Source organism: Xyrauchen texanus, chromosome 3, assembly GCF_025860055.1.
Source record: "Xyrauchen texanus isolate HMW12.3.18 chromosome 3, RBS_HiC_50CHRs, whole genome shotgun sequence".
NCBI lineage: Eukaryota > Metazoa > Chordata > Actinopteri > Cypriniformes > Catostomidae > Xyrauchen > Xyrauchen texanus.
The window spans coordinates 35840287-35898912 of record NC_068278.1 but is presented as its reverse complement, the minus strand read 5'-3'; the positions used below and the strand labels follow the sequence as shown (position 1 = coordinate 35898912).

The window sequence follows — 58626 nt, the reverse complement described above, 5'->3', positions numbered from 1 at the left end:
CCCAAATATATGATGTAATAATAACAACAGCGAAAATAATCTACTCTGGTTTTGTTAAGCAAGCTCTGCTTTTTCACAAAAGCATTTGTCTTAAGATGGTTATTTATATCTTCAGCCTTAGTGTTTCAATAGGAAAGATAACTGTTAGACTCCCAAACATTCCTTTTGCAAATAGAAAAAATGTGAATAGAAGAACAGGGAGCCATGCACCAGATGTTATGGCCCCCTCAAAGCCCCCCAATGGACATCATGCTAGTCTGTGATTGGCTCAAAATATAAAACTGGCATACTTAAGAATCAATCAGATCCTCTACAAACACCTGCTGGAAAGTGGGACACCACCTCATTCATCATGCATGTTTTAGTGAGAGATAATGTGTGTGCATGCAAAAGAGAAAGAGGGTGTGACAGAATTTAAAACTTTCGGAAGTTTGTGTAGTATTACATCAATGCAAGTGACAGTGGTTGAAGAAGTGGATTCTCCCAATTTGTCTACATTCTACATGACAATACAAATTATTTCCGACCCAGCCTGTTTCTTGTTATATTCTAGCTAAGGAATGACATTGTTACCAGTCATTGTAAGGTAAATTTATGCAATGTCTAATGCGATTAAAGACTGCAATCTTCACAGGGTCATCGCCACAACATACGGAATAGGAAACATTATTAACTTACAGTTAAGCTAGTGATATTTTACCAAAGCAATAACCACACCATTATATCTTAATTAAACCCACTGCTATTTAATCAATTTTGGTCGAGACTGTTGTGTTTAATATGTTGCCATTTTTTAATTTTCAACAAACGTTCCATAAAAAAGCGATTTCACTTACTATACTGTACATTCCATTTAAAAACAAAGTTTTTAAGTCATTCTTTTTTTTATTTATTATGTCTCCATAATATGCCTATTAATAGTTATTGAAGTGAATCAAGCAAGAAAATATGTGCAATTTGTTGTTCCATCGGCATGGAAGCCATCTAGATTAAAGTAACCTTCTCCCATCCCGCTAACATTAGTGTTTGGATTTGGAAATTTACCAGCAGTTACACAAAAATGTAAACTTTACTTATGGACCGGCAATCGGACACAATAAGCAGCATATTGAGTGAACTATATACGAGTGAAAATTAAACTATGATTTTTATAATTCCACTGATTTTCCACTCATGGATGACAAGCAATTTTGGGGGGTGAAAATATGTCACTTGGGAAGGTACTGCCCACTAATGGCCATCCCTGTTGACGGCCCTGAATTTTGAAACTATCATAATTGAAAATAAATGAAGTCAAACAGCTGGAGTCAGGAATCGGTGTCCACTCCAAAAAAGTCCAAATCGAACACCACTAGGGACAGTAAATTGTCCAGTCAATCTGCACTTCAGAGTATCACCGGAAATAGTAGGTCATCCAGGTATTTTTCACTTACTATTTTATGAATACTGAGGATTTTAATATGCACTCACTAAGATCTTTATTAGGTACATCTGTACACCTACTAATTCATGCGATTATCTAATCAGCCAATTATGTGGATGCAGTGCATAAAATCATGCAGATACGGGTCAGGAGCTTCTGTTAATTTTCACATCAGCCGTTCACATCTCGGTGGTTTCGCCCGTGGCATAATTGTTAGTGCTAAACGGGCTGGTTTGAGTATTTCAGTAACTGCTGATCTCTTGGGATTTTCACGCACAACAGTCTCTAGAGGTTACTCAGAATGGGGCCAAAAACAAAAAACCTCCAGTGTGTGGCAGTTCTGCAGACAGAAACGCCTTGATTATGAGAGAAGTCAATGGAGAATGGCCAGACTGGTTTGAGCCATACCTGCCAACACTCCCGAATGTACAGTGTTTCTCCCGTTTTTCCAGCCCTTCTCCCACTCTACTACTAATTTACAATTTCTCCCGATATACTCACAATTTTCTGCATCCACACTTTGCTCATGAGAATGTATTAGACCTCCAGGTAGGGTTGCTTGCCACCCGTCCTGTAAAATACGGGATCGACTCATATTTAAATAGGAAATAATGCATCCCGTATCTAATCAATAGGGGACGCAATTTTTCCCGTAAGCTGGTCAGATGGTGTCAAGGTGAAACTGTTCCAGTTTGTTAATTTAACATTGATATAAGTTGAAAATGTTTCATTACATTCCATCTGAAATGTCCGCACACTGTGCTGAAACGTGCTAATATTGCGAGCGGTGTGTTAAGGGACCATCTGAAAAGTCCACACATTGTGCTGAAACGTGCTAATAGTGTGAAGGGTGTGTTAAGGGGCCATCTGAAAAGTCCACACACTGTGCTGAAACGTGTTAATACTGTGAAGGCTGTGTTAAGGGACCATCTGAAAAGTCCACACACTGTGCTGAAACGAGTTAATACTGTGAAGGCTGTGTTAAGGGACCATCTGAAAAGTCCACACACTGTGCTGAAACGTGCTAATACTGTGAAGGGTGTGTTAAGGGACCATCTGAAGAGTCCACACACTGTGCTGAAACGTGCTAATACTGTGAAGGCTGTGTTAAGGGACCATCTGAAGAGTCCACACACTGTGTTGAAACGTGCTAATACTGTGAAGGGTGTGTTAAGGGACCATCTGAAAAGTCCACACATTGTGCTGAAACGTGCTAATACTGTGAAGGGTGTGTTAAGGGACCATCTGAAAAGTCCACACACTGTGCTGAAACGTCCACACACTGTGCTGAAACGTCCACACACTGTGCTGAAACGTGCTAATACTGTGAAGGGTGTGTTAAGGGGCCATCTGAAAAGTCCACACACTGTGCTGAAACATGCTAATACTGTGAAGGGTGTGTTAAGGGACCATCTGAAAAGTCCACACACTGTGCTGAAACATGCTAATACTGTGAAGTGTGTGTGTTAAGGGACCATCTGAAAAGTCCACATACTGTGCTGAAACGTGCTAATACTGTGAAGGGTGTGTTAAGGGACAATCTGAAAAGTCCTCACATTGTGCTGAAACGTGCTAATACTGTGAAGGGTGTGTTAAGGGGCCATCTGAAAAGTCCACACACTGTGCTGAAACATGCTAATACTGTGAAGGGTGTGTTAAGGGACCATCTGAAAAGTCCACACACTGTGCTAAAACGTGCTAATACTGTGAAGGGTGTGTTAAGGGACCATCTGTAAACGTGCTAATACTGTGAAGGGTGTGTTAAGGGACCATCTGAAGAGTCCACACACTGTGCTGAAACATGCTAATACTGTGAAGGGTGTGTTAAGGGACCATCTGAAGAGTCCACACACTGTTTTGAAACGTGCTAATACTGTGAAGGGTGTGTTAAGGGACCATCTGAAAAGTCCACACATTGTGCTGAAACGTGCTAATACTGTGAAGGGTGTGTTAAGGGACCATCTGAAAAGTCCACACACTGTGCTGAAACGTGCTAATACTGTGAAGGGTGTGTTAAGGGGCCACCTGAAAAGTCCACACACTGTGCTGAAACATGCTAATACTGTGAAGTGTGTGTGTTAAGGGACCATCTGAAAAGTCCACATACTGTGCTGAAACGTGCTAATACTGTGAAGGGTGTGTTAAGGGACCATCTGAAAAGTCCACACATTGTGCTGAAACGTGCTAATACTGTGAAGGGTGTGTTAAGGGGCCATCTGAAAAATCCACACACTGTGCTGAAACATGCTAATACTGTGAAGGGTGTGTTAAGGGACCATCTGAAAAGTCCACACACTGTGCTGATACATGCTAATACTGTGAAGGGTGTGTTAAGGGACCATCTGAAAAGTCCACACACTGTGCTAAAACGTGCTAATACTGTGAAGGGTGTGTTAAGGGACCATCTGTAAACGTGCTAATACTGTGAAGGGTGTGTTAAGGGACCATCTGAAAAGTCCACACACTGTGCTGAAACATGCTAATACTGTGAAGGGTGTGTTAAGGGACCATCTGAAATGTCCACACACTGTGCTGATACATGCTAATACTGTGAAGGGTGTGTTAAGGGACCATCTGAAAAGTCCACACACTGTGCTAAAACGTGCTAATACTGTGAAGGCTGTGTTAAGGGACCATCTGTAAACGTGCTAATACTGTGAAGGGTGTGTTAAGGGACCATCTGAAAAGTCCACACACTGTGCTGAAACATGCTAATACTGTGAAGAGTGTGTTAAGGGACTATCTGAAACCTACTCCCTTGGGGGGCACCAGAAACTTTACCGGCTGCAGTTACTTATGCATATGAACCAAGTACCCCCCAAATCTCCATATTTTTGTTACAATTCTATGTTGCCAGGTATGTTCGAACTGACAGAAAGGCTACAGTAACTCAGATAACCACTCTGTACAATTGTAATGAGCAGAATAGCATCTCAGAATGCACAACACGTCGAATCTTGAGACAAATGGGCTAAAACAACAGAACAATATGTCGAGCAGTTTATTATGACCATAGTGTTCCTAATAAAGTGTTAATGAGTGTACTACTCCATTGGCATACTGTTTTTGCCATACTAAATAGTAGTGAAGTATGGATATTTTTATTCTTGCACAAAAGTGCAGTGTTTTAAAGTGAATACATAACCCAGTGAATTAGATTTTATATATGTAACATATAACATTTTTTTCTGCTACCACAGGTAATGGAAAACTGAAATGTATAAAACACTTCTCTTTCTTTCTGTCTTCATTCCCTACAACTCTAAGCAGACAAACATGTCTCGTTAATTCTCTTGGCTTACAAAACTATGAACAGGAAATACTTCTTTTACAATGTCTGTACTCTTTCAAATATGGGCTTAAAATAAATGAGACAAGAACTGGTGTAAAATAATAAGAAACACAATCTAAATGTTGTAGAATCACAGGGTTTCTCAAAGAAGCACGAAAAATATCAATGTAAATGAAAATGCTATAATACTTCATATACACCTCCAAAATGAGAGGGGACATAAGGAAGGTCAAGTTGTCTACAAGAGGATCATGTCACATTTACCCCCCTCTCTCACTCCCCCTTACACTCTAGAATAATAGCCATCTAATTCTGACTGGGAGAATGACAGTGTGGACACCAGTAGAGGGAGTCTATATGAAGAGTGGACTGCATATGTATCCACTTGCTAAGAATGGTTTATTTTGTGAGACACTCCCTATAGCAGCACACAACCTACCCAGCAGCAACTGAAACTGCAGGCTGTAGGATTCTGAAAGAGAGCAGGCCACTTTGTCTTACGTTCCAAACATACTGCTGTACGTCTGAGCTTGCTTATGAGTGTATATGTCTGATAAGAGAAATAATAGAGAGACAGAAGTAAAGCACATATGAGGAAAAGGTAGTACAGTTTTATAGTATAGGAATATTTTGTTCAATACAAGTTAAGCTCAATCGACAGCATTTGTGGCATAAATATTGATTACCACAAAATTAATTTTGACTTGCCCAAATCGAAGTTACAGTGAGGCACTTACAATGGAAGTGAATGTGGGCTAATCCGTAGCATTAAAATACTAACCGTTTCAAAAGTATAGTCAAAAAACGTAAACAACATGCATGTTAACATGATTTCAGTGTGATACAATTTCTTACTAACCTTTTCTGTATAAAGTTATATCCAATTTTACAACTTCGTTGCTATGACGGTGTAATGTCAACAAACCAGCTCAAATAATACATTTTACATGAGTTTTAACAGAAGATTTAATATAAGTGCTTTTATAAAATTATAAGCTTCTCATTTCTGCTTTAAACCCTCCAGAATTATCTCCATTCACTTCCATTGTAAGTGCTTTATTGTAAAAATGCAGTCTGAATATGTCTTCATAAGAGTTATTTATTTTACATCAGGGGAATTAAACAAATGTTTCAGCCAAAAGCCTTCCTCAAGTGCTTTATTGTAACCTTGATTTTTGCTTTTTTGTAAAGAAAAGGAGGGATGAGTGAAAATTAATTTTTGTGGTAATCAATATGATGACACAAATGCTGTCGATTGAGCTAAACTTGTATTAAACCCGAAATTTTCCTTTAAATATTTTTTATATATTAAAAACACAGGCCTAGACTGATCTAAATAGACAAAAAATCTAAATTGCCATGTCAAATGCGGTCCATAATAACATTACAATGTGAAGCATGATGTACTGTAAATAATATATGCATAATACAAATGCCTAGTGCCTAGAATCATTTTTATTACGTTTATTAATAGGTACTACCTATTTTCTATAAGTTTTATAATAATAATAAAAAACGTTAAGAAATATGGATACATAATATCCATAGAAGTAGCCTACCATACAAATGGGGAAATGGCTATTCTCATATCATTCTTATATGCCATTTTTTTACTGGTCTTTTGAGCATGCCATTACTTTCAGAACATTTTAGTGCTAATATTTCACTCACACACAAACACACACTAGTCGAAGCACTTCAAGGGGAAATGGGCCCTCTGCAGGAGAGCATTAGTAGGCGAACCTCGAAATCAACGCAAAGTGTTACCACAGCCATTGAATTCATGACGCACACAAGCTGAAGAGGAAAAAATAGGGCACAAGCTGCACTCTTGAGAATGCCCATATACCTCATACGTTTACGGGTGCTTAAATTTCTATGGAAACTGACTGATATGAATTAAAGTTTGAGGGGGAAAATACGTATTTGAGGCGAGTTCTCTCATTCCTGTAACTGTGTGCTGCAAACACAACCTCTGTCTCCCGCTGTCACGTCACCCTGCAGCGCGCGCACGTGGGCGAGCCCGCGCACGCTCTATTGAGCTAGAGGGAAGGAGTTAGGCATGCAAGTAAAACATGTACCCTGAACATGAGGAACAATAAAGTTGTGTGTCGCTGCCGCACTACAGAACTTATTTCAAAAGCAGTCTTCACGAAATATTTGCTCGTTGATAAATTCAAATAAAGTCAAATCTACATCCGTGGTGACAAAGGCATTTTTGTGTCACCTAAAATAGCCCATTTAATAACATATTCACCGTAAACATTTAATGTTTTGAAACACTTAAAGTATGTTTAGTTTTTTTAGTTTGATTGTTTATGTATTTGTTTTTCTATGTTGGTTAGTCCACGTGCGAACTCAAACGTTCCTAAGCGTGCATTGCGTGCGTCCGTGCGCGCGCACCTCTGTCCATATCCACCTAGAAACCATCAAAAATGCACCCCCCTTCGACTGAAGATGGTAATGAAAAGAATAATTTCTGGCACTGTAAACCACTGTATTTAAAATAATCTGATTTGAATTTATCCTAGACAATATTTTACCTAATATAAAAATATACAAAAAAAATGTACCTAGTGTAGTTGCATTTTCTAAATCCTTGGAGTCATTATGTTTTACTTTGGTCTGAACCAAGGCTGCCATTCATGTATAAATCAATGAAATTGATTACCAGATCAAGGACAGAATGGGAAAAATATCATTTTAGCCGGTGGGTAAGGTTGTGCATCTGTGTACACCAGAATGATCTACCGTCTTTCCAAATTTTGGAGAATTAAAAAAAAAAAAAATACAAATTACAGATCTTGGACTTATATGATATGTACACATATAAACACTTTGTGTTATTAGACCTTTTTGGAGACATTTCAACAGAGAGATTAAAAAAATATATAATATAGTAAGAAGAGGGTGTGTCATTTAAATATTTATTGAATTATTAAAATAATTTGGTACATTTTACAGCTGTTTTGATTCATGCATAGCAATCAAACATCAAGAGCAACTTTCATTACGTAATAAATGTTAGAAAAGTATAACCTCTTTACAATATGATATGGCAGACTTAATATCTGGGTAATACAGGTAAATATCAACTAAACTCACAATATAGTTCAACTATGCTGTGATTGAAGATAACTGTTAGCCTGAAACATGTTGTCTTGAGAGATCGCCAGGACATCACACAGTTCTCTTCAGAAAATATGAGCAAATACCTAAAAACTGTGAATGTGTATGTGTGTGCATGTTCATGTGCATGTGTGTTGGAGATTAAAAGAGCGAAAAAGTTTAAGTGAGTGTGTGTATTTGTCTGTTTATACCTGTTTGAGAGATACAGCTCCCTCTTTCTTTCATTCTCTGTATCTTTCCACTCCACATCCCTCCCTTTGGTGAACACACCCTCAGTCTGTGGCATGCAGATGAGTCTCAACAGGTTACAGGAAGCTAAAATTCCAGAAGAGCTAGAAAGGCTCAGACAGGAGAACTGAAGTGATTTCATTTGTAACCAGTGACATCAACCTTGAAACATTTCCTAAAATAGTAATTGATTGTCCTACAAAACTACATCTCAAGCAGGTCTCTTCATTTTAATTACCTAGACCAATAAAGGTGTTGTATTGCAACATATTAAAAGTGAACATATGAGAAAGGCATCGGCCACCAGTCCTAATAGAGAAAAAAAAGCATAACTCACAATTATTTCATGCACACATCTATGTTATTTATATAGATAGTGTATCAGACGTTGCTTTATTTGTGTTAATGAAAATAACCAACCTCCATAAATGCATATTTTAAAATTCTGTCATTTTCTCACAGAACTAATGCAAGTAGAAATTGTCCGACAGACTTTGATGAAAAGCAGACTTCTTTCCGACTGTTCACTCAGCTTGCTTTACGGGAATAGAAACATGCGGGGAGATACAATCATTACCATGGAAACCAATCTTGCCTGAGGAGGATGGGGATGGGGAGGTCAGGACAAGTGGTTGCCTTGGAAACCGCACACATCGCTCAAGCTCAGAGCCCTCCCTTAGCGGGCTGATGTATTGCAAAGGGGGTCGGCGACTTTAATTGGCCGAAATTCTGCCTCTGGGCTCGACACCTCCCTCCCAACGCAGTTCGTGCTCTTAAAGGGGAAATAATATACAATTTGTGAACCGAGGCTAAAAATACTTCAGCAAAGTGCAAATGTTGCCTCGCTCTCGCATTTAATACAATCTCGCAGTTTTCCGCAATCTGTTGTCCCAGATCGAGACGTTATAAAAAAAATAAAAGTGTATATTGCGCAACATCCAAACACAGAAGGGAGATGAGAGCATTTGTCTGTGATATAATTCTGCAGCTATCGCAATAAAAACTCAGACTAACTGTTTCTCATTAAAACTCTCATCACGCGTAGACATTATCATTGCTTTTTAAAAATTGTTCACCAATAAAACAACTTGCAAACCCAGATAGCCTAATTTACATTTTGTTTGTTTGTCACGAGGGACGTACCATATTCTCTTAAACACAAAATTACAAATTTGACCAAATATATTAAAGCAAAACTCTTGTTAACATTTCCTATGAATAAAACTAAGGCTCAAGATTATCCAGACAAAACATCTTACCGTGCAAAGCACCACCGCGTTATAGGCTACCGTAAATTTAATAAGACCTCGGATAAGAATAAAATGTTATAGATCAATACACGTGCCTCATGGGTTATCATGTATACCTCTTGAAATATATCAGAACATACTTTTACATTAGCAGCTTTACCATTAACACTATAATAAAAAAGTAGGTCTACTATCATCTACAACGTGTAGTGGCGTCCGACCCTGTGAAATTGCATCATGCGATTTATGTTATGTTGATTACTTTGCCTTTAAGTTCACAAAGCATCCATCTGCCAAGCTGGGAAAGCTCCGCCCTGATATTTCACCCACTGGTCCTCCTGCCACCGGAATGCCCGCGAGTGTCCTGAGCAGCGCAAATCACACTTCAAATCCCACAATGCTCCTCCTTTGATAAATGTACTTCACTGACGCAGTAAAACCGGGGAATGTAGTTTTTATCGCATTAATTTAGAATCAAACTCATTAAAAGAGATCATTTTGAATGCTCTATTTGTGGGCCTATATGTCTTAGTTTTACTACTTGACTGAGCAGCAAGAGCTGAAAATTGCTGTGCAAAGATTATAAAATAAGATACTGTTTAAATGGATTATGCGATTAAACTGAAAGATTAAAAAAACGTAAAGTAATATGTTCCACAGTACAAATAAGGTACTCATTGAAGCGTGATGTTTCTGATAAAAACAGAGTAATATGCGATTAAAATAGCTGAAACCTTCTGTATACAGTGTTATACAAATGCAAACCTTCACGATGAAAGATTAAAAAATAAGAGAGATTTGTGATTTAGATTATAAAATAACACAAAGCTATGATTCATTTATGACTTTGATAGTATGTTCTTTAAATCTGTTCTATAACATTAAAGTTACTTTTAAATTCCTGCAGTGCCATTGTATGTTTTGTAAATAGATGTACTTTTGTAAGTACAGCCATTGCGATACTGTATTAAAACTCATATTCACTATAAGCATTTATGACAGAAAATTATTTCTGATGATATCGGAACACAGTTAGACAGATAACATCGAATGATGATAATTCATAATCACTGGAGTAGTTTTATGCTTTTTCTGTTTACCAATATGTGAAATGAGGGAACATGTGTTGCATTAAATTTTGTTGCACAAAATCCATACTGCAAGACCAATCACACAGTCAAGTAATAGAGCTCTTCTGCTCAAACTCACCAATCATTTCAATTGTTCTGAAGAGAAACACAACACTTTTATGTATGCGAGTAAGCTGAACTAACAGTTCACAACTATATTCATATTATAAGCACAAGTATACATCATATATACGCATACAAATTGAATAGCGGATTTTAAATTAATTAAATACAGTAAAAGTTGTATAATTTTCAAATTTGTGGAAAATATAAAAAATGAATCTCTTGTGATGGCCATAGTTGGATAGTTATTACAAACAGAATAAGAACAAAACTCTTCTCACACTGTCAAAAGATAATAGTCTGTTCTGTTAATCAGAGAAGTCCACCTGTATGCAGTCAATCCAGAAAAATTGAGTTTGTTTTAAAAATGTACAGCTTTTTCATCTATGAACCACAAGATTGTTGTATTTTTGTATGTTTCATTTATGAGGACATTTGAAGATTAAAGATTGAAATTATCATAAAACTTGAATTGATGGTGCTTGAAATCTCCATTCATTACCTAACACGTGTTTTACTGGGCCTTTTACACCACCTACAATCACTCTCTCCCCAACCGCCTGAAAGAATATGTGAGTTTGCTTTGAAAACAAATGTTGAGAATGCATAACAATGCAACTTTTCTGCAGTTAAAAAAAAAAAAAATCTGTAGTTGAAAGCAAGCAACATAGTGCCCTTATGGGTTGCTACTTATGCCCTATTATGAATCATCATTGTTATGGGTTAATCAAAACAAATAATCTAAAATCAAATGCTTTTTTTAATCCTAAAGAACATAGAGCACTTCATAAGATCCTTTTATAATTTCCTTTTACAAACAGAAAGCACCTCACATGACACTGTGGATATAATATGAATGAAACATAAAATACAACAAATAGCCCCATTAGACCAAATTTTCCTGTATGCATTTATGGCTATGAGTTTGTTTATATGGGTGCTGCAAGTCACTAAATATCTGTGCAAAATTTCAGTGTGTCTTAAATGCCCTATATGGCTACTAGGAAAGTGACAGGATATAACACTGTAAATATTAAAAGAAACTCTGCACCATTTGGGGTTTCTCAGATCCCACACCTGTGGAACCCTCTTGAGATCCACCAGGTGTCCTTTCAGTTCTCTAAGAAACTTTTAGTTCCTCCAAGAACTCTAAAGAACTCTAAGAACTGTCAAAATTTAGTTAATTTACCTCACCATAAGAGAAATGCTTGGAGACACTTGAAGTTCCATGAGTATAAATAGGATTTGAGGTACCTTTAAAGGGAGTCTGAATGATCTTCAGAGGTTTTTCCAAGTGTGGGATGTAAGGAACCCCAAATGGTGACTTGCATATCTTTAAATGTTTACAGTGGATCCTGTGTTATATCAGGATATCAGAGTTGTTTTTCCAAAGATAAACCAATATCACTAATTTGTAAATATTCAAAATCATAAATTATTGATAATTGATGGAAACTATTATTAGGTTTTTAAACTTAATGGAACATCCATAATTATTGTGAGGAACTAAACCTAAGATTACTCTGCAAGAGCGCCTATGTGCAACTGATTTAATTCAGCAACAAAATGACAATGGAACAGTTGGTTAAAAATAATTGCAAAAATAGCTAAGAAAGTTGACGTTAGTTCTGGGTTTGTTTGTTTGATATCACTTGGTTTAATATTTGACTATTTAATGCAATGGCATTCATTTGAAGTGTGGTGTTCAAATACTTTTTGGGGCAAATGTTTATAACAGATATGTTAAGATAGTATGTAATAGTATTATTTCTGCTCAGGAATTGGTGAATTTAATATGGAATGATGCACTGTTGCATAAACAAATGTGTTGCTTTAAAAGGACAAAATTGTCTCAGCACTGGGAGATTTATTTAAAGTAGTCAGTATAACATGTTTAGGATATTTTAGGATATCTGAGTATGCCTGTATTCTTTGTCTGTATCTGTAGGTCAATATACACTTTATTAGGAAGACCTAAATGCCTACTTATTCATGCGATTATCTAATCACCCAAACAAATTGCAGTAGTACAACACATAAAATAATGCAGATACAGGTCAGGAGCTTCACTTAATGTTCACATCAACCATCAGAAAGGGAAAAATGTAATCTCAGTGATTTCAACTATGGCATGAATGTTGGTGCTAGACAGGCTTATTTGAGTTTTTTTTTATTTTTGTAAATGCTGATCTCCTGGGATTTTCACGCACAAAAGTCTCTAGAAAATTTACTCAGAATGGTACCAAAAACTAAAAATATCCAGTGAGCGGCAGTTCTGTGGACAGAAACACCTTGTTGAAGAGAGAGGTCAACAGAGAATGGCCAGACTGGTTCGAGCTGACAAGAAGTCTACGGTAACTCAGATAACCACTCTGTACAATTGAAGTGAGCAGAATAGCATCTCAGAATGCACAACATGTCGAACCTTGAGGCGGATGGGCTACAACAGCAGAAGACCACGCCAGGCACTTTATTAGAACCATAGTGTTGCCAATCAAGTGCTCAGTGAGTGTATAAATTATCTTAGCCTTTTAAGGCTTCTATTATAGCAGTTCCACACATTTCTAAATCTCTTCTGATAATTATAACGTACTGTTACAATACTTTTTGATGGCTTGTCTGCAAATAATGTTGCTATGTGTCATAACAAACCACGTTTCAAACACATCTAAATCTGAGAAACTGTGCTCTAAACATTGTCAACACAGCTGTGTAGAGTTATAACAATTCCACATATTACCATTTTAAAGATAACATTTACAGAAATAGAACAATTCTTGCTTTCTCATGTACAAGAATATTTCCACTGAAATCATTCAGACATCAGCTCAGCCTTGTATTGTAAAAGAACAGCTGAATTTCTGCTTCTATTTCATCTTGAACCCATTTTTAATTTAGTCTTATCATCGTTCTTGTTTGGTAGTCTGTGTTAGTTACTCTTACATGCTTATTGATTTACTTTTGGCTTTCAGTGCAATGGGAAGATTTGTGTACTCCTGATTTTGGGCATTGTTAAGATGCAGAGCTATAAGCTATAGCACTAACTGGAAAGCTGAGGTTCTAAAGGAGTGAGTGAGTGAGTGAGTGAGTGAGTGAGTGAGTGAGTGAGTGAGTGATTGAGATATTGAGAGAGTGAGTGAGTGAGTGAGTGAGTGAGTGAGTGAGTGAGTGAGTGAGTGAGTGGATGAGTGATATATTGAGAGAGTGAGTGAGTGAGTGATTGATTGAGATATTGAGTGAGTGAGTGAGTGAGTGAGAGAGAGAGAGAGTGAGTTAGTGAGTGAGTGAGTGAGTGAGAGTGTGTGATTGATTGAGATATTGAGAGAGTGAGTGAGTGAGAGAGAGAGAGAGTGAGTTAGTGAGTGAGTGAGTGATATATTGAGAGAGTGAGTGTGATTGATTGATTGATTGAGATATTGAGAGAGTGAGTGCGTGAGTGAGTGAGTGATATATTGAGAGTGAGTGAGTGAGTGATTGATTGATTGAGATATTGAGTGAGTGAGTGAGTGAGTGAGTGAGTGTGTGATTGATTGAGATATTGAGAGAGTGAGTGAGTGAGAGAGAGTGTGTGATTGATTGAGATATTGAGAGAGTGAGTGCGTGAGTGAGTGAGTGAGTGATATATTGAGAGTGAGTGAGTGAGTGATTGATTGAGATATTGAGTGAGTGAGTGAGTGAGTGAGTGAGTGAGTGAGTGAGTGAGAGTGTGTGATTGATTGAGATATTGAGAGAGTGAGTGAGTGAGAGAGAGAGAGTGAGTTAGTGAGTGAGTGAGTGAGTGAGTGATATATTGAGAGAGTGAGTGTGATTGATTGATTGATTGATTGAGATATTGAGAGAGTGAGTGAGTGATATATTGAGAGAGTGAGTGAGTGATTGATTTCAGATATTGAGTGAGTGAGTGATATATTGAGAGAGTGAGTGTGATTGATTGATTGATTGATTGAGATATTGAGAGAGTGAGTGAGTGAGTGATATATTGAGAGAGTGAGTGAGTGAGTGATTGATTTCAGATATTGAGTGAGTGAGTGATATATTGAGAGAGTGAGTGTGATTGATTGATTGATTGATATATTGAGAGAGTGAGTGAGTGAGTGATATATTGAGAGAGTGAGTGAGTGAGTGATTGATTTCAGATATTGAGTGAGTGAGTGAGTGAGTTAGTGAGTGAGTGATTGATTGAGATATTGAGAGAGTGAGTGAGTGAGTGGATGAGTGATATATTGAGAGAGTGAGTGAGTGATATATTGAGAGAGTGAGTGAGTGAGTGATTGATTGAGATATTGAGTGAGTGAGTGAATGAGTGAGTGGATGAGTGATATATTGAGAGAGTGAGTGAGTGATATATTGAGAGAGTGAGTGAGTGAGTGATTGATTGAGATATTGAGTGAGTGAGTGAGTGAGTGAGTGAGTGAGTGAGTGAGTGAGAGTGTGTGATTGATTGAGATATTGAGAGAGTGAGTGAGTGAGAGAGAGAGAGAGAGTGAGTTAGTGAGTGATATATTGAGAGAGTGAGTGAGTGAGTGAGTGATATATTGAGAGAGTGAGTGAGTGAGTGATTGATTTCAGATATTGAGTGAGTGAGTGAGTTAGTGAGTGAGAGTGTGTGATTGATTGAGTTATTGAGTGAGTGAGTGATATATTGAGAGAGAGAGTGTGATTGATTGATTGATTGAGATATTGAGAGAGTGAGTGAGTGAGTGATATATTGAGAGAGTGAGTGAGTGATTGATTTCAGATATTGAGTGAGAGAGTGAGTGAGTGAGTGAGTGAGTGAGTGAGTGATTGAGATATTGAGAGAGTGAGTGAGTGAGTGAGTGATTGAGATATTGAGAGAGTGAGTGAGTGAGTGAGTGTGTGATTGATTGAGATATTGAGAGAGTGAGTGAGTGAGTGATATATTGAGAGAGTGAGTGAGTGATATATTGAGAGAGTGAGTAAGTGAGTGTGTGAATGATTGATTGAGATATTGAGAGAGTGAGTGAGTGAGTGATTGAGATATTGAGAGAGTGAGTGAGTGAGTGAGTGAGTGTGTGATTGATTGAGATATTGAGAGAGTGAGTGAGTGAGTGAGTGATATATTGAGAGAGTGAGTGAGTGATATATTGAGAGAGTGAGTAAGTGAGTGTGTGAATGATTGATTGAGATATTGAGAGAGTGAGAGACATATTGAGAGAGTGAGTGAGTGAGTGATATATTGAGTGAGTGAGTGAGTGATATATTGAAAGAGTGAGTGAGTGAGTGAGTGAGATTGAGAGAGTGAGTGAGTGATATATTGAAAGAGTGAGTGTGTGATTGATTGATTGAGATATTGAGAGAGATAGTGAGTGATTGATTGAGCTATTGAGAGAGTGAGTGAGTGATATATTGAAAGAGTGAGTGTGTGATTGATTGATTGAGATATTGAGAGAGTGAGTGATATATTGAGAGAGTGAGTGAGTGAGTGATTGATTTGAGATATTGAGTGAGTGAGTTAGTGAGTGAGTGATATATTGAGAGAGTGAGTGAGTGATTGAGATATTGAGAGAGTGAGTGAGTGATTGATTGAGATATTGAGAGAGTGAGTGAGTGATATATTGAGAGAGTGAGTGTGTGATTGATTGAGATATATAGAGAGAGAATGAGTGAGTGTGTGATTGATTGATTGAGATATTGAGAGAGTGAGAGACATATTGAGAGAGTGAGTGAGTGAGTGAGTGAGTGATTGATTTGAGATATTGAGTGAGTGAGTGAGTGAGTGAGTGAGTGAGTGAGTGAGTGTGTGATTGATTTAGATACTGAGAGAGTGAGTGAGTGAGTGTGTGTGATTGATTTAGATATTGAGAGAGTGAGTGAGTGATATATTGAGAGAGTGAGTGTGTGATTGATTGAGATATATAGAGAGAGAATGAGTGAGTGTGTGATTGATTGATTGAGATATTGAGAGAGTGAGAGACATATTGAGAGAGTGAGTGAGTGAGTGATTGATTTGAGATATTGAGTGAGTGAGTGAGTGAGTGAGTGAGTGAGTGAGTGAGTGAGTGTGTGATTGATTTAGATACTGAGAGAGTGAGTGAGTGAGTGTGTGTGATTGATTTAGATATTGAGAGAGTGAGTGAGTGAGTGAGTGTGTGATTGATTGATTAATTGATTGATTGAGAGATATATTGAGAGAGTGAGTGAGTGAGTGAATGATATACTGAGAGAGTGAGTTAGTGAGTGAATGATATATTGAGAGAGTGAGTGAATGATATACTGAGAGAGTGAGTGAGTGATTGATTGAGATATTGAGTGAGAGAGAGTGAGTGAGTAAGTGAGTGAGTGATATATTGAGAGAGTGAGTGAGTGAGTGAGTGAGTGATTGATTGAGATATTGAGTGAGTGAGTGACTGATTGATTGAGAGATTGAGAGAGAGAGAGTGAGTGAGTGAGTGAGTGAGTGAGTGAGTGAGTGAGTGAGAGAGAGTGAGTGATTGAGTGAGTGAGTGATTGATTGATTGAGAGATTGAGAGAGAGAGTGAGTGAGTGAATGAGTGAGAGAGAGTGAGTGATTGAGAGAGTGAGTGATTGATTGAGATATTGAGAGAGTGAGTGAGTGAGTGAGTGAGTGATTGATTGAGATATTGAGAGAGTGAGTGAGTGAGTGAGTGAGTGAGTAAGAGTGTGTGTGAGAGAGAGAGAGAGAGAGAGAGAGAGAGAGAGAGAGAGAGAGAGAGAGAGATTAAATAAAGATGATTTAAAAGAGAAATTTTAAGTTTAACTATTGTGACTAGGGATGTGCACGAGTAATCGATTAATCAAGTACTCGTTCATTTTCCATGTGCCTTTGCCTGCTGTGTGCAGCAATGAAATCGCTTCTCTCACCATCTGATTAACAGAGTTCTGACATCTGATCAGTTCAGAAATATGTCTTAGATCTTCATACAACAGCTAAAGCCTACTACTTAATAATAATGTCTAAATTATCTGGATTATGTGATATTGTTCATATTTTACATTATTATCTTTTGAAATAATTGCATTGTCTTGTGAAAACTTAATAAATAGTGTTTGTATATTGTATATGGGAGTATTAGAGAAATGTATTATGGAATATTAATGCGGTTTTAGACTCAATACAATACACCAAATTTAATGTCAATGTAATATGGTGTATCTTAACTTATACAATACATTTGGTATTAGATTATGTCTGAAACCTCCATTCCATTCCTCCTCTTTAATATACAAATTTCTAGTTTATTTAAACAAAATGTATTAGCAGTAGTGTGAAGTTATATATCCTGCTAGGTTTTTTGAATCTAATTAGCTAATGAGTAGTGTTCTTAGCACTTAAAATTGTTGCTTTCCAAGACCAGAGTAATTTAAATAAAAACTAAACAAATTGAATGGCTTGAAGAAAAAAGAAAATTGCAAGGGGAGTTCTAACCAATACAGAGTGTGTGGACAGGTTTAAGTGGTTAACAATTACTTTTTTTAGGTTACAAACTGGTAAATACAAGGGTATTATGCTATAAATGTGGTTTATGAGGACATTTCTAGTGTCCCCGTAATTCAAATCACTTTAAAAAACATACTAAACTATGTTTTATTGAAAATTTTAAAATGCAGAAGTTTTTTGTGAGGGTTAGGTTTAGAGTTAGGGGATAGAATCTATTGTTCGTACAGTATAAAAATCATTATGTCTATGGAGAGTCCTCATAATGATAGCTGCACCAGCATGTGAGTGTGTTTAATTATGATAAGTCATATTCCCAACTTCAATAAGATTTGTTTCACATCCCTTGAGTAGACCTTCCAACGCACATGACACTCCGATGTACAGTGCGCCTCATGAGAACATTCCAGTTTGGTAAAGTCAGATTGGAATTTGAATAGCACAGAAGAACCGCCTCCCTGCGATTGGACAAGATCAAAAGCTGTGGGTGGGATTGACTTGTCACTCAACGATATTCTTGGCCTCTGTTTGGCTAAAGAAAAGCTGGGCGGATACTTCATCGTCATATATATACTCTGGCAGCAAGCGCAGGCTAATGATTGCCTACGCTCACACGTTGAGGTAGAAACGACCACGTTCAATGTTTTTCCACAGAGCTGACTTAAGCCGTCGTCCCCGAAAGAAATATCGTGAATCTGACTAAAAAAAGTTTGTTTCTTTCGTCGGAGAGGTGGGAAACCATCACAGCCCCAACCATGATCAACACAATGGAGTGTGCAGTGGATGCACAAAGTCTAATTTCGATATCTTTACGGAAAATCCACAACTCTCGTACGCAGAGAGGGGGAATCAAGCTGCACAAAAACCTGCTGGTCTCATATGTGCTGAGGAACGCCAGGCAGGTCTACATGAACGAGAAGTACGCCGAGATCTACAGGATGCAACAGTACGAGGAGGTGATGACCGTCTGCAACGAGATCCAGGAGCTAAACCCGCTCGATTTGGCGGAGGACTGCGAGGAGCAGACGCTGGACTGCTGCGGCAGCGCGAACGAGTCACAGGGTCTCTGCGGCGCGCTCTTGCCCGTCAGTCACCAAGCGGCTCCGGTGCAGCACATCCAGCCTAGCAGCGCCTGCTCGGTGCCCATAGCTCTCCAAAACGAAGAGGTGTGTAAAGCTCCGGATCCCTCGTTCTACCGAAGCTGTTGTGCGGAAGCCTACCATGTGTCCAACTGTGACTTTTCGCCAGTAAACAGCATGTACTGCAACAAAACGACAGTGCTAGATTTGGACACGCACGTCGTTACAACAGTAGAGAACGGGTACTTGCATCAGGACTGCTGCGCTTCGCTGCAACAGTGCTGCCAGGGCGCACAGATCCCGGCCAAAAAGCGCAAGCTTGACTTTGGTTACTACGTGTCCGAAATTGAGGAGGTACCGGATTTTACGCCGTGCAAGAGAGCCAAATTCGAGGACTCATACGCAAACGCGGAGCCCTTGGACACCTCGAACATTTCCAATCTCATCTCGATCTTCGGCTCGGGGTTTACGGGACTGGTTAGCCGACAAGCGGACTTGGAGCAAGCCTTAAACGGACAGTTCTGTAGCAAACAAGCCCTGGCGAGTTTAGGGGCTTGGACGAGAGCTATTGTAGCGTTTTGACTCTGTGGTTACTAATAATACAGATACATTATGAAATTGTACAAAGTATAGGACAAATTGACTTTTATTTTTGCAACAAAGTTATTTAAAGCGTTTTTATTTGGTTGGTTTTTAGTTTCGTTTTAAAGGGGGAGGCGGACAGTGGTTGTAGCCTACCATTCGTGATGTATCCTTTAAATCAAATGTCAATATTTCAAACGTTTTTAAAGGTTGAAATAATCTAACGAAGTTGAATTTCGTTGCCTTAAACCCAACGCAGACTGCTAGCTGTGGCCACAAACACGGAAAGTCTTTGAATGTTTTAAAAGCTCGTGGATGTTTCTCTTTTCGCCCTTTCCCAGTTTCCCTCACAAACTAACTTTCACAAAGATGTATTGTAAAATAGCATTAACAACAGATTGCAAACGGCTGTTCTCGGACAGTAGATAACACGTCAAGGATCTGGGTGATATCTTGTAACATTTCAATGTAACACAGCTACCAGTAGAAAACGCTATAACAACAAGACTAGCCAAGCTACAGGAAGAGGACTAACTTACACAGACTACAACTGTAATATCACACAAGGCAATCAAGTAGGCTAATGAAGGTGCAATATTTTATCCCTCTCTTTCTAGTTTGTTGTTTTCTGTACGATGAAAGTGGCGAGGACTGCAGCTTTTTGTTGACTGCACTGACCTACAGCTCCAGTTCCTCTGAGGGTGTTTGTAGTTTGCCTATGCCAGTCACCTCATCAAGTTGAACGTTGGGGCCATCAATTAACACTACAACTCCCATAATGCACGCCGTAATTGAATATGCCCAGGTATTTTTGTTGACTATTGAGTCTCCAGCGTTAACCATTTCTCGCCCCCTTACTCTCAGAAAAGTTTATTAAGCCTTCACAGTAATTCATGATGCCAGCATTTGCTTGGTTTTGTGGGTTTGATTTTATTTTCTACAAACTCAGACCTTTTGTTCTAAAAAGGCGATCTCATTAATTAGCCATATGTCCTCACATTATATAAGCACTATGTGTACTGAATTAAAGACGTTTTCAGACGTATTCTCCATATTTTGTTGGTATTCTTGTATTTTTGTGCATATTAAATTGTATATCACCGGGTAAAACTGTTTTAGAACGTAAGTTTAAAATTTATAACCTTAATAAAAAATCAAACTTACTTTGAATTGCCTCTTTTTCTTTTGCATTTGATAAGCCAAGATGAGCCGAGCTCAGTCACAGCTACCTTGGATTGTAGGCCTGTTGTGGTGATTGTGAGCTTGACTTGGTTGAGTGGAATAGATAATGCATAGGCCACAAGTGCAAACATCTGACTGCCATATATATATATATATATATATATATATATATATAGCAATAGAGGTCACACTGACAGAAAACATTAGATTTCTAATCAACCATTCCAGAATTAAGAAGAACCTCTGGCTCTTTGGTTCTCCAAACTGGCCACAACTTAGTATCTCCAGTGTGTGCATAATCTTAGATGCCACATGAATATTCTCAGTATTGTTTACCTGTTTTGGATCACCTGGACTTTAATTTGAGACATGCTTTTATCTATGGGATTTTTTTTTTTTACTGTAACTTGCAGGCCATGAATGGGCAAACTAATGAGAAGGGACATTTTTTACTGTAATTTCAAGTATAAACCCATGAATAAAGCTTAAATAAAAAAAATAAGGTTTCGCAGCAGAGATCAGATATGGAAAGATCAGTGCCTACTCATGCAAACAATCTAATCTAATCACTATGTTGGCTGACACACAAGTCACGTTCTATTGGAGGGCACTGTGTTCAAGGCGCGCGCGTTTTTTAGCCAGAAACTCTGGATATAACTTGCAAACTTGTTATCTCTGCTGTATGCCACATGGTGGTGTTCTTCAAAATCAATGAATGTAGGTATTAGAGCGCCTATGTAGCGGCACCTCGGGCTGACCTCGAATCCGCTGCTCCCTGCAACCCCCTCTACCCCTCCCCTCCCTGTCCCCTCTCCCTCATCTATAGCCGAAACCTCTCGACTCCTCTCAATCTGAGATGTGTACTGCAGTACGTCCGACACATCAACGTTCAACATGCATAAGCGGCCATCAAGTCGTTGTATTGTTTTTTTTTTTTTTTTTCGACGATTAGATAGCCTACTTTGCGCATGTTTAAAACCGTTAAAATTCAGGTAATTTGGTCTCGTGGTATATAGGTTACATTATGGCGAGGCGTTTTAAAACCGTGCTAACATGTAAAATACGTTTGCATCACGCGAATAGCTGAACGATTCGACAAGGTTTAAATTGATATCGGGAATATAGCTAATGAATGTTAACTGTGTATGCCTGTTTTGTTGTTTTGTTTTGAATAAGCTAATAGCAAGATCAATTGTTTTTAATTTAACATTACTTAATATAATTGACTAAAAGCGTAATACCTTTTGTAGGCTATATTCGTTGCATTTTTGTTAGAGGATGTACTCTGTGGTGTATGGCGAGCTCCTCCGCGTGGCGAACATGAGAAACCATACGCTGGATAGCGCTCACAATATAATGCAGTTTTCTCTCCATACGCCATCAGTTATGATGCACTCATAAAGCACATTCACTATAAATAGCATGTGTTTCATTAGCCGGTGGACGTGATGCATATACTAAATACTCTTCTTGTTGACCACGTGTAAACTGAACAGCCTCGTGAAACTGTCTTTGTGGTAACATCAAATGTAAATGAACACAAAAGGCACGAGTTTAATCTCATCTCATCCGCGCCCGTTGAACTCCGCAGCAGAGCATATGAATAGAACTGAATAGGGGAGGTGGATGACCGCTAACGTTCATGTTAATTACTCAGCAAGCCATGCTGCGTTTCACAGTTAGAACACAGATAGTGACTGGGAAGATGCTGAATTCCATTGAAAATGACTTGACTCCAAACACAGCATGTGAACCGGCCAGGCGTTTGTTAAGGCCTTGTGGATCACTATGTTATGGTCAAACTAAATCTAACATATTTAATGTGCTCCCAGAGATCACCTTATACCTACTTAACCAAAGTAAATGAGTATCGTTGTATCGAAAGTATTATAGTAGACTTTATAAAGTTGTGATGAGGAGAACCCCTGGTTTTAAAGTTTTAGTAAATGTGTAATGCATTACATATTAAATACTGGTGACTCAAAAAGGCAGTTTTTAAAACACAGCATAGTTCTTCTAGGTTAAATGTAAATGATCAGATATTGACATGGATAAATCTCCACTGAAATCCAGACTACACTACACCTAAGAATCTTGAATTCAAGCTGAAGAAATGATCAAGTAAAATGTAACACCCAGGTATGTTTGTTCCATATTACGTTATTTTATACAAATTCCTTCGGACAGAATAAAGGCAACCTGGATTAAAATGCCAATTTTTACATGTCTCTCATTTCAAAATCATTAAAAGAGATAGTTCACATGAAAATTAAAATTCTCTAATCAATTACTCACCCACATGCCATCCCAGATGTGTATGACTTACTTTTTTCTACAGAAAACAAACATAGATATTTTTATAAGAATATTTAAACTCTGTTGGTCTTCACAATGCAAGTGAATGGGTACCAAAATTTTGAGGATTCGAAAGCACATAAAGGCAGCATAAAAATAATCCATATGACTCCAGTGGTTAAAACTATATCATCAGAAGTTATATGATATGTGTGGGTGAGAAACAGATCAATATTTAAGTCCTTTTTTATGATCAATCTCCACTTTTACTTTCTTCTTCTTCTTTTGGTGATACACATTATTTGTGCATATTGCCACCTACCAGGCAGAGAGAAGAATTTATTGCAATAAATTACTTATATATTGATCTGTTTCTCACCCACACCTGCCATTTCACTTCTGAAGCTATGGACAATACGACTGGAGTCATATGGATTACTTGAAAGAAATTATCCATTCACTTATTGAGATACAGAGCTGAAATATTCTTCTTCTAAAAATCTTTGTTTGTGTTCATACACATCTGGTATATCATGAGGGTGGGTAAAGAATGAGAGAATTTTCATTTTTGGGTGAATTTCACCTTTAATTCTTGATTTATGACACATTAACATGCTGAACTATAAAAACTTACTCTGCGAGGTAAAATGGGATAAATATTTGTGCCAAAGAAAATTTTTCTAAAAGCGTACACCACCACAGCATTTGCGTAACAAAATTCAGTAATTTTAATATAATGTACCAAGTTCTTTATAGTGACACCCCTCTGTGTTGAGATGCAGAGACAATTCTGAAGCAAACTGAAACCATTTATTTACACAGTATGTAGTTTAGAAATCAAAATAGTTTCACTATTTTAGTGTAATAGCTAAATTGCTGGTGCCAAGTTATTTGCTTTAAGCAAATGGAAGACTATGCTATTAGATACATATAGCTGTTAGAAAACTATAAACACATTCTTTAACAACCTTTCTTAGTCTTAATTAAATTTTACACGAAAAGCTATTGTTTTGCAACAATTTGTTCTATTTTTAGTGAATATGAAAGATAGGAAAAAATATTAATAAAAAATGGTCAACAAATCTTTCATGTCTCACATGGGTAAAGTAACACATTTAGCAAAATTATTTACACCTAACACTTGCCTCAGCAATCTTTGCTAACTGAAAAACAACTCAGTCACTCTAAGTTCACTATAGATGTGCCTTTTTAAACAGTACTTTACAAACACACATTGTTAATTGGTTTCCGAAATTTTACAGACAGGAAATCAAATCCTGTACATTAAACGAAAACCAAGCATCATTGTGACAAGCTCTGTTCTTTTTATACACAAAAATAAATAATATAAATGCCAATCCAAATGAAGATGTATGTGCATTACAGCATCAAAGGTTCTCACTGCATATGTCTGAGAAGCAGTTCAACTTCCTGCTTGCAGGAAATGGATAAATAAAACCATATAGACAAATTGAATCAATTAGTGATGTCACCATCAGATGTGGGATTTATGTCATATACAGATCTAGTAGATTGTGTAGAGCAGGAGATTTCAATCCTGCTTCTGGAAATCTACCTTCCTGCAGAGTTTAGTTAAATGCAACTAAAACATACCTAAACCGAATAATCAAGGTCCACATGAATAACATGTATTAGAGGCAGGGTTGGAACTGAACTCTAGAAGAAAGTAGATCTACAGGAGCAAAACTGACCACCTCTGGTGTAGAGGATACATTTTAAGGTTTTGAGTGTGAAGAAGTGGTTTTGTCCAAAGTTGGAGGTTTGGTTGTGCTATCGGACAAGGAGTGGACTCTTTTTGTTGTCTCTCATGGTTTGACTGGCTGGATGGAGAGCAGGCTGCCAAACTTGAAATGCTGGATGACTGGGAATTTTTCTAGACACTGTGAGAGGGCAACAAAGAAATAGTTTATTTCAACTGTGCAGCAACAGAATAGAATTGCTAGCTTTCAAAATGTCTGATGCCATGAATAAGACTAAACAACAGAGGTATATTTGCACACATCTTCGCACTGAAATGTATTGGTTCTCTTACGAGAGGTTCTCTCGTATTGCGTAAGCTAGCTTACGCTACGGGAAAGATTCATCTTTTCTGAGATATTGAAGCCAAAAAATTATCCTTAATTTTTGTATCCATTGTCAACGCAGTGCGGCAGCTGCAGATCTTGAGCGGGCTATCTAGCGAGCTCATAGGTTGCTCTGCGGCAACTGCTGCAGCCTACAGACGAGCTTGGGCGAACTCGCATCCAATGAGAGGCGTCCGCGCGCTCACTGCATCAAAGCCCGCCAAAATGGCCGTGACTAGAGTGCATATAAGCGTAGTTCGTAGGCTGGAACCCTGATTTTCATCTCTTCAGCGAAGCTCTTCGCATCACTGAACTGGAAGCCGCGTCGCCGTTCGAGGGGCATCAAGCAAGTGTGGACAGCGCTCGAAGAAGCCGGCCGTCTTCGCCACCTTCAGCCATCCTGCGAGCTACGCCATCCGGCGACGTATCCTTTTTAAAAGCAAGCTAGTTCTTAAGAACTTCACAAAAGAGTACGAGCGTCTTTTTTAAGATGCCTCGCTCCACTTGCGCCTCATGCCGCGCTCCTCTCAGCACCGGAGACCGCCACATCATCTGCGCTCTCTGCCTGGGACTGGGGCATGCAGAGCTCGCCCTCGCCGAAGGCGGATGCGATCTCTGCGAGGAGCTGCCGATGTCGACCCTGCGGGCTCGACTCGAAGCGCTCAGGACCGAAGCCGCCGCGCCGCCTTCCGTTCAGCCGCGCAGAAAAAAGCGCCGCTCTCAAAGGCTGCCGGAAACAATGGTAGAAGCGATTGCCTCGCCGGAGCCCATCCCTCGAGCATCGCCTTCACCCTCCCCGCCCACCCGGGACGCGCAGTTGCCGCCGAGCGGCTGCTCTGCTGCCATCTCGGACGAAGAAGCGGAGGATAAGGGCTGTTCCATCATGGCTTCGGACAGCGAGGAGTGGTCAGGCTCACACGCCTCCTCCTCGGCCCAGGAATCCAGCAGGACCCGCGCCGGAGTCGAAGGGGAACTAACACGCCTCCTCACACAGGCCGTCGACCGCCTCGGGCTCGAGTGGTCACCGCCCCTTGAGCAGGCACCCAATAGACTTGACGGCTGCTTTCTACAGAGCCGCCGCCACGCAGCACCCGCTACCCGGGCCGCTCCCTTCCTGCCGGAACTCCACGCCGAGCTTTCCAAATCATGGAACGCGCCTTTCTCGGCCAGGGTCCGATCCCACGTCTCCACCTCTCTTGCTTCGGTGGACGGCGCCACTGAGAAGGGCTACGTTTCCATCCCTCCGGTCGAGGATGCGGTAGCAGCACACCTTTTGCCCGCCCTCCGCGAGATGGCGGTCTAAACCAGTGCTCCCATCTAAGGCCTGCAGAACAACTTCCGCCTGTGTTGGCCACGCCTATTCCGCCGCTGGCCAAACTGCATCTGCTCTGCACTCTATGGCCGTCCTACAGATCCTCCAAGCGGACCTTCTGTGGGAGTTGGATGAGGAAAGTAGGCAGACATACGGAGTGCTACGGACCTCGCCCTCCGCGCTACCAAAGCTGCAGCCCAAGCTATAGGGAAGTGCATGGCCGCGCTGACTGTGATCGAGAGACATCTGTGGTTAACGCTAGCCGACATGGGAGAAGCAGAGCGCTCTACGTTCCTCAACGCACCGCTCTCTCCATCCGGTCTCTTCGGCTCCGCGGTAAGTGGTATCATTGACCGGTTTTCAGAGGTCCAAAAAGCCACACAAGCCATGAATCTCTTTCTGCCTCGTCGCGCTAGCTCCTCTGCAGGCCGCTCACGTGATCAGCCTCCTGCACGAGCCTCTTCACAGCGCCCAGCTCAACAATCTCAGACTTCTCAGCGTCGACAGGGCGGCCGCCCTCGATCGCGCTCAGACAGCCGCCGCAGACCGCCGCCCCCCCGTGGGCCTCGATGTAAGGTAACGCTGAAACCAGAGCAACCGAAGTCTTCCTAACTTTGTTGAACAAACGACGGCTCAGTCCCGCCGCGGCCGGACCACCGTCAAAGATTTGCCCCCTGTCAGTCCCCTTCTCTCAGGCTACTACAGTGGTGAATTTAGCAGCCAACAAGCCGGTGACACTGCCCGCTTGCCTGCACTCAAACGCCGTTTTCACGGCGACCCAAATAAATCTTGTAAAGAGCAAACATGTCTTATGTGTAGAAAATGTGCCCACAACCCAGTGTTCGCCCCACACACAAGCATAACACATCCCGTGCCCCTATCAGAGCACGCTCTCATAAAGCGGTTACGAACCGCTCGAGCGTCAGAGTCAATGAAGGCGCCCACAAATGCGTGCGCGCGCCCATTCTCTGGCCGCTCTGTCACACGACCAGCCCTATGTGTAGAAAATGTGCCCACAATCCAGTGTTCACTTCTGCACACAAGCACTGCATGTCTCGTGTCCCCACCAGAGCACGCTCACATAAAGCGGTTACGAACCGCTCAAGCGCTAGAGTCAATACATGCGCCCACGAATACGTGCACGCGCCCATTCTCTGCCCGCTCTGTTACACGGCCAGCAAACATTCCTCTGTGTGTAAGTCCCGTGCCCATGACTATGCTTGCGCATCACGTAACAGATGTGACTCTTTCCCCATTCATTCCAATCGGGAAGTCACTCACAAAACAGCCTGTTCATGCTGTCTGCGAGCAATCATGCATGAACACACTAAACGCGCTCACACATTTTGTTCAGCGCTCTGTGTGCAGCAATCAGAGCGAATTGGCCATTCACCCTCTAGCGTTACGCTTCAAAGCGTGGGAAGCTATTCCAGGGATATCCAAGTGGGTGTTAAGCACAATACAACAGGGCTATTTGCTACAGTTCGATCGCCGCCCTCCTCGCTTCAGAGCGCGGCTCGAAACCACTGTGAACACGGAAGCAGCGTGCATGCTTCGTTCAGAAATAGCAAGCCTTCTGTGCAAAAGGGCCATAGAGAAAGTGCCACCCTCTCTGAGCGAGTCGGGGCTTTACAGCCGTTATTTTCTTGTTCCCAAGAAAGACGGCGGCCTCAGACCCATATTAGATCTCAGGGTTTTGAACAAGGTGCTTGCAAAAAGACAGTTCAAAATGCTTACGATCAGGAAACTCCTCGCGCGTGTGCGCCAGAGGGACTGGTTTATTTCTCTCGATCATACTTTCAGATTCAGATAAATCCCCGTCACAGGCCATTCTTGAGATTCGTCTTCGACGGCCAGGTTTATCAATACACCGTCCTCCCGTTCGGCCTGTCCTTAGCACCCCGTACTTTCACGAAGTGCATGGATGCGGCGCTCGCACCCCTTTGGAGTCAGGGTTTGCGAATTTTGAACTATTTGGACGACTGGCTGATTATGGCACAGTCACATATGGAGCTTCTGTCTCACAGAGCAGTTCTCCTCAGCCATCTGAACAGTTTGGGTCTTGCAGTCAATTGGACCAAGAGCTCACTACAGCCCAGTCAGACAATTTCCTTCCTTGGAATAGAACTAGACTCCGTGGCAATGACGGCTCGCTTATCTACACAGCCGCGCGCCGTGTTCAGCGACTAGCCGCATCTTTTCAGATGAACAGCCTCACGCCTCTGAAGAAATTCCAGAGAGTGCTAGGTTACATGGCCTCAGCCGCAGCAGTACTTCAGCTGGGTTTACTGCACATGCGCCCGCTTCAGCATTGGCTAAACACCCGCGCGTCTCGCCGGGCTTGGGCCACAGGCCGCCAGCCCATCAAGGTGACTCAGACCTGTATATCAGCTCTGCAGCCCTGGACAGTGGCCGAATGGTATCAGCGGGGAGTGACAATGGGAGCTGTATCTCGCCGAAAAGTCATCTCGACAGACGCGTCCAACACGGGTTGGGCGCGGTCTGCGAGGGCTCTCCGGTTTTCGGCCTATGGTCAGTTAAGGAAAAGCACCATCAAATAAATTGTCTGGAAATGATAGCGGTCGAGTACGCGCTCGTGCGCTTTCTCCCGGTCATTCAGGGTCACCACGTCCTGGTCCGTTCGGACAACAGATCTGTTGAGCTGGTCATCCGCTTCCTCATTTGAGCTAGAAGGATGAACCCCCCCGCGCCCCCCATCGGTTCCTATCTGGGATCTTTCTATAGTTCTCGAAACTATGAAAGGCCCCCCTTTCGAACCACTTCAATCCGTGGATTTGAAATACCTTTCACTCAAAACCGTTTTTCTGACTGCCCTGTCATCAGTTAAACGTGTGGGAGACCTTCACGCGCTGTCTGTCAGCGCTGCGTGTCTTGAGTTTGGACCAAGTGACTCCAAGGTCATTTTAAAGCCTAGACACGGCTATGTTCCCAAGGTGATCGGTACTCCTTTCAGAGCACAGGTCATTTCCCTATCGGCGCTGCCAGCATCCGATAGCTTGACGCGACGCCAATCTCCTTTGCCCGGTCAGAGCACTGAGATTGTATACTGCGCGCTCCGCTGCTTTCAGACGCTCTGAACAGCTTTTTGTTTCGTTTGGAGGGTGCACCAAAGGTCTCGCCGCCTCGAAACAGACACTGTCTAGATGGATAGTGGACGCTATTGCTGCTGCATACGCGTCAAAAGACCTGCCATGCCCGTTGGGCATTAGGGCTCACTCCACTAGAGGCATGGCATCCTCGTGGGCATGGTCCAGCGGGATTTCCATTCACGACATATGTGTGGCAGCGGGATGGACTTCCCCCTCCACCTTTGTCAGATTTTACAATATGGAAACTACTAGCGGTTTAATAAGCTACAGCTCCCCTGGTGAGCTGCACTGATGGGTCACATTCCACACAGACCGGCACCGCCGCTCTGTCGTTCCCTTCCCACTATGTGCTTATGTATTACACAATCAATGACCCGCATTCTTGCCGGCCAAATATTATTTCCCCACTCATAAGGGCTCCCCGGGTCCCCCTTAATTCCCTGGGGCTCATACAGTGGATGCTTGGCGCGCACGGCGTTGACAATGGGTTCCGTAGCGTAAGCTAGCTTACGCAAAACGAGAGAAACTCTCGTAGCTGAACGTATCGGTTACCTAACGTAACCTCGGTTCTCTCTAGATGAGGGAACGAGTATTGCGTAGCCGGCCGTGCTTCGCGCCACGGCGACTTTTCGCTTCAGTCAATGAAAACCAGGGTTCCAGCCTACGAACTACGCTTATATGCACTCTAGTCACGCCCATTTTGGCGGGCTTTGATGCAGTGAGCGCGCGGACGCCTCTCATTGGATGCGAGTTCGCCCAAGCTCGTCTAAAGGCTGCAGCAGTTGCCGCAGAGCAACCTATGAGCTCGCTAGAAAGCCCGCTCAAGGTCTGCAGCTGCCACACTGCGTTGACAATGGATACAAAAATTAAGGATCATTTTTTGGCTTCAATATCTCAGAAAAGATGAATCTTTCCCGTAGCGTAAGCTAGCGTACGCAATACTCGTTCCCTCATCTAGAGAAAACCGAGGTTACGTTAGGTAACCGATACGGCTTCTTTGGGGAAACTTAAATTCAGTCTCTGCTCTTTAAAAAAAGTGAGCAACAGCTGCCTAGGGATAGATACAACATGGCAAAGGAAATAATAATTTCCCTTTGCTAGCTATCAAAGTCACAAAATATTTTTATGGACACATAGAAAACTTAAAGTTCTGTCCACTTATATGTGCAACACTGGGTAAATTCAGTGAAAACAAAGTTGGAATTGAGACCAGTCTGTTATTAAATGTAGCTGACAGTTCCATAGTATGCATGGCATAGTATGGCTAATGCAGAATATAATGAAAAAATATAATATTACAGTAAAATATATTATTAAGAATAATATGCACTTAGACAATAGTGTATGTAAAACGATCATGTCAATAAAGTAGTTTGAATTTGATCAAATTGATTAAAAATATATTTTAAAAGTTCAACATAACTCTTGTACACCGAGTCCAAACATTTAACTTGAAAGATAAGCCAAAGTCATTTATCCCTGGCACATAGCAGGGCTAACACAGTCAAAGAGAGAATGAGAGTGTGACATATATACGGGGGTGGGGAAAGACAGACAAGGCACGAGAGAGAGAGAAAGGGAAGGAGGAGGGGAATTCGCAGACAGACTGGCCCCTCAGCATTGCTCTGTGATGAGGAGAGAGACGGGGGAGGGAGCACAGGCGTCTTCTCAACAACACAGGATGTGGGCTTTGGAGGAGGGGGTGGGGCACTGAGTTCTTCCCTTCAAACACACACATGCTTGCTCAATTAACTCTTTCTGGTCCAACTTAAAACTTCACAGAGTATCTTTAGAGCATTAAGAGTCCACGCCTTTACAAAGCTTTTAAAATAATACAAATGTGCAGACAGTAAAGTAAAATTGGTGGGTAAGGTAGCAATTCTACATATTTAATAGAGTGTTTACTAATATTTTTTCAATAATTATAACAGACGTGATAGCAATGTACCTTTTGAATAAACTATAAACGGAATGCATCGGCTTAAAAGAGTTAGTTCACCCAAAAATAAACATTCTGTCATCATTTACTCTCATGTTGTGTCAAACCCATTTGACCGTCTTTGTTGACTGTCTGGCAGAATGTTAGCTTCAGTCACAATTCACTTTGTGTGGAAAAAAGATGCAATGAAATTGAATGGTGACTATGTCGGTCATTCTGCTTATCATCTTCTTTTGTGTTCCATGGAAAATATGTAAATATGGCTTGCAAAAATATAAGTGCAAGTAAATGAGGAGGGAATTTTCATTTTTGGAAGACATGTTTTTATATCTATTAGTGTTTATTGTACCATAATACTTACTTCTGCTTTGTACATTCGTATGAGGCCTTGATTGACTTTGGACCAGGAAGGAACAGCACTGATGTTCCAAAGCTGGTTAGAGTGTTCGGCAAAGGGGCCTGTTTTCATCTAATGGAAGGAAATTAAAAAAAAACAAGAATGTAGTGATTTAAAACATACAAATTTATGAACATACTGTGTAATCTCTTCATCATGATGGCACCGTGGATGGCAGCCTCAGTGTGGAGTGCTCCTATTCTATTGTTGTTGTTTTATGTATGTCCTGTGTTTAGTAATCTTTTTCCAATCAGTTTTACCAGGGACGAACTGCTGAACATTCGGCAGAATATACCAGACAATCTTTCCCCGGTTTTTGAATATTCAGACGCTTTGCTGGACATTTTAGTCTGAGGCGCAGCTTTGATGTTCAAGAGACGCAGGCGAGGGAGACGAGCAGATGCGCTGGTCAGGCTCCGTAAGCACGGCTTTCAAACAGTGCTGCTGAGCATTTATCTAGCGAATCTCCACTCTCTCCCTAACAAAATGGACAAACTACACCTCCTCACCCATACAAACAAGGACTTTTCAAACTCTGCTTCCTTGTGCTTCACAGAAACCTGGCTGAGTGAAGTCATCCCGGACAGTGTATTACATCTGCCAGGCTTTCAGTTGTTCAGAGCAGATAGCATCACAGAGTTATTGGGGAAAAAGAGAGGTGGTGGAACATGATTTTACATCAATGAAAGTTATTGTACAGATGTAACAATGTTATAGATGTGCTGTCCTAATTTGGAAGCTCTCTTAACTGTAGGCCTTTCTACTTGCTGTGGGAGTTTTCCTCATTTATTCTGGTGAGGGTTTATATTCCTCCACAAGCGTGCATGAACACAGTGCTGCAACAGCTTGCTGATCAGATCATAGACACGGAACAATACCAAACTCTGTTATTATTATTCTTGGGGATTTTAACAAAGCAAACCTCACACGTGAACTGCCCAGATACAAACATCACAATACATACCCCACCAGAGACAGAAATATACTGGATCATTGCTACACAACAATAAAGGATGCATATCGGCTCCATCCCTGGAGCAGCTTTGGGGGTCTCTGATCACTGTCTGGTTAATTTTCTTCCAACGTACAGACCTATACTACAGCCTGTAGCATAGACTGTAAAGAGTTGGACCAATGAAGTAGAGCTGGAACTACAAGCCTGCTTTGACTGAACTGATTGGGTGACATCACATTTCAGTGAGGATATATGCATCCCTACTAGGACTTATTTAACATTCAACAATGACAAACCATGGTTCACAGCAGAAATCAGACATTTTCCTCAGGACAAAGAGGATGCTTACAGAGGTGGGGATAATGTCTTGTACAATCAGGCCAGGAACACACTGAATAAGGAAATCAGAGTGGCTATAAAAAGATACTCTGAGAAGCTGAAAAACAAGTTTTCAGCTAACGACCCTGCATCAGTGTGGAGTGGCCTGAAACAACTTATGAATTACAGGACTTTTTCCCCCAACCCTGTGGTGGGCCAACAACTGGCTGACGACCTGAATGTGTTCTGATGTAGATTTGAAAGGCCTAAACTCACACCCCACACCCACTCTGACCTCCACTTCACACAAACATCAACACCTCCTGCAACCCCCCTCCTCACCCCTCCTGCAACTCAACCTGCACTAAAGATCTTTGAAGAGGAAGTGTACCGCATCTTCTAACAACAAAAGACAAGGAAAGCACAGGGCCTAGATGGTGTTTCACCCCGATTCCCATCCCACACAACTCCACACGCAGAAGTGTCCTTGGGCAAGACACTGAACCCCAAGTTGCTCCAAATGGCAGGCAAGAGCCTTGCATGGCAGCTCTGCCATCATTAGTGTGTGAATGAGATGCAGTGTAAAGCGCTTTGAATACCGCTAAGGTTAAAAAGGCGCTATATAAGTACAGACCATTTTACCATTCAGGTTCCTGGGCACTACCATCTCTACCATCTCACAGGACCTGAAGTGGGGACCCACATTGACTCCATTGTGAAAAAGGCTCAGAAGAGGTTGTACTTCCATCGCCAGCTGAAGAAGTTCAACCTGCCACAGGCGCTGCTGATACAGTTATACTCAGCAGTCATTGAGACTGTCCTCTGCACTTCAATAACTGTCTGGTTTGGTTCAGCTATGAAATTGGATATCAGAAGACTACAAAGGACAGTTCAGACTGCTGAGCGGATTATTGGTTGCCCCCTGCTCTCCCTTCAAGATCTATACACTTCCAGAGTGAGGAAAAAGGTTGGAAAAATCATATATATATATATGTATATATATATATATACACACACATACACACACACACACACACACACATATATACAAGAGTTAGTTCCGGTCCTCGAATCTGATTGGATGAGAGACGTGCAATGAGCACTGATGGTCTGACACCATCAGCACTCTGACGCTTCACTGTGTGTATCACTCGGCTTGTGTTCTTGCTGTTCTAAACTAAAGTGTAAGAGTAGTGCATTTGTGTTAAGAGTTACTGTATATGTATCTCTTACATGTCTTTATTTGACATTACATATGTTAGCCAGCAGGTGGTGGCAAAAAGATCATTTTGTGTGTAATATTGTTGGTGACCTGAAGTGAATCCGTCAGTCATTGTTTACAACAGCGCTCCGTGATCACTTGTATTACTACTACCCGACTACAGCTAGAAAATAGCTTTAAATGGCTTTAAACAAACAAATTTAGCATCACAGCTGAGAGAAACAACAGACTGATTAATTACACAACTCAAGGCTTACTGGAGTACTCAGTTTTTCCTCATTTTTTAAAATATACTTGTTCATTGAACTGTTGTATAGAAGCATTATCACATACGCAATCATGCTATATGGCCCTAAATCAGCACTGCTGTGTTTAGCTACAGTACTCAGCCTTCAGCCTCAGGCCTGCTCGTGTGATATTGCATATACATATATATATATATTAGGGCTGTCGATTTAACGCGTTAATTCAGTGCAATTAATTTTACAAAAATGTTTTAAATCGCATGCCCAAGGACAATAATAATGAAGATTCCTGAGAAATGCAAGCTTGCAGTACCACCTGTTTACTCCAGAGGGCAGTAAGTGAAATTTCAGCTGTATGAGCAACGTGCAGTTTATAGTGAAGAAAACACTTCAGTAGGCAGAACAACACAAACATGTTCATGCGTTCAAAACACTCAAGGGATCTCAAGATGTGTTTCATGACTGAGTATTAAACTATATTTAACTTGACACAGTGACCTAAACATTTTATGTTTATGACACAACACACCCGAGACATCTGACGTAGGTGTAAATTGACGGGCCCTTAAACAAGCCCTCATAATAAATCTCCAACTGATTGACAAAGTCACTTGTGAAATGGATTGCTGTGAACTGTATGCCAATGATTGACTTATGATCAATAATATGTTAGTAAACAATACATTGTATTCTAAAGCTGCTTTTTGTACTGTCTTATCAATGATTAACTGTTCTGCAACAAGAATGTAAAGCATTTTAATTATCAGAATATATATATATATATTTTTTTTTTTTTTTTTTTTTTTTTTTAATATTTAAAGATAACTATGTATAATTATATATTGATATAAATATAATCATTATATATTGAATTATTGTTATATGAGGGGCTCCAACACCACCAAGACACCACTGTTGGGCCCTTGAGCAAGGCCCTTGAACCTATCTGCTCCAGGGGCGCCGTATCATGGCTGACCCTGCACTCTGACCCCAGCTTAGCTGGGATATGTGAAAAATAAATAATTTCACCATGTATATGCAGAAATGTATGTATAATGTGTGACAATTGATCAATTTATTTATTATAGAATATATAGATACTCAGATACTTAAAATGCATTACATTCCGGTAGCAGAAGAGTTAATCATTGATAAGACAATAAAAAAAGTGGCTTTAGAATAACATTTATTGTTTACCAACATATTACTGAACATAAGCTGATCATTGGCAAACAGTTCACAGCAATCCATTTCACAAGTGAATTTGTCAATCAGTTGGAGATTTATTATGAGGGCTTGTTTAAGGACCCGTCAATTTACACCTGCATCAGACATGCTTGTGTAGCGTCTCGGATACGTTGTGTCATAAACATAAATTTTTAGGTCACTGTGTCAAGTTAAATATAGTTTAATACTTAGAACACATCTTGATATCCCATCAAATGTAACAATTTTGCTGTCATGACGACGTAACACCGTAAACACTTAAACCCCATTTAAACAACTTTAAAGCTCAAATAATTCATGAGTTGTAACAGAAGAATTAATGCAAGTGTTTTTATAAAATTAGAAGCTTAAAGTTTCTAAACTCCAAAAACTGGCCACATTAATCCATTGTAATTCCACTGTAGGTACCTCACTGTAACCTCGAACATTATGCCACAAATGCTGTGGGCTGAGCTTAACTAGTATTGAACATGGAATATTCCTTTAAAGAGACCGTTCATAGAAAAATAAGTGGAGTTGTTAGATTATTTAACAGTAAGGAAATTAAAAGCATATGTACACAAGAGTATACAAATCCAATAATATAATAATTATAAGTAATGTTTTAACTATACTGTAGTTTTGGCAATGTAATTATCAACAAAGTTAATGTACTATCAGGCCTTTTTATGAGAGAGAGGGGCTGCCCTTGGGAAAGGGTAGTTTATGAATGGTAGTGCTGTGTATCTTTACTCCACACACACACACACACACACACACACACACACACACACACACACACACACACACACACACACACACTCAAGTCTGACTTTCCTCAGACCAACTAGCCCCTCTTAGAGTAATGAAGAGAAGGAAAAAGAGAGCGAGGGGTAAGTGAAAAAGTAAGGAGGGGTGGGCCCTAGGAGTAATTCACAACAACGTGCAGGGAAGGAAGGAAATGGAGTGGGAGTGGAGTCCAAACCCAACCTCCCTGAGAGAGAGAGAGACTGCTTTTATATCTACTTTTTTATTATTTATTGTATTAAAAAAAATATATATATGTGTACACGTATATTTGTGTAAACGCATATATATGTATATTTAATGTTACTATTCTTTGCGAATGTAAAGCTTCTTTTACCATACCAATAAAGCTAATCTGAGAGTGAGACAATTAAAAATGTTTATTGCAAGTATTTACATGAAAGAAAGTTTTGTTTTTGGGTGTGTGCTTCATCTCACATCAAAATGAGGAAAATTGTTTTGCCATCTCATTCAGCAAAGGTGAGAAGTTGTCAGACCGCACATACCTCATTGATGAATTTAATGCACTCCAGAAATATGTAGTCTTGATGATGCTCATTCACAACCTTCTCCTCCAAGAAGTGCCTGGGCTCCAGGGTTGGGTGGTCTACACACAACAGGTGAACAAACACAGTTCAGTTACTCGATTGAACACTAGGTGTCTCCCTCTCCTTATTTTCATCGCAGGCAACAACGAATCAGGATTTCAATTAATTAAAGATCATTTCTGAGTGCTAGGTCCAATAAATAGTTACTTAAGCCATTAATAATAATACAAATAATTGAAAAAAATAAAAAACAAGCTTGCTCTTCTGAAAACCCAAAAAAAATTAATTTCCAAGAAAACACAGGGCATTAACAATGCTTGACACTATTCAATTGGAGCCAAAATGGATAACAAATACCAAACGGTTACCTATAAGCTGTGAACTGCCCAATATGAAGGGAAGAAACTGAAAGTCATCGAGACCCCACACCCCCTGGCTTCCCGCTGGCTCCATTCTGTATGTTTTCTGCAGTCTGCGCGTCAATCGCAGATACCTAAGCCAATAAGATCATAATGCTTTTAATGATGCAAATGACCTTGTAACGACTGACCTTCACACTAGTATCAACCAAAATATGCTGGAACTATAAACATTCTTATTGGCATTTAGTATGCACAAATACCAGTGAGGTAGGTGCCTTATTGTTCATTACAGATGCTGGTTTAGCAAAGAGCTGATGATAAGTAAATGGTAAATGGTCTGCACTTATATAGCTCCTTTTTAACCTTAACGGTATTCAAAGCACTTTACACTGTGACTCATTCACCCATTCACACACATCATTCATACACCAATGACTGCAGAGCTGCCATGCAAGGCGCTAGACTGCCAATGTGAGCAACTTGGGGTTCAGTGTCTTGCCCAAGGACACTTCGGTATGTGGAGTCGTGTGGGCCTGGAATCGAACCACCAACCCTGCGATTAGTGGCCGACCCGCTCTACCACCGGAGCCACAGCCGCCCCTACAGATAAGTGTGTCCAGAGATTTCATGTTAAGACAACGTATATTTAAAATAGGAAACAAAGAAATAAAAAGATCCACCAACTTGTCAAACACTTTAAATACAATGGCCAGCTGGTCCTCCATACGTAGTGCTCCCACCTTACAAAGGCAGCAAAGGAATGTAGCAAACGCAGCCTCATGACCTGCACACAGAAACATGTCATTTCTTAAGCTTAATATGTAGAAAATCTTACTCTTTTATTATAGATGACATTTGAATTGAATAAGAGTGAGAAGATAACATTAGTACAAACATATTGCAGCTGCATTGAGGATACAAGGGAAATTGCCCTCTCAGGAAATTGGTGTGTCAACAGTACCCTCTAGTGGACTTTTGCTATAAAAACATTCTACCTTTACATTCACATACTTATTCTATTAGCTGTTTGTTTATTGTTTATCATTAGGTATGACGGGGTCATTGAACAGCCAAACAAACATACAAACAACAAATAATCACTTGCTGTAATTATAACCCCCCCAAAACAACATACACAAAACACACACACACCGGTGCCATAGTCAATTCTGGTGGAATTGCCCACAGACTCTAACAGGTACTCTGCTATCTCTGGAGCAGCACCATGACAGTCTTCTGGGAGAACAATAGTGACCAGATTCTCAGCCCGCTGCACACAAAAAACATTATTTCAATTCTTTCAACATAAACATCATCGCACCACCCAATCAACTGTCTTGAAATAAAAAAAACAGCACCCAAAAGATACCATGCCATACAGAGGTACAGTATTCACACAGTATTACTGCACTAATAAAGGCACTCTTCTGTTATTTTGGGATTTCTAAACATAACCCAAATGTTTATATTACATTGTTAGAAAACATTCCTAACAATTATATTATCAGTATTTAACTATGACTACAATTCTGGGCACCTCTTCTAGGCAGATTTGTAACAACATTAGAGTGAGTAAATTAGTGTGCTATCCCTTTAAAACAGTTTGAAATGAAACACTGGTCATATAAAGTACATAGAATGTATTTGGAGTAATATGAGAACAAATTATGACAGAAGTTCAAATGCTCAAAATGAGCAGACACATGTTCTGCTTACCTGTTGTAGCATGGAATACCAGTTACGGAAGGCTTTATTGCCAAAGCGAGAAGGCTGGTCTACTGGTGGCATCTCATCGATCCAGCAATCTAAAGTGTCCAACAAAGCAAGCAACCTCTCCACTGTCTAATTGCAAAAAGAAGCATGATTGTAAAAGTGAATCCATGAGCCTTAACTGTATTATCTGCAGCAACATTTATGTACCATTTAATTAATCCATTACACAGATAAATGTACAGCACTATAGTGAGCTGCAGGATAGTGTGACCCACCTCAGACACCTGGTAATCACATGTAAGTTTCTTTCCCTTCACAGCTTCATTGAGGGTCAGAATGAATCCCATGTAGTCTGCATATGCCTACTTACACAGAACAGACACACATGCACAAATACAAGCAAAAGATGTTTTAATGATGCAATGAAGTCCTAGTAAACATAATATTGAGATTTCAATGTTTTCCAAAAAAACTTCCCAGTATTGGAATCATCTGCTTCTAGATAATTTGGCTCTTAGAGGTGTTGGACTTTATACTGACACTTGGACCTGCATGGACCATGTATAAAGTTTATTAACTGCTGATTCACACCAGAGTTGATGATCTTTTGTTTATTTCCATGCCATATTATTAAAATGAACATTGTTGGATTCAGGACCAAATTATTTTCTCATTATTTACCAACACTGTGCTGCAGATCATTGCGTGTTGTTTGGACATTTTAACTCTCCACTCTCATTCATTCTGTTTGGAATTGTGGATCGTTCGATCACTCACTCAATTTATTGCTCACATGTAGGGCTGCACGATTATGATGAAAGTCCTAATTGACAAATATTTCACTTGTTATTGTAATTGCGCCTATTCACCTCGATTAAAATACTTTTTGTAGGACAACTGCATGCCATATTCTTTATGTAGGCTACACATTCAAAACAAGCTAAAAAATTGTTCCTGAATAGCTTTATTGCATTAAAAAACAGGTTTTCAAGTTTTGTTTACATTTTGAATAAATTGTACTTGGAAAGTGTGCAAAACAACAATACTAGAATACAAGGTTGTTTATTCTGATATGCTAAGAGACTAATTTAAACAGATTTTCTGATCATCTATTGAATTCATGCACACAACGGACAAAAAACGGAAAATCTTGACACTACAGGAATAAATCTAAATTGAATGAGGTAACATTTTTCATGATTAGTTAATAGCAGCAGCTATAACTGTAATCTCGATAATTTTTTTTAATTATTTGTGCAGCCCATCTCACATGTAAAATGTATTTTTTAGACAGCCTGCTCTGCTACAGTGGAGTAAACTTACGGCTCTTTAACACTGCGTGCTGAAGCAGCAAGTTACAAAGACTTTGCAGCAAACAAAGCTTGTGCTTTTACACCAGCAGCGTTTCTGCTGCAGAAACTGCTGCGCTCTTTACAGAAAAACATTTATAGCATGATTATCAGGAGTGAGCTATTGTTAAGTGTTACAAGCTTGATCGTTATGAAATCTTATTTACATGATGCTGGTGTGTGTTATCAAATGCAGTCTTGTAGAATTATTTAATGTAGTGACAGCCAACACAATAAGCTCATTTCAATCATCATTCAGTGGAGAGGGAGAATGTTGTTTTCCACAACAGTGGACAGTTTAATCACTCGGTTTGACTCGATCACACTTAATAATATAGCTTAATAATATAGTCAGAAATAAGTAATTATGCACAACCACTGTATAAAGATACTGTATATCTTGGTTCAAACTCAAGTGTTGAGTACTTTCCTCACAAAAACTTCCAAAAATATTTTTTTACTTGCCAGACATATCCTATACTTTTTCCTTTGTTAATTAATTCTTATAAAAAATAAGTTGAAGGTCACAGAGCACTTAATTTGTCCTCAATCTGTCTTGTGTCATCCATCATCAATACAATGGAAAGGGGACTACACATGCGGTCGCATGCATTCATTTACAAAAGCTGTTAGAATTTGGCTGTGTATATGGGTATTGCTGTTAACGTTTTAGACCTGCTGTCCATTTAATAGTATATAATGGCCTGTTTTATTTTGTTTGTTTAAGGCTATGACATGTAGTATACTGTAGTTTTAAATGATAAAACTGTATGTTTGCTTAAGCTATATAATTTAAACAGTTTCATTTTGGTTTTATGTCTTTTTGTCCCCAACAAGCTATAATTAATACAAAAACGCACTAGACTACAAATATATGCCTATTCTGTGCAATATCTAAATTTTTGTATCAGCTCATCTTCATGATGTCCATCAACAGTGCGCTGTCACTTTAATTCAGCATGAGCAGCAAAAAAATACTAAACGCTGGAAATCCCGCTGCGCTGCTTCCGGTGTAAATGCACTCATTAGTTAACATGGATGCTGAAAAAAATACGCACTTTCCTGCTTCGACGTGCTGTGTGAAACAGGCCTTACTGTGTGTACGGTGAGAAGTTATTAATGAGACCAACATTGCTGATGGTGATTAGTTGGTTTATTACACCTCACTTTGAAAATCAGATATCAAAGTAATATACAAAAATAAAGTGTCTACAATCAGCCAGTCGTGTCCAGTTGTTTAACTCATGTGCTCCAAAATGTATCCACCATGCAGCATCTTTAACGGGGCCGGAAGATTCCGTCCATTATAATTTCACTTTAGTTTTCACACAAATCGAAATCACAAGGGTTATAAAAATATAATCCAAGATAATAGCGCAATCCCCTGATATACAGAAACTAATCATGAATGTTTTATTTGATTCTTAATGTATGACAGACTAAAACATTAGACTAATTAAACACCAGTAACAACAAATCAAACTTTATACAAAAGGTTTTTATTTATTATTTTCTTCACTGAAGTAATACAACTTTATCCTTGTAACTTATTTCCAGTTACGTGATGGAGAGTACATGTCTGCAGCCATACTGCAACAGACTGGTTTCGGAAGTAAAAATTCATTTAATTTATCCCGTAGACAAATTGATTTTCAATGTTAACTTATAAACGTTTAAAGACAGAACAACCATGAGCTACGAGTTTGTTCAGTGATGTATATGATTCCATTGAAGCCATCTGTCCGCGTTATCTCAACTTCAGTGTTTTTATAGCGGAATTCATATTAAATAACTACATTACCCATGTTACAGCAGAGAAAGTTCACCAATTAGGGGGCTTTCACACTAGCACTTTTGGTGCGCACCCCAGTTCGAATGACGTCAGACTTCGGTTCGTTTGGATGATGTGAACGCTGTCTTCCGAACTCGGGTGCGCACCCGCGAACCGTACTCGGGTCTGCTTAAAAAGGTGGTCTGGGGTACGGTTCATGTGAACTCCAGTACGGTTCGCTGCTGATATGAACGCAATCAAACCAAACCGCGGAAGTGAACCGCTATTGATGACGTATAATGTGGTCGTCAGTCTCACATGCGTCACTTTTAAAATGAGCGGAAAGAGTTTACTTTCGTGCGTGCGTGCGTGTGTGTATACACTTACCTTGACGAAAAGCGGGATTGACGCACACGCGCTGCAAGCAGAGAGATGATTTCTGCTTGCCTTCGCAAAAATTGTCTTCGGCGGACAGCCCGCTGTCTTTTGAACGATTTCAGTATTTTTGCGGCAGACAGACGCAAGTGTGTTTCTGTAGCTTGATGTTGAAAACAAAACCAAAGGTTAAAAAAAGAAGAACAAATGTGAACCGAGCAAGTCTATTCATTGAATTTTGACGCCTTTTCATTTCGCGGTTATCAAGCAACACGATTACGCACCAGCTGCAGCTTGATGACGCAAGCGTACCGCGGTTCGGATACAAATATATAATGTGAACACAGTCCATCGGGGGCAGGGGGGAGGGGGGAGCAATCGAACTCAGGTTCGGAACAGGCAATCGAACCAAGTGTGAAAGCCCCCTTAGAGATCTGCAGCCAACGGAACCTGCATACTCCAATGATGTACTGTGAATGACATAATCTAGCCGGTCTCCCTTCACCCATCAACTACATATATTTGTATATATCGGAATATTTTGCAATAAACGTAAAATATATTTTTTCTCTACTTATAATCAACAACCTAAAATAAATACAGTAGTTTTAAATATATTCTCATAATTTCTTTATTCAATGACATCAAACGCAATGCTTCATGGGATGTAGTTTGTGCCCTCATGAAAGATGGTTTGTACACAGCCTTGTACCTTTGTCTATATGTCTGATTTCTGTTAATACTTTTTGGCCTCAAAACAAAGTTTTTGATGTTGTGAATGATTCACCTCTGAGCTGGTTGGTTTGGTTCATGGCTCACTACTCTTTTATGAAGGATTTAATTAAAAGCCTATGGAAGAAATGAACTGAATACTTCCAGAACTCAGACAGCTGAAAAAGTGTGTGGGCACTGTTGCGCTCAATTGAAAGTGAGTGCGCCTTCAAAAAAAGTGTCAAAAATACAGCTTCCTATTCTTATCTTAACTCATGAGGCACTTTGAGAAAGAGACAGAAAATTAACAAATTTCTCATCTTTCAAGGTAGCAAAAAAATCTGCTTTGATTAGTGGTTTGCAAAACATACCTGCGATCTTTTCCATTTGCCCATATCAGACACCATGCTGATCTCCTTCTTTGGCACCATGAAACTGAAGCTGACAGGATTGGGAGGCTGGTCATCCTGATGGGATCCTGTATAAGACACAAAAATATCAATCGACACACCCAAATTTAGAGCCAAATTAATAATTTGTCAATTTTCTCTCTGAGGGACAACATATCTAGAAATGAAAGTTCAACAGTGATGACATTTTCAGGCACTCTTGATGTATGTATTTATTACCACATTTATTAATACCGATTTATTTAATGTTGTTTACTTTGTTTCATTTCAGGTCTTGCAATACAAAGTTCGAAACTTGCACTATAAAATCTCATTTCATTTCTCAGATATCAAAGTTCACAAACTTTCATGATACTGAATTTGTCACCAGGGACCGGATTCACAAAAAATTTCTGAAGAACAAAATGTAAGAAAGTACTTAAGATAAATTATAAGAAGTTTGTTAGAACGTTCCTAAGTGTAATTCTTGAAAAATTCTTACGAATTTCTCAAATATTTTCTTAAGAACGTCTTAATTTTTTCTTAAGAATAAAAAGACAAAAGAATGCAAAACATCCTCCAACCATGACACAAGCCCGGATCAGTCTGATTCTTAAAAAGGACAAAGATCCAAGGACGTGTAAGAGTTACGGTCTAATTTTCCTGATCCAGCTGGACGTTAAAATATTGTCAACAATTCTGGCTAACAGATTAAGTTATGACATCTCTTATACATATAGATCAGGTGGGGTTTATTCAGGGCCGCAGCTGTTCTGATAACATTAGGCATCTCATCAATATCACATGGTCAGTGGCGAATGATCAGACTCCGGTCAGTGCCATTTCACTTGACGCCGAAAAGGCATTTGATATGGTAGAATGGGATTATCTTTTTTTTTTTTTTTAAGTAGCAAGCACCTCGCAATAATTTTAGTTAAAAGTTAGGTTGCCCCATGTGACTACCCTCCCCAGAAACCAGGCCAATTTGGTTGCTGAGACCTGGCTGTAGTCACTCAACACACCCTGGATTCGAACTCGTGACTCCAGGGGTGGTAGTCAGAGTCTTTACTCGCTGAGCTACCCAGGCCCCCCTTAAGCTTTCTAATGTTATAAAATAGGCATTTAAAAAATAAAATAAATCATTTTTTCGGTTTTCCTCAAAGTGCATCCTGAATTTTTGGTTTCTGCCCAGAAATTTAATTTCGGTGCATCGCTAGAAAATAAAAATATAATTAAACACAAAACAGTCAAAAACATTTCTAAATAAACAGCCCATTGTGACTTCAGACTCAAAATGATAAACCCAGTAAATTCATTTCACATCTTTCTTTTTAGAATTTAAGACATCTGTGAGGTTATCCTAAATTTAAGATGTTATTTACGATGATATTTAAGAACATTTTTTTTTTGAGAATTTGAATGCTTCTTAAGAACAATCTTAAGAAATAAGATAAGAACTTTCTTTAGAAGTTTTTTCAGGAATACCAAATATTCTAGAAAATAGTAGTTAAGAAGAAATTTCTTCTTAAGAACGTTTCGTGCATCTAAACCCTGGTTCTATTTTATTTCAAAATCCTATGTCTAAATTGGTCCCAAAAGAGTGATTTATCCAGCATATAAAACTATTGGTTACAATCCCAGTATTCGTGTAGAAAAGGATTAGATTTTTCCACAGGTCCTTGATAGACTTGTTTGACAAAATCACTTAAATCAACAAAATCACACTCTTTCCCTGAGTTCTGAGACAGGGCAGTGGAAAAATGGTTGATTGATCTTGAGCCCCACGTCACAGTGTTAATGGCAGGCAATTTGCATTTCCTGTGGGTTGATACATCTAGTTCATGACTTTGTGTGCAATGACAATGAGCATCACACTTGACTGGGTTTTAGTAAGTGGATTAAGGCTGGGTGATATGGCTTCAGAATTTAGATCTCGATATTCTTCAGCAAATTGATGATATTCGATGTACAGGTGCTGGTAATATAATTAGAATATCATCAAAAAGTTGATTTATTTCAGTAATTCCATTCAAAAAGTGAAACTTGGATATTATATTCATTCATTACACACAGACTGATATATTTCAAATGTTTATTTAATTTAATTGTGATGATTAAAACTGACAACTAATGAAAATCCCAAATTCAGTATCTCTGAAAATTAGAATATTACTTAAGGCCAATACAAAAAAGGATTTTTAGAAATGTTGGCCAACTGAAAAGTATGAACATGAAAAGTATGAGCATGTACAGCACTCAATACTTAGTTGGGGCTCCTTTTGCCTGAATAACTGCAGCAATGCGGCGTGGAGTCGATCAGTCTGTGGCACTGCTCAGGTGTTATGAGAGCCCAGGTTGCTCTGATAGTGGCCTTCAGCTCTTCTGCATTGTTGGGTCTGGCGTATCGCAGCTTCCTCTTCACAATACCTCATAGATTTTCTATAGGGTTAAGGTCAGGCGAGTTTGCTGGCCAATTAAGAACAGGGATACCATGGTCCTTAAACCAGGTACTGGTAGCTTTGGCACTGTGTGCAGGTGCCAAGTCCTGTTGGAAAATAAAATCTGCATCTCCATAAAGTTGGTCAGCAGCAGGAAGCATGAAGTGCTCTAAAACTTCCTGGTAGACGGCTGCGTTGACCTTGGACCTCAGAAAGCACAGTGGACCAACACCAGCAGATGACATAGCACCCCAAACCATCACTGACTGTGGAAACGTTACACTGGACTTCAAGCAACGTGGATTCTGTGCCTCTCCTCTCTTCCTCCAGACTCTGGAACCTTGATTTCCAAAGGAAATGCAAAATTTACTTTCATCAGAGAACATAACTTTGGACCACTCCAGTCCTTTTTGTCTTTAGCCCAGGCGAGACGCTTCTGACGCTGCGTCTTGTTCAAGAGTGGCTTGACACAAGGAATGCGACAGCTGAAACCCATGTCTTGCATACGTCTGTGCGTGGTGGTTCTTGAAGCACTGACTCCAGCTGCAGTCCACTCTTTGTGAATCTCCCCCACATTTTTGAATGGGTTTTGTTTCACAGTCCTCTCCAGGGTGCGGTTATCCCTATTGCTTGTACACGTTTTTCTACCACATCTTTTCCTTCCCTTCGCCTCTCTATTAATGTGCTTGGACACAGAGCTCTGTGAACAGCCAGCCTCTTTAGCAATTACCTTTTGTGTCTTGCCCTCCTTGTGCAAGGTGTCAATGGTCGTCTTTTGGACAGCTGTCAAGTCAGCAGTCTTCCCCATGATTGTGTAGCCTACAGAACTAGACTGAGTGACCATTTAAAGGCCTTTGCAGGTGTTTTGAGTTAATTAGCTGATTAGAGTGTGGCACCCGGTGTCTTCAATATTGAACCTTTTCACAATATTCAAATTTTCTGAGATACTGATTTTGGGGTTTTTCATTAGTTGTCAGTTATAATCATCAAAATTAAAAGGAATTATCACTTGAAATATATCAGTCTGTGTGGAATGAATGTATACATTATCCAAGTTTCACTTTTTGAATGGAAATACTGAAATAAATCAACTTTTTGATGATATTCTAATTATATGACCAGCACCTGTATATCTTGATAATTATGTTTTTGCTCTGAAATGGCATAAGTGTTTTTTTCTTAAATCAGAGGAACCATCATTTAATCTAAACAGCCACTGTAGCCAAGTAGATTTAATATTTATTAGTTTATAAAGTTATTAGTTTATAAGTAATGAAATAAAAACCTATTTAAAAATTATGAAAGCGTGTTTCCCACAGTTTCCCACAGAGTATGTGATCACTTTCGTAATCATTTTCATTGATTTGCCCATTTCTACTTATATTTAACATACAATCATATGTGGAAGCATAATAAAAATCTTATTTGACTACATATATATAATAAACAAATTCTCCTTTTTCTCCCCAATTTGGATTGCCCAATTCCCAATGTGCTCTAAGTCCCCGTGGTGGCATAGAGGACGAATCTCAGTTGCCTCCACGTCTGAGACCATTAATCTGCACATCTTATCACGTGGCTTGTTGAGTGCGTTACCGCGGAGACATAGTGTGTGTGGAGGCTTCACGTTGTTCTCCGAAGCACCGCGCACAACACATCACGCGCCCCGCAGAGGGAGAGAACCACATTATAGCAACCATAAGGAGGTTAACCCATGTGTCTTTTCCCACCCAAGCAACCTGGTCAACTTGGTTGCTTAGGAGACCTGTCTGGGAGTCACTCTACCTTCATAAAATTTTACTAAATAATTTTTCTTTGTGAATGAACATGGTATGCATAAACAACTTTAGGCCAAAAGGCCTATTTAGCCTTTTGGAAACCAGATTAATATTGCATAGTTTTATTTACATAGCTAAATTATTACTGTTGAACCCAGTCAAGTTTATTATTATTATATAATGCTGGATTATTATTATATTCAGGATAAGATATTTTAAAGATAGATTAATACATTTCTGTCCTATTTAATTCACCCAACTGGGGCTTTTATTATGAAACAGAAAATTAAATGCTTGTTTGACAGTTCTCAGTTTTGCTTCTTGTGAACCACGGTCAAACTCTCCTTTACTGCTCCACATATTTAGATTTGTATAATAAATTTATAGAGGTTACTAATGTTTGGAAATGTGTGAATGCTTGAACCTGCAGTACTTCACAATAGGGCTGAAACGATTAGTCGATTTTATCGACAACGTCGACAATAAAAAAATTGTTGACAAAAATGTTCATTGTCGAATAACAGGAGATCACATTAAACTGTAATGATGACTCGTGAGAGCAGCACTGCAGCTCGCGCCTGACTGAAGAGAGGAAGAATTACACTGATCACAGTCCAGATGCACTCTAAACCTTCCAAACAGCTACATCTTATGTAGATCGCAAAGTACAAGGGAATTATACAAAAATAACAAATAAGTAAAAACAGAATCACCACAACTGATTAGCAGGAAGGGTGAGGGACCAGGCCTGTAGGTAGACAGAAGTCTGAAGGTATATACAACCTGAAACCCCTGAATCAGCAGTTCTTTAAGAAGTACAAATTAGTTTTACTGGAGCTCCAAGTTGGTTTTTGGTCTGGCAACATATGAGCCTCTTTTTCTGACCCAAAAGACAATGTTCCCAGTTCTTTTAACAAAAAGAATAAACCCTACATGAATGCCTTTTTGTTGCCATTTTTAAAGCTGATATGATCCATTATAAAAAATAACACACTGATTAAAGAATATTCCATGTTCAATGTTAATATACATTTTCTTTAAAAAGAATTATGATGCAAAAATCAAGGTTATAGAGAGACACTTACAATGGAAGTGAATGGGCCAGTTTTTGGGGGGTTTAAAGGCAGAAATGTGAAGCTTATAATTTTATTAAAGCACTTACATATTCTTCTGTTAAAAATCATGTATTATTTGAGTTGTAAAATTGTTTAAATCGTCTTTCTTACAGTAATTTTAGGGTTTGATAACATTACATTGTCACAGCAACAAAGTTGTAAAATTGGAAAGACTACACAGAAGAGGTTATTAAGCAATCTTATCATACTAAAATAATGTTAACATGCATGTTGTTTATGTCTTGTGGCTATAATTTGTGAACATTTTAATGTTTACGTATAGGCCCCATTCACTTCCACTGTAAGTGCCTCACTGGAACCCAGAGTTTTGCTTTTTTTTTTTTTTTTTTAAGAAAAGGAGGGACAAGTCAAAATAAATGTATGTGGTAATCAGTATTATGCCACAAATGCTGTCGAATGAGCTTAACTTGTATTGAACCCAGAATATTCCTTCAAGTCTTGATGTACTTTATTTACAGATGATGAGTTAGCCAGATAACTTTGAAAACGAGAGACTTCACACGGTGTCCACATCAGGGATGCAAACTCACGAGAGGTGAAAAAGGTGGGAAAGTCATAGCAGGTATTCTAGATATATACATTTTAGTTTATTTATTTATTATTTTTTAATTTAGTTTCTAAATGTAAAGCTTTTAAAGTGGTTAAGCTTAAAGTAACCCTTTCAAGTGACTTAAGGAAAATATCGAAAATTAGACAAATTAGATTAAAAAAAGGTGACCTTAGCTTAAATGTGAGTGGTTTGCATCCCTGAAATACAATGTTACAACAATATGCGCCACATCACTGAGCTAAATGTACAGCATAGCTGTCAGACACCAGTCGATTAATTAAATTAGACTATAAGCCGTTCATCTGTACATCCCTCTCAGACACAGAGGTGCTCAACAACAAAAATATATAATCGTTAGGTATCTCCGCTTTAAAGTTATGAGTTTTTAATTGCAGATACGAAGTGCGTTACCTGACACTTGCTCATTCTCATTCTCCGCCATGTTTATTTTGAAACACTTAAAAACACGAGCCTTCAACTCTCACCGGCACTTTCGCGCCTCTCAGATCAATGCTCAATTGCAAAATATAAGTCCAAGTAAAAAACAGTATATACAGTTCTTATTAAAAACTTGAAATTCCTGATGAATACATTTTGGCATAAGTAGTTTGGAGTTTTATTATTCTATTATTTATTTAAAAAAATATTTATGTAATATTATTAACTTAATTAACCAAATTAAAGTCAGGAAGTGTGAGCAACATGCAGGAGATTATTGTTGTCGTGTCAAAACGTCATAAAAGAGGAACTTTTAACCCTGTAAAGCCTCACATATGAAAGAATTGTCAGAAAATTATATGTGTGTGTATATTTATATATATATGTCAATCGATAAAATTTTTTAATCGAATTAATTACACGGTGTCCCGATTAATTAATCGTGATTAATCGCATATAATATTTGCTGAGAGAGACCCTCATATAACAATAACTCAATATATAATGATTATACATATTTATATCAATATATTAATTATACATAGTTATTTTTAAATATTTAAAAATGATATATGTATAAAATATTCAGATAATTAAAATGCTTTACATTCTTGTGGCAGAAGAGTTAATCATTGATAATCAATACAAAAAGCGGCTTATAATGCGATTAATAATTTTTTTAACGCGTTATTTTTTATAAAATTAATCACACTGAATTAACACGTTAAATCGACAGCCCTAATATATATTCATAGTTTTTTATGTATTATATTTTATACCGTAGGCTTTAAAGGTCATTAGAAATTACTTTTTGTGTAGAACATTTGTTATTTAAGTTTATCTTAGCCCATGCATGCTACAGTGGTAAATCTTGGGGTATTATTAGAGGGATATTAACCTGGGCTTTTCAGAGATACCAAATGTTTGAGAGTTTGGACATGACAACATCCTCTCCTTGGTCTATAAATATGGATTGAAATGTATCATAATTCAAATTAGCCCATTAAACACAGTAGAAATCAAATAAAATATCAGTAAACACTTTTTATCATATGTATTTATGTAAACACTATATTGACATTACTGACATTTAATTGTATAAAACATTCCCTGTCTTAGGTCAGTCAGTCAGTCAGTTAGTTAGTTACTTTATTTTAAGAATGTGAAATGTCAGAATAGTAGTAGAGAGAACTATTTATTTTAGCTTTTATTTCTTTCATCACATTCCCAGTGGGTCAGAAGTTTACATACACTTTGTTTGTATTTGGTAGCATTGCCTTTGAATAGTTTAATTTGATCAACCATTTTGGTAAACCTTCCACAAGCATCTCACAATAAGTTGCTGGAATTTTGGCCCATTCCTCCAGACAGAGTCAGGTTTGAAGGCCTCCTTGCTCGCACACTCTCTCAGATTGAGGTCAGGGCTTTGTGATGGACACTCCTATACCTTGACTTTGTTGTCCTTAAGCCATTTTGTCACAACTTTGGAGGTATGCTTGGGGTCATTGTCTATCTGGAAGGCCCATTTGCGACTGAGCTTTAACTTCCTGGTTGTTGTCTTGAGATGTTGCTTCAATATAGCCACATCATTTTCCTTCCTCATGAAGCCATCTACAGTATTTTATGAAGTGCACCAGTCCCTCCTGCAGCAAAGCACCCCCACAACATGACGCAGCCACCCCCATGTTTCACATTTGGGATGGAGTCTTTCAGCTTGCAAGCCTCACCCTTTTTCCTGCAAACATTACAATGGTCATTATGGCCAAACAGTTCAATTTTTGTTTCATCAGACCAGAGGACATTTCTTCAAGAAGTAAGACTTTTATCCCCGTGTGCACTTGCAAACTGTAGTCTGGCTTTATAGCGATTTTGGAGAACTGGCTTCTTCCTTGCTGAGCAGCCTTTCAGGTTATGTCGATTTAGGACTCGTTTTAATGTGGATATAGATTTTTGTGTACATTCTACCTTCATCTCTAGGAGACAGAATGCGTCTCCTTCCTGAGCAGTATGATGGCTGCATAGTCCCATGGTGTTTATACTTGCATGCTATTGTTTGAACAGATGAACGTGTACCTTCAGGCATTTGTAAATTGCTCTCAAGGATGAACAGACTTGTGGAGGTCCACAATTTATTTTCTGAGATCTTGGCTGATTTCTTTTGTTTTTCCCGTGATGTCAAGCAAAGAGGCACTGTGTTTTAAAGGTAGGCCTTAAAATACATCCACAGGTACACCTCCAATTAACTCCAATTAGCTATCAGAACTAATTGGCTAATTGCCTAAAGGTTTGACATAATTTTCTGGAATTTTCCAAGCTCCTTAAAGGAAAAGTTAACTTTGTGTATGTAAACTTCTAACCTACTGAAATTGTGATGTAGTAAATAAAAAGTGAAGCAATCTGTCTGTAAAGAATTGTTGGAAAAATGTCTTGTGTCATACACAAAGTAGATGTTATAAATTACTTGCCAAAACTATATTTCACTAATATGAAATCTGTGGAGTGCTTAAATAATGAGTTTTAATAACTTCAACCTAAGTGTATGTAAACTTATGACTTCAACTGTATCTCTCTGTTGAGTGTGATTTTGAACATTTATTATGTTTATATTTACAGTGTTTTTGACAGTGACAACTGAACTGATCATATCTGTTTTCTTTATTGCAATGATTAAAGTGTCTCTTTAAAACCAAACCATTAGAAAATTGAACTGTTAAAACCCCTAATTTCTAGGCTTTTATAAAAGCTTGTATGATATCACATGACATTATAAAATGTATAAATATGTAAATACCTACATACAGTAATACATACATATAAGAACTACTATAAAAAAAACTGTGGCCCTCAAGGCTACATGCATCCAGCTTTGCGTCATTAATTCAGTAGAGATCATTCATTCCCTACTTAACCTATTTGACTCAACCACAAGATGACACTGTGGCCTTCAAGCTTCACTCTGGAGCACTCTGAGCTTGATTGCTGCATATTTATATATTTATTTGAACTAATCTGGTCAAAGATCAGCAGTCAAACGTGTTTTGTTTGAAATTCCAAGTCATGTGAACCAAAGGCACATGACAGCATGTCCCTTTTATATCTGAATTTTTCACCTGGCAATATGTTTAAATACTTGTTTAAAATGACTGTAAAGACAACCTTCATTATAGTGACATCAGTCTATGATTTTTTTTCTCTCACTGATATGCTGCTAAATGAATCGCTGGGGTTTTAGATTTCAAGACCATGATTGACAAGTGAGTGACAAATTATTTCCAAGATATAACAGTCTCTCATAGTTATTTGGTTTCCCGTATATCCTCTAGATAATCATGACTATGGTTGACTATATTCATGAACATGCAGTAGAACAATCACTATATGGCCAAAATTATGTGGACACACCATTCTAATTAATTTGGTTGCTCCATTAATTCCGATGAAGGAAAATCATAATGCTACTCTACTTCTTCTACTTCAACTTTGTGGCAACAGCGAGGTCCATAAAGTGGTTTACTGTGTCTGGTGTGGAAGAACTTGACTGGCCTGAACAAAGCTCAGACTTTAACCAGAATGCCAGCTGTGAGCCAGGACCCAGCGCCCATCATCAGTGCTTGACCTCTTGTACTGAATGGGAGCAAATACCTGCGACCATGTTACAGTATGATAGAAAGTCTTCTCAGAAGAGTGGAAGCTGTTATTGCAGAAAAGGGGAATTGATGCGTGTGGTTTTGAAATTAAATGCTCATCAAGCACATACCATATGGTGTACACAAACGTTTGGCCACAAAGTGTATAGTACAATGTTGTTTTATTGCAGTTTGTTCATGCATTCTGAGGCTTTTGAAATCAGAGCATCAGGCATCATTTTGTCCCTTTTGATTAGTGAAACTTTGCCAGTGGTGTATCTTCAGTAGGTGGGAAGCCACTATGTATGAACCAGTACTTTCATGTGCTCTCATCCTGTCAGATCCCTGGAACAAAGAGGGACACTGTGGTAAACTATGCCCTGGACAAGAGGCCCCTCACACATACCACCGTAGTGCACACATTCCAAGTCAGTCCCAGTTACATACTTTCAAGCAGGATCCAAATGTAACCTTTTGCCACACTTGCCAGTGACAGGTATATTAAAAAAAGTTTACTAGTCATAAATGTTTTTTACCATTCATGAAACTATATTTTGCATTATTTGTAATTTGTTTAGATACATTTTTGTATATATTTGGTGAACAGCACAAGTACGCTGTTCCATTAGCTAGACTAGCATGCACTAAACTGTTAGCATACATAACGGTTAGCAGCTTAAACCAGCCTGGACCAGCATGGAAATTGGTTTATGAAGCAAATGCACATCCATAAACTCCACCTATGTCTCTGCAAGGATGCCAGTGAGTCTGGACCAACGGCTGCTTCTCTTTTGGACTCTCCACTCTCTGAGTCCTTAGAAACAAACATGATCCCACACAACATACAGGTATTGATTTAGGATGGATCATTTTAGTGTATCAAGGTGTCACTTAAAATTGAACAGAATTGGAGGTGTTTAACAATCAGCTCTTTTTTAAATATCCTTTTATAACTCACATTAATTTAATTGATCTTGATCTAGTAACTATGATATACAATTTCTGATCAGAACAGAAAGGATCTGATTTTATTATTACTTTTTATTATTAAACAAGAAACCGATACACTAACAATCTGTGTCTTTTGTTTTTATATGTGTGTATAGTTATATAGAGTAAAGCATTTTTTTTTATCATAGTTCAGCTCTACAGAGCAACAGTCAGCACAACCAGACTCGTCTTCTCCAGGCTGAACAGCAAAAGGTACAAAACACATATGTGATTGATGAATAATGTTGAATGATTGGTTTTTCATATAAATATATATATTAAATAATTTCTAACTGGCCTTTTTTCTTTTCTCTCAGGCTCATTTAGCTGCAGAATTAAGTTCCTCCGCCGCACAAGAGTGTGTTGCAGCAGGAGGTGGTGAATCCAGCAGAGGGTGACAGAGCTTCAGCTTATGACTTCCTTTCTTCAGCAGAACACAAATGAAGATTTCTAGAAGAATTTCTCAGCTCTTTTGGTCCATACAATGCAAATGAATTGTGCCAAAATTGTGTGTGAAGCTATGTGAAGCTCCAAAAATCACAAGTCAGCATAACCCAAATAACTCAGAAGCAATTTGATATGGGTGGATGAGAAACATATCAATATTTTAATACATTTTTACAATAAAGTGTCTTCCCTGTTCAGTCAAACTCCAGTTTAACGTTCACATTCTTCTTGTGTTTTGGTCATTCGCATTCGTCATGCATACGCCCCTTAATGGGTAGGGAGAATTTCTAATAAAAAATGACTAATACATTTTCTAATAAAAAATATGACACCTGTCATATCACTTGTGAAGATATGGAATTATCCACTGGAGTTTTATGGATTACTTTTATGCTGCCTTTATGTGCTTTTTGAAGCTTCAACATTTTGGCACCCATTCACTTGCATGGTATGGACCAACAGACCTGATATTATTCTAACAATCTTAATCTGTGTTATGCAAAATAAAGAAAGTCATACACTTATTGGATGGCATGAGGGTGAGTAAATTATGAGACTTTTCATTTTTGGTGTGGGTGAACTATCCCTTTAACTTGTATTGAACCCAGAATATTCCTTCTGAATAAATTGTGGCAACTCATTGCACGTAAAATAAATACTCTGCCTTTTATATTCACAGGCTTCAAATGTGTATTTTACACAAAAAAATGTTATGTTGATAAAAACAAATAAGCTAATGGACATGTTATGCATCAACTACCCATGTGTTTGTTTTTAGAGCTCACGAAGAAGGGAAACAGTCTGAGCAGCAGTAGAAAGCAGATAAACTTAAGGGCATTGAGATGGAACTGTTCATAAGAAACATGGAGGAGGAGATGCAAGATCTAAGAGATCTAAAGGACAATCTGGATCAGGTGTGCATGTGTGTGAACAGTTTTCATAGGTGTGTGAGATTTGAGTGAGCGAATTATTGCAAACGGAAGGTGTTACTTCTGTCTACTACAATTAAACAAAAACACATACTGTAAAGAATCACAATACAGACTTATTGCAATGTTACATAAGTGTCATGTTGTTATTGGATGTTTTGTCAGATCCTGTCAGACAAGAGGAGGAAGTGTCAGGTAGAGCTTGGAGCAGGAGGGACAGTTCAGGACCAGTATATGCTGTTTAAGTAATATACAGTACAAGGCACAGTATAACATGACTAAAGTGATGACCAATTTAATAATGGGTAGAATGTGTCACAGAGGTTTATGAGCAGTCAGATAAAAAAGGTGGTACACTTGGTTAAAATAGTATTTCATGATTGCCTATTTGAGAAAAGCAATCATTCCAACTTGCACAATTTAAAGGGATAGTTCACCGAAAATGTTTAATTCTCATTTACTCACCCTCATGCTATATATATTTATGGCTTTCTTCTGCTGAATACAAAGATTTTTAGAAGAATATTTTAGCTCTGTAATTTCATACAATGCAAGAGAATGGTGACCAGATCTCTTGAAGCTCCAGAAATCAGATAAAGGCAGCATAAAAGTAATGCATAACACTCCAGTGGTTAAATCTATGTTTTTAGAAGCAATAAAATAGGTGTGGGTGAGAAACAGATCAATAGTTAAGTCCTTTTTAACTATATCTCCAATTTTACTTAAACATTCTAAAATCAAAAGTGGTGATTTATAGTTAAAAAAAATCTTTTTTTCTCATCCAAAGTGATTGCATTACTTCAGAAGACATACTGTATATCAAACCACTGGATTCATTGCATTTATGCTGCCTTTATGTGATTTGTGGAGCTTCAAGTGCCTGGTTGCCATTCACTTGCATTGTGTGGACCTAGAGAGCTGAAATATTCTTCTAAAAATCTTTGTGTTCAGCAGAAGAAAGTCATACACATCTGGGATGGCATGAAGGGTTGTTAAATGATGAGAAATTTCATTTTTGGGTGAACTGTCCCTTAATTCTCCCATTTACAAGCTTGATGAACCAGTCTTGTCAAACTGAGTTATATTTTTCCTCAGTAGAGTGTCACAAAGCAACTCCTCTCCGAACCCTGGGAGCTTGAATCAGTCATAGCTGAAGAGGAGCTGTACCTTTCTACTGATGAAGTGTTTTAAACTGGATGAAATGCAGAAGGAAAAAAATTAAAGCAGTAAAAGCGGCCAAAAGTTACATCAAAGCATTCATCTGAACATAAACTGACCACACTGTGTAGTGTCAGCGCTCTTTAAAATCGTAAGTTTTGGAATAGTGGTCATCCTATTTTTAAGCAGGTCAAAACAGGACTGTTATTTAGAAGAGGACTGTTGGAACCACAGATAATTTGGGTTTTGGTGAAAGTTGTCAGATAGCTGATCTTTGTTAAGTTTATTGCAATTAAAAAAAAAAACCTACGTTTTTATATTTATCTTAGGCAACCTGTAAGCTTAAAACATCTAGCTTTGATGACCAATATTGATTTATGATTATGTACCTGGTACAAGGCAGGTACCAGAGCCATATAGAGAGAGAGTTGCGACAACTCCATTGACTCCAATGGAACGTTTTTTTTTACAGCAATGGCGGCTCGTGGAGCCTCTCAATAGTTCCCGGAAGTAGCAGCAAACACATGCCACGCCGTAGAGATGCAGCAGAACAAACCGTTTGCGACGCACTTTTAAAAGGGGAGACGTTTAAAGAATAATATTATCTTATTATGTATATTATCAGTACATCTAAATAAAAATAACTTGTAAATTAAAACCTTATAGTTGAGTATTACTCATTAAATTAGGGGTTAAGGGATGTTATCGGATAACTAACAGATTAGGCAAGGATTGGAGCTGGATAAAGTTAGTAACGAACACCCTATTAATTGTAAAATCTGTACTCTTGATTCAGTTTCATCCATCGGTTAAAAAAAAAAAAGTAATATCGTAATATATTATTACAATTTAAAATAACTGTTTTCTATTTTAATGTATTTTAAAATGTAATTTACTCACGATGCCAAGCTGAATTTTCAGCCTCATTACTTTTGAACGGCAGTTTATATACGAGTATGCTTAAGTTGTTTTAAAGCTGAATATATTGTGTATATGAATAAGTATTGTAAGACTTATACATTAGATATATAATATTTATAATACATAAATAATTATATTACTATATATAGAATTGTAAACAATAAGCTTCATTTTACATTTACGTAACTGCTGCTAATAGTTCATTGACCCATTGTGCGGTGCGAGCTGGAAATCACCTGTCACCAGCCTGTCTCTGTACTATCTGAAAAGTCATAAATATGACATTAGTTACCATGAGATTAGTGAAAACAATGAACATGAGGTAACATAAA

At 38.9% G+C, this 58626-nt stretch overlaps 2 protein-coding genes across 2 annotated transcripts; one reads left to right on the top strand and one right to left on the bottom strand.

The window, feature by feature from the left end:
• The first annotated feature begins 18372 nt into the window (after nucleotides 1–18372).
• Nucleotides 18373–20724, top strand: ier5l (immediate early response 5-like). The gene has a single exon (XM_052106857.1). The coding sequence runs from the start codon at nucleotides 18688–18690 to the stop codon at nucleotides 19591–19593; it is 906 nt and encodes a 301-aa protein (XP_051962817.1). The 5' UTR covers nucleotides 18373–18687; the 3' UTR covers nucleotides 19594–20724.
• Nucleotides 20725–22979: 2255 nt separating this feature from the next.
• LOC127633377 (serine/threonine-protein phosphatase 2A activator-like) lies at nucleotides 22980–50291 on the bottom strand. Its single transcript, XM_052112426.1, has 10 exons — nucleotides 50197–50291; nucleotides 43866–43972; nucleotides 39564–39650; nucleotides 39292–39417; nucleotides 38728–38845; nucleotides 38260–38359; nucleotides 37582–37706; nucleotides 37172–37272; nucleotides 31877–31984; nucleotides 22980–24971 (listed from the first exon to the last, which is right to left on the bottom strand). The coding sequence occupies exons 1-10, from the start codon at nucleotides 50225–50227 to the stop codon at nucleotides 24897–24899; spliced, it is 978 nt and encodes a 325-aa protein (XP_051968386.1). The 5' UTR covers nucleotides 50228–50291; the 3' UTR covers nucleotides 22980–24896.
• Nucleotides 50292–58626: the final 8335 nt, after the last annotated feature.

What these genes read in the sequence shown, in the direction of transcription:
- ier5l (XM_052106857.1), top strand. Translation starts at nt 18,688, where the DNA reads ATGATCAACACAATGGAGTGTGCAGTGGATGCACAAAGTCTAATTTCG.
- LOC127633377 (XM_052112426.1), bottom strand. Translation starts at nt 50,227, where the DNA reads ATGGCGGAGAATGAGAATGAGCAAGTGTCAG. An exon ending in GCAAATGGAAAAGATCGCAG is followed by an intron (nt 39,651 to 43,865) that starts GTATGTTTTGCA and finishes CTGTGTAAGTAG; the next exon opens with GCATATGCAGACTACATGGG. An exon ending in GTATTTAAAGTGTTTGACAA is followed by an intron (nt 37,707 to 38,259) that starts GTTGGTGGATCT and finishes TTATTGGCTTAG; the next exon opens with GTATCTGCGATTGACGCGCA.